This window comes from Neopsephotus bourkii, unplaced genomic scaffold, assembly GCF_033783945.1.
Source record: "Neopsephotus bourkii isolate Nb327-2 ecotype Australia unplaced genomic scaffold, CSIRO-AGI_Nbou_v1 NB_1655, whole genome shotgun sequence".
NCBI classification, from domain to species: Eukaryota; Metazoa; Chordata; class Aves; order Psittaciformes; family Psittacidae; genus Neopsephotus; species Neopsephotus bourkii.
This window is the reverse complement of record NW_026902129.1, coordinates 1,684,931-1,754,465: the sequence shown is the minus strand read 5'-3', so window position 1 is coordinate 1,754,465 and position 69,535 is coordinate 1,684,931. Positions and strand designations below refer to the sequence as shown.

Here is a 69,535-nt window from a genome sequence, read left to right as displayed (position 1 = left end):
ATGCAACCAAGATAGGTTAAGTATCTAACATTACACATTGAAAACTGTATCATCCATTTGTCTGGCAGTGCATTTTATGAACTCTGCAATAAACTGCTCTGTTTAGCAATTGCTAAATCCAAATCCATACATATGCTTTTTTATACATGAGCCAAGAATTTCTTGCAATGAATTAAAACTTGGGTTTACAACGTTTTCCTAAATTCTCAACAGTAAGGACTTGATTCTCCCTTCCCCAAATCTTGGCACTTGTCTTCTTCCTGTCTTCCTTGAACTGAGGGAGAAAAGGGAGGATTGCTGATGCTTACTGGTGAAGAATCACATAATGATTTTTTTATATGTCTCAGGCTTGCACAAGCTTGTGTACCAGTTGAAAGAGATAAATTTTGTTCCCTGAGATGGCTCAGACAACAACTGACGCCACAAGAAAGGAAAGAAACCACCAAGTTGTGCTAATCATACAGTGATTATGGGTGAAAGGGACCATAAAGATCATCAACCCCCCAGCAGTGTAGTTCTGCCATTCAGTCATTCATTCACAAAGTTTATGCCTTGAGTAGCTTTTCATCTGCATATCTCCCTAAGCACATACCATATTAAGTTCATTCTCTGCCCTTTTCACTAAAGTATGCACCTTACTGACTTAAGAGTTCAAGAACACTTTCTCAACCTGGACTTCTGAATATACCTTTAAAAATTACTAGCCCTTATTAGACCCCAAATCTAGACCTTCCCCTTAAAGCACTTTAGATCTGGCTAAAAGAGATTTATCTCATCCTCACTACTTCCTTGATGACACCAGGAAAGCTTTGACTACTGGGCTAGAAACAATTGGGCAGATGTTTGATGCCAGAACAGGGCCATCAAACTACCCTTTCTCTACTAGAGGTTGTCCCTTGATTCCTGCCTTTCCAGTGCAGTGAGGTGCAGGATGTGGGTTTGAGCCAAATAGTCACCAGTTTCGTTTCACGAGCTTCCTGTGGGTTGCAGCATTTTAAACTCTATCAGTGGTTCTTCCTGCACATCCTGGATTTTAAATGTAGACAGCATTACAAGTTATATTTCTAAGTTTAACTCCTGAAATTGTTGCAGTCTCTGCTTCTGCAGTAAATGCACAGGTGAATTCCACTGTCTTTTGTTCGCTGATCTGTGGCTGTTTGAACATTCCTTTTCTGGACTCTGAATGTAAGCATTTGTAGCTTCTGTGGCTGAAAGGCGTCATTTTCAGAGTACAGTTTTTATCCTGCTGACACTGCTGCTATTAAAGTAAGAGCCTCTCTAACACCCCCACCACCACTGTATCAGGACAAAAAGTGAAACAAAAAAATAAAGCAGTTTAGATGCCAGGCTAGAAACTGCACAGTGCAAGATGGACTATATGACTAGGGACATCATTACAACTCAGCATAACCTGTATCAGCCTGTTTCCAGATTGGAGGTAGTATGGATTTATAACAGGGTTGAAAAAACACGATTCCACTCCCTAAAGAGAGAGGGAGTTATTGATCAAAAATTACCTTACATGTGGAAGAAGAATTCTCAGGCAGCCTCACAACCTGTGTGACCCATCTTGTTCTTACTTTTCTTCTGGAAAAGCATTGACTTGTTACTGGTAACTTCAGGGCTTCCCATGACATGAACTTGAGTCAAAGCCACCAAACCATCATTTGACCTGTTCTCTGACAAAAGTGAGAAGTCTGGTTTACACAGAATATTGGACATACTCAGTTGAACAAAACTGTGGGCTGTGCTATTCACAGAATGCGCAAAGCTTTTGACACTAGATTAGCATGTATTTCTGAAGCTTTCAGAGTAAAGGAATCCTGCATTTTGATTTAAGATGACTATTTTTTGGCAGTAAAAGAGTTACATCTTTAACTTCTACACGGGAAATAATTTTCTAATATGAAAATTCTCCAAATTGCCTAATACTGCATTTTTTTCCAGGTAACAGCAATAGGTTTGTGGAGGTTTTATTAAATTTATACTTACATTGAAATAAGTTTAATTCCATTTATATATCAATCTTAATTCAAGTAGTGATGGTGGTTGCATAGAACACATCAAAAGAATCTGAGGCTCCTTCCTTTCTTCCTTGAAAGAGCTTATGCCTTTGGTGAGCCAGTAGGTTACTGGGGTGAAGGATAAGGGGATTTAACTTGATCTTCCATTTATTCATTAGCAACAGCATTTTAGGAGGCAAAGAATTAAACATCACATCAAGCTGAAACTTTTTATATACACAATTATTTTAATTGTGTTATTTTATAACACAACTATTTTTAAATGGGCTGAACCAAAAATCTGCATGTACTACCCTGCTTTTATGGGCAGCAGTGATGGTGCTGCTTCATGCTGTACTAAAATACACTGAAACCTTCTGGTATCCATATGTATGCTGCCACAGTCTAATTGCTGTGTAGTCAAGATAGTTAAAAGCTGTTGGTGTAGAGGCAACAAGTGTTTGCTTTGGGTTTAAATCTTTGTAGTTTGCATGAGGAAATTCCTAAGAGTTCAAACTGTTGAACATGATGCAACTGTTAGTATAAATACTTATAAATGGAAGAGCAAAACCTCTTTCACTCTGATGCAAATCATCCCATCAAAATTTCAAGCATCACACAAGCTAAGCTAAAACAAGGGAAGAGGAATCAAGCTAATTGACAACTTCTGTGGATGACTACACAGCATAAACCACAAATAACAGAGCAAACATAAGCTTGGAAAATCACTGATTGCCAACTGGGGAGCAGTATCAACAGTAATTGCATTGTAAGTAGTAGCACAGCATTTCAAAAATCAACCCACTACCTCCTGTGGCTTAATGAAGATTTTTAGGTTAATGTAAAATTAGGTTTTGAACTGTATTCCCTTAACAGATGTTGGGAATTAACATGTTACTATTCCTACAGTGGAGACTGCAGAAGAGAGTTAAGTTTCTTCACCACTTGGCTGTGAAGTCTTAACGTCTTTGCTTAACTCTAGATTTCATCAAAATTTTTTCTTTAAGCTAATACAAAGCTGCATTTGAAAATCTCAGTGATAAGTCAGAAAAATGAAAGGGAGAATTAACATCTGGAAATGGTCCAAGCATATGACTTGGGTTGGTAACTGTAAGAAGGCACCAAGGGTCCATTTATTGATTACTTGCCATTCCACTTTCCTAAGGCTATTTATTTCCCTTGTCTGTAAATTTTAATAGCCTCCTGGTTACTATGGCAATTAAGTTACACCAGGGAAGAGTATTTGCTTATTCATTTCCAGATGTTAAGAAAGCGCTGCATGCACTGGGGACAGCAGGTTGAGAAACTCTGATAACTGCCTTCAAATGAATGAACTGCCAGACTGCGTCTTTGTTGAAACTGAAGACAGCTTCCACTACCAGCAGTGTTCCTGAACTTAGAATAGCTTCTAAAATCAAGTTCCAAGTATGTAGAAACCTTGCATAGTGAACCTTTAAATCTCTGTTCTCAGGATATCCATTGCATCTGGTTGCATTTCTCTGACACTACGTATTTCCCTCTCAGAATAATAGCTGCATGTTTGGTATCGTGACTCTCCTGTGGCCTGTCATATTTACCCCAGTGAGGCGAGGAAGAAATAGTTACCATCCATACATTGTGAACATACAATTGGTGATAGCCTAGTAGCTCTCTGCTACTGGATCACCTCAGTAAGCAGGTGACAGAACTCTCTATTAACCAAATTTCTATTGTTTTATCTTCCTATAGCTTCCATATAGTAGATTCTAATACATTAATAACACATCCACAAGGCTTTACTTACTTTATATTTCAAGCAAACAGTTAACCAAAAGCTGGCTGGTTTTCTCTCCAATTCTTATGTCATTAGAATGAGAGGACTTGGAATACTTGGCAATCTCCATGATTTCTTTAATGATCCACGCATTTGTGTAGTTCTCAGCTGTCAACGAGAGCAGTATTTCAAGCCTTCTGTGGCAAAAATAAGTATGCCAAATGAGATCTAATTCTTTTTAATGGAAGGTAGTTTTATAAAAAAAAAAAAAGGCAAAATTCTGTTCTGTCACTGGAGAATTAAATGGAAATCCCTGCTGAAGTTAACAGGGGGTTTGGTTTTCATCCTTCAGCTGACCTAAAATCTGCCATGACAGCAGGAACCGTTTCATACCAAGATAACAGCCAAGGTTTTCACGTACAACACTACAGGAGTGGGGGTCAGAGTCTCCTAAGAAATAGAGAGGGATACTTGCACTATTGGATTTCACTGCAGATGGAGATGATTTATGCTGTAATCAAACGTATAGCTCTTTCCAATGGAAGATTCTCAAGCAATTAGCACAGAGTAAACAAGCTCTACATGCTTGATCTAGTGAAGCACCTGCTCTCTTGTCTCACGAGGTTCAGCTTTTCAGATTAAGGAATCACAAACCAAAACATGGCAGTATTCTAAAACGTATTGTAACAAACTTTCCGTGCTTCAAGAATCCACAAATCCACTCCCACAGTTGAGGCTTCAGGATTTTGTGGTTGGGGATTTATTTGGACAGGAGCATAGAGCATAAAGCTGTCACTATAATAATTATGAGGCTTTTCATGCATCTTATTTTTTAAAAGCTACAGAACATTCAAGCCTAAAAACGCTGACGCATTGCTAGTAATGATCAGGCTGTGGAAATGCTGAATTTAAGATTCCAACACTATGCAATACATTGCATGATGTCGATGATGTTTCGCACAACACAGGGTGAAACCCGATTTCTTGCTTTTTCTGTCTAACTAGGGAGTCTTTAATGTCAACTTGAGCAGCTTTTTCCTTCCCACTTAGGAACAGTTTTAGACCTGCTCTGAAGAGCAGTAGGAGCTGCCACCTTTCCTCGGATGCTTTATAGCACCCACTTTACAAAAAAACCCTGCTAATAAGAAATCTAATCCAGTTTGCTGGGTCTGTTTTTGTGTTTCTGAATTTAAGAACACTGCGGTTAATGTGTTCTCTCCCCTGTCCTGTGAAACCCTCCAATGGAGTTACACAGCTTGTCAGAGCATCGTGCAACCAAGTGGTACTCTGTTGGAGGAGGTCCAGCCAGCGTCATACTAAGCAGCCTTTGCGCAGCAAAGCACGTGCCTGTATGTTTTTCATGTTGATTTTGTCTTGTCAGATTGTTGTCCCTGCACTGTGTGGAAGCTTGGTCAGTTATCCCCTCTTCCTGCAGCAGAAGCTGTTTTGAACATTGGTGGCACTTAAAGCACAAGTAGAAATAGATCCCCTCAAATGGAGTTGTCAGTGAAGCATCTGCACTGGATGTTCTTTCTATTCTGCTCATGAAATCCTGACCTTCTCCTGGCACTGCAGTCTCTTCTGCTGTCACTTAGAAACTTTTCTTTTTAATTAGTCAATATAACTCATCCCTCTTATTCTCTTTGCATTTTTCTCCCCAGTTTTATAGAGGCAGTTGGTGACCTTACCTAATACTTAAGCCACCAACTTTCTTACTTCGTTACAGACTGCAGTGACCGTATGAAACTCCATTGGATGCTGTTTATTCTCCTGCCCCTGCCACCGCAAACATGTGACAGGGATGAATTAGAGAGAGACACGTTTTAACCAAGACAGGAAGATTCCTCATATTGGGACTGTATCACAAGTAATTAGTTATTTTTATAACTTGATGGAAATACATATTCAAGGAAAAAACAAGACAGTTTAGGTCGTCACACCAGTTTCACCAGAAAATTCCAGTGAAAGTTACCTTTTCTTTAAAATACTGATATTTTCCCAAGCAAATGCTTCTTTTCATGCATCACTTCAAAGAGAGGAACAGATGATTTTAAGCAAATGTTGCTTCAAAAAGTAAATGAAAAGAATCATTGATATACTTACCGGCCTATGAACTACATACTGTGACAAGGTACAGCTCCTTTTCGGTTTTACATATAAATCCCAGGTGTAGGAATGCACATTTAAATAAACTGTATGAAACTAGGATTTCACAGAACTTGCATACCTGTGCACCCATACCCTGAGAATATTCAGTCAGATACAGAGTTAAAATGAATCTCCTGTCACACACTTTGTAGCAGCACATCCTTCCTGCATTTCACATTTACCCTTTCTGCAAAGTCAGGAGCACCTTATCTTCATCACACTGGACCTAGCCATAGATCTACACTTTCAGTAAACCCAGAAAGCTCTGGATTTCAGATGCCAGGTGATGCTTTGATTTACTGCTTCCCATAGCAAAGGGCAGAACCTAACAGTTCTTAGAATACAAGGGCTCTGCAATGCTGAACCCTTACTAGAGGAGTTGAGAAATGAAAACGAAGTGTCGAGAGGCTGCAAGGGAGCACCAAATGACAGGAGCTTCCATAAAGCACGCAGAAGGTTTCCCTGAATGTCAATAAAGAATTTGTGTTCTTACAGTTACGATTTAAATGTTGCTCTTAAAGAAAAGGGGGGGAAAATGCCCTAAACCACAGGACAACAAACAAAAACCCAAACCCAAACTGGAACCTCCCAGGAGATCAGTTGAAAGACGTGGCCATCTCCGGTTTATCCAATGCTAGAAGCTGAAAGAGGGGTTGAATTTTGATAGAACAGGTCTGTAAAATTCTGTTGGATTTGTTGTGTTCTTTGTGATTGTTCCCCAAAGGCAATATTGTAATTGCAAGTACAGTTTGCAAATAAAAGTTACTACTACTACCTGCATGTCTTATTTCATTGTCTTGCATAATTGTATGTGCTTGCAAGTCTCAGAGCAGGATCTGCAATCCATAACAAGAAGCAATCTGGGGAGAAAAATGGACACAGCTTCTAATAAAGTCTGCCAGGTTTAGAGTAATACTTTCCTGATGTGGAATCGCCAGACCATCTGCAGATAAGTTACTATTATTTACGACCCCACTTCTCATATACATCATTAAAGGATTTCTGTTCCTTTCCCATGTTTTCTACAGCTCTTAAGTCTGTTCTTTCCCCCCACAATGAACGATTCTCACAAAAAAAAAGAAGTATTTAAATAGTCACAATTAATCTTTGCTCTGCAGGAGCAGGGTAGAAAGCAGGAAGGTGCCTGCAGTCACATAAAATCATAGAATTATTTGGGTTGGATGGGACCTTAAAGCTCATCCAGTTCCAACCCCCTGCCACAGGCAGGGACACCTTCCACTACAGCAGCTTGCTCCAAGCCCTTTCCAACCTGCCCTTAAACACTGCCTGGGATGGGGCAGCCACAGCTTCTCTGAAGGCAAGGATTCCAGCCCAGCAATGACACGAGTTTTCAGGAGTATTTGTGGGGTGAAAGTGACAGGACTCACGCCAGAAGGCAGGGGACGGCCTGCTCCTCTTCTGCAACTTCCATGTGTTTTCTGCCACTGGGTCAGCTGCAAAGGACAATGAAGGTAAAAGCACCCTTACTGGTCACATAACTACTGAGCTCTCCCTTGTTTAGGGAAAATGCCCTCTTAAGTCAGTCTTGTGTCCAACTCCCTGTAGAACCCATTCCTTGCTCAGAGCAAAGAGGAAAACCAGCACTGGCTCTTGTGGTACTGATGCTCAGAGAGGCCTCCACAGGAGGGCAAGCAAACAGTACAGCAGTACCTCCCTACCACTGCTACCTGCACAAAACCAAGGAGACACGTGAAAAGCCAGAGAGCAATGGCTTTCCCACATGTCAGAACCTGCCAGCCTGTTTCACCCATTTGTAAATCAGGCCTGGAAAGAACTGGCAGGAGGGAACTAAAAAGGCACCTACTTGTGCTAGACCTGTGCATTAAATGCTCAATTCCAACCATATCCTCTAGCAACTACTACCATCCTAGCACGTGAGAGGGAGTATAGCAGAGATACATCTGCACAAGTTAGACACTAACCACAGAAACCAGTGAATCCCCCCAGATTACCTTAGGGGCAGCACACTGCTGTGCAAGTACCAGAAGCTCCCAGGCTGGTTTCTATAAAGCTTCTACTCAAGTGTTCCCTTTTCCACTCAGTTATTTCTCTTCTCTACTGTATTTTCCAGTACTGAAAACAATCATCTCCACAAAGCCTCTTTGCAAGGAGTCCCTGTTAAAGATGCATTCATCACATTATAAGCATTTGAGATATCAATTGTAGGTCTAAAGTACCCACAGAGGAATTGCTGCAGCAGAACTAGAGCCATGCTGTGAAAAGCAACCCGAGTGCTGCCTATTAGCAAGGGCTGCTATAGCTGCAGAGAAAGCAAACACTACTGCAGGCTCAGGCTCAAGGTTCCTCCTGAATTAAATCACAGAGACTGCGAGTTTTCTCCACGGGCAATAAAAAGAGCCCAAAATAAGCAGCCCTAATGAGCAAGTGGCTCTGAAAGCAAACCCCTCAAGCTCCGTGGAAGTGAATGCAGTTGACTGGGAAAAGAAACAGCTCCCCTTGTTTGCCAAGACAGAGCTTGCTCTCCCCTCGTTTGTTGTTGCTGCCAAGAGCTGTGACTTGCATTTTCTTCCGTGTGACAGGGGAGTTTGGTAGCTGCAATCCCCTTCACACAAACGGGCTGTCAGGGCTTACAAGTGTTCCTTAAAAATAGGACCCACCTAATCCCGGTTCAGCTAATTTAATGGGAGTTTCTGCAGTACCGCATGGCTCTCTCAGAGCTAACAGGCAGTAACTCATGCCTGGGACATGACATGGTTTGTTTCCTCTCTTGCCACTCATTTCACAGCTCTGTGTTGATGCAGGCTGCTCTTCTGCAGTTATTTGCATCTCTCCTCTTGATGCTATTCTATGTGCAGCTGAGGATGTTGATTCGCATGCAGATCCCAGTGGAATTATTGCTGGTACCTTTTTGCACAGCTTGCCGGCCATACGGCACTGACAGCTGAATGAAGGGGATGCTGCACCATTCTCAAACCATGACAGGTTCATGCTCCAACATAAACCAGAGCCAACTTCAACATGTTGCTAGTTGCAATAGCAGCTTTAACGAGAACCAGAGCAGACAACTAGACATTGTTTCATGATTCTGCCTGATCTGCTGTGTGCAAGTCATACCTCATGCAGCCCGGTCACCAGAAGTAAACCCCCAGGTTTAATGGTAGCTGCTGCCAAAGCCTTCTCTGCAAAGCAAGATGCCGTGAGCTACAACTACGCATTTCACCAGCCTAATGCCAAATGACACCCCCATAACTGCTGCTGGGCCCTGTGACTTCCTACTGCACCACCACCACCCATCTTCTGGCTGTATCAGTGACAAGCTACCGAAGAGATGACAGCAGCCATCTGTCCAACCTGGGCTGTAAGACTACCAAAGATACAGCAGGTGCCTATTTTTGGCTGGAAGCATCGCGTTTACTGAAAGATGAGAGTGCTTTCATTAGACGAGCTGATGCAGCAGGGAAAAATGAGAGAAGCCTCAGGCATTCAGGGCGCAGTTGCTGAAGCCAACACTCCATTTACCACATGTCACCAGCAGTGTATGTGTGTAGCCAGACACTCAGAATACCTGGCTCTTCAGGTTGGATTACCTGTTGCTTCTAATGCACACCACCCTCTTTAAAGAGACAGCAATGGGGAACACTAACTGCACCTCTGCTTGGACAGCACTAAAACCATGGCATTATACACAACTCCAGCAACAAGCACTGGGCCCACCAGTCACTGCAGTTCTCCTTCGCAGCGCTACTGCTGCTGTAAATAACTGGTTAATAACTTTAAACACACCGAAAGTTATATTCATTTGGATGCTAAAAAACCACCAGCGTTCTTCTGAAACGGAGAGGGAAAACAGTGAAAGGCTTCGAGTTTTCATGTACTTTATTTACAGGCCGCACAATACATTTTATATACAAATGGCTTAAAATAACAAAGAGTAAGCAAGCTGAAGCATAACAGTTTGATTATTTTAAATTAGGTTGTCTCCAAATAACTCCTGCAAGAAAGTATTCTTCACCCTGATAAGCAAAAGTTAGTTTGATTTTAAGTCAACCCAAGGTCGTTTCGTTTTTAAATACAGGATTCAAATCAGTTCTCTGGTGAATCCTTAGTTTCATGACACACTTCCGCATATATAGAACATCCCGAAACTATCAAGAAGGGAAATGGCCAAAATTTCCCCATGTAAAATAGAACCAGTGTAACAGAACAGACTGGAGAAATGGTGTATGTAAAACACTCGCGTGTTTTATTAACAGAAAGAAGAATGCAGGAAATACATGTGAGATTTTTCTCTCTTGGAACCAGAATCCATGGTCTGAGATCTAATTTGCCCGCAGACAAGAGGTATCCTATGTTACTTCAGTACTTCGGTTTGTACTGCACAATTACCTGTTACACTCACCCACTGTAAACTTCACCAAAACTGAAACCGCCTCCTGCACCAAGCAAAAGGAGAAGAGCACCCAAAACCCAAAGGAACTGACATGACAGCGCTTCCAGAAGCACCTCTGCTTCTAGAGAGCACCTCGCTACTGTGGTATGGAGAAAATTCAACACTGACCATGTTTTACGGAAACATAATGAAAATATAGAAGTTTGCCTTCTAAAAATTAATTTTCCCCCAAGAAATTATATTAACTTTTAAGGATACACATATTTTTACACCTTTTCCCAAACACTGCTCCTTCTGTTCAAGATGATAACTAGCAATCCAGGATAAAAGCTGTTTCCTTTTCCTTTGGCTGGTTTTAAGCGTATTACATTAGTCTAAGCATTTTAAGTCATGGTCATAGCAGTCCAGTCGTGCTCACTTCGTGCCTCTTGGTATGACTAAAGACCACTGAATATAAACAATGAAGTACTTGCTACTTGGTAGTCCATGATTACAGCATTTTGCTATGTTTATTTAGGAATACAAACACACAACACTTACTTTTCGATGTAGTGTCCAGGTCTCTGTAGCACACTTTGGAATTGCAGCATGGAAAACATAAACCCAAAGGAACTGGGGGGGGAGGAAGTAACAAAAGCCACGGCTCCACAGAAAAACACCACGGATTTTAGAACGTCTACAACTGCATCAAAAAACGCAAGAGCCACACAATGGAAAATGCCAAACTAGCACAGACCCACTCTGCCGAGTGGAGTTTGTTCCAAAGGGTGAAACTCTGAACTGACATAAGCACCTCCTCATGGGGTTTGATCCAAAGGGAGTTTCCATAGGTCATACACAGGCCCAGGACAAATGGATGTGGACCCACAGTCCTTAAATCTGTCCCGTTCCCTGGCTGCTGACCTGCCCAGACACAGCTCTGGGGTCAGGGATTAAATCCTCCTGCCATGCATCCCAAGGGCTACCCTGCAGAGGGACGGAAGGGCTCCTAACCCATACACAGCCCATGTGCAGCCTCTCCCTGCCCAGCCCAGGGGGAAAGGCTGTCAGAACCAAAATGAGCCCCTGGGGCTGCAGAGAAGGTGATCTCATCATTATCACACATGGAAATATGTTATCTTTCCCTCCAAATTATCCCAACACTGTTGCCCCAGTCAAACAGAGCATTCAAAGTCACAGGTTAGTAGTAAACCTTACACTGAATTTGGGGAAAAGTCACTGTGCAGTATGCAGCTGCCACAGCATGCCAGTTCTGGTTTTGATTCCTCTGGAAGTTCAGCTGTCTATTGCATCTCCTCATTACTCATGCTGTTCTGGTTGGGGTTTTTTCACGGCCAAAGACTGAAATCCATTTTGGTGGAATGATGCAAGATCAGAGCCCATAAGCAGCCGCACTGTCATTTATATGTGCAGAGGGGACTGACTTCTCTGCATTAAATGAGGTGAACTAAAGGACTTGAAAATTTACCTCCAAAAGGGAAGCGGCAGGATGTCTTCCCTGCATATCTGTATTGGAAGTCAAATCATTTAGTCCTCTCAGACCTACCTTCCACATGAACTTACCTGCTTTTTAGGCAACTGTCACCTGCAGTTAAAGTGCAGGAAAGTAACACCAGACTGCACAGTAATGAAAGCAGCTGCCTAAAAGCTCTGCAAGTCTTGCTTCATTCTGACAAAAAGCAATCTGTGTGCGTTACTGTGGGACTGGCTTTGTTAAGGTTTGTAAACAGAAAGCCTCAGCTGACACTGTCCATAGCTAAATGAAATTAATGGGGTTTGCCTTTAAAAACTTACTGGCAGAAAAATGCTACAGGGGATATCCTTACTCAAGGAAAACTCGTTCACGTGTGAAGCATTTGTTGTAATTAAGCACAGGTTACTCAGGTCATATCCATATGCTTATGACCGGGCTGCTTTTCTTTTCAGATCATGGGATTTTTTACTGTGTCTAGTGAAGGCAACTGCCAGACTTACAGGGACATCGGAAGCAGCATGACTCTCTCTCCATTTCTCATTTGCCAGATCCTCAAAAGCTACGTAGTTAGCGAAGGGAGTTTCTCCACGCTCTACAAAGTGGTAGTTAAGCCATATACGAACCAGGATTTTCAGCTAAAACAAAAACAAAACACCAACAACTTTGGCTTCTATTCTGAGTAATCCAAAAAGTCACTGACAAGACTACGTTTGTGATAGTGTAAGTAGAAATTTTACTTTCTTAAAAGTAATAATTAAACACTCAGTTACATAAGGTACCGATTTGTCAACTGGATAATCAGTTGGAAGATTGTTTCCAATATGGGCTTTAAAACATTCTTTTACGTACATGCAAAATATAACCATACCTCCTCTCTGCAGGAGAGAGACCACTTGTTGTCAAAGGAAAAGAAAAACATGCTGGAAGTTGTAATTCATATGAGTGGCTCTTGGTAAGAGTTTGAACTACAGTCATTTTATCAGGTGTTCAGAGAGACTCGATTCCAATCTTAAAATGTTCTGTGGAATGGCAGATATCAAATCGATTAATTGGCACAATCGCAAATTTACAGAGAATCAGAACTAGTGTCAAAACATTCTGCTGTTGCGTTGAATACTGCTCATTTTTCCTTTGGTTACTTCCTATAAACGCAGTATTTGTGGGAAAAAGATGACAGCGTCAGCTTTTCACACAAAATAAGGTACTGCTGTCGACATTTAAGAGAAAAGAAAACCCTATTTCATCACTTGGTAAGGACATACAAAGTATAGTTCATTTGGCAGAGGAACTAAAACACTTACTACAACTCCAGGAGGGAGCTGAGGAAAAACTACACTCAATTCTTCTCCTCACTTCCACTGTTTTCTCATGATGTTCAATTTGGAAATGATACTTCATGAAGGAAAGATCAGGTCTCTAAGTAAGTGGCCCACCTGAAGTAAACAGCACAAGGTTATGACCTATTTCAGTTGCCTAATCTTATCTGAATTTCCATGTTAACTACTGAGGTTTAGGGATTAATTTATTATCTATCTATGAAGTACTTCCAAATGTTTGCAGACCTTAAGCTTCCATGTTAAGGCACTTACCATTCAAGTAAAACAGTTTTTATATAAACAAGCCTGGGAGATGGAGAGAACATTTTACCAGAACATCCGTATTTTTTTCTTTTTTTCTCTTTTTTTTCCTTAAAAGAAAAAAAGAAAAAAAAAGGAACATTGAACAGATATTTATAAAACTTTGCATCAAGAGAAAGGTTGTGGTTTATTCTCTGAAATGAGCACAAAGTACACCTTCCACAATAACACTGAAAGCAGTGCAAAGACTGACAGTGACCTTTGACTAAAGGTAGTTCGGTAAAAAGAAAAATACCAAAGAAATCAGTGCCCTGCTTTGATTGTTGTAAAATTTTTTTTTCCTTTTTTTTCTTTACATAAAAGTTGGTCCAAACTTACAAAAAAAGCACAAATGTGCATAGTTCAGAAGATCTGAAAGAGTGCCATAAAAAGCTGACGTCCCTAAATTTAGCATCCACTTGAAACGGGCAAAATACAAAATAAAATCCAGAGCGAGAGTTTGTGAACATGTACAATCGATTTATCTAGGTTTCAGACAGCATGAGTTTGAAGCGTTTGTCATTTTTCCTACTGTATGCAAGACCCTTTTCCACATAAAAATAAAGCTGTTGAATTAACATCATTCAAGTCTGTTGAGTTGCTGCTTTAAACTGCAGCGAGGGAACAAGATAAACAAAAACCAAACTAAAACCAAGGAAGTTTTTCCAGATAAAAATGATGTGCCTGAGGAAAAACAGATACTCAATATGGTAATCCTCTGCCTCGCCCTCTCACTGCAGATGTGCTAATGTGTCCCCTGTATCCTTGGGAATAGCCCGGTCCTTGGGCAGGAGAAGTCCAAGTCTGTCCATGCATGTGGCCGATGCCACCAGGATTTTCCTGTAAGTTACTTCCGAAGGTATAGTTATGTATTTTTGTGGGCAAAGCATGCGTGCTCTCTGGCCCCACAGGAGCGTCACTGTTGCTGCCCAGAACCGGGATAGGGCCGTGGCTGTATTCAAACCTATGGTCTTTATCTCCACTAAATAGCATGGGGCCAGTGTTGAGGTAAATGTCTCCATAACCAGTTACTGAGCCTGGAAAGGATTCTGAAAAGGCTGACGGAGGAGGGGGAGCACCAGAGTGAGATGAAGCAGTACTGTAGTTATCCAAAGACTGAATATCTGAGTTTCCAAGGAAGCTCCTCCTTTCTAATGCTCCTGATGATCCGCTTCCTATTCCATCACTACTGCCATAATGGGCAGATGAGAAGGAAGACGATCCAAAGTTATCTTTGTAGTCTGGGCCTGGTACGTAGGATTCCCTAGGCTGATAATCCACGCTTGTTTGTACTGGCTCCTCTGTTGTCGCCTGAGCTTGATGCTGAGCAAGCAGCTGCAGAAGGGCTGCTTTCACTCCTGCGTGAGGATCTGTTCCTGAAGAGTTAGTTATAGGCAAATGTTGGTTCTCTGTCCGATAATCAAGGTCTTCATCAGTGAGAGGCGGAGGCTCCGGTGGCTCTGGGGGACGCTGGTCTGGAGGCAAGATCCGAGGGCGCTCTTGTTCGGGTGTTCGGTTTAGAAGCCTCATCTCAGACTGCCTAACCAAATCCTCTTGACCTATGCATATGAGAAAGAAAAGCTTTGGAATAAAAATACATAATAACAATACCAGGAAGGAAGAGGACTCTTTCCTCAAATGATGCAGGCATTTTGTTACTTCAATTCTCATTCAACTTATTGTTTAAATCTATCGGTAGGTAGTCAGATTATTTTAGGGAGGGCAAAAGCTCATTTGCCTCAGGAGGGTGATGTAGGTTTCTCCTCCAAGTAAGACTAACAGGCAAGTAGTTAAAGGAAAATGACACAAACTCCTTAAACAAAAAAACACGCTCAAAAAAATCCCAAGCAAAACTTGACAAACACATAAATACTAGAAAATTCAAAGAAGGGTCACAAAACATTTGCAAATAGGAAGAGAAGTCTTGAGAGACAAAAGGCCACTCAATCAAAAAAACCCCACCCTAAAACACTTCAGAGTGCTTTCAACAGCTCCATCCACCACAGAGCAATACATAAATCACCATAGAGTGAAACTGAAATAGGAATCCAGACAGGTCAACAAGAGAACTCTAAACTTCGAGATGACTAAGGAAGCCACTAATATACCAAAGTGGTAACCTTCAGTCATGTGTGAGTGACAGGAGTAACCTCCTACACAATCTGACACTGAGGACTTGCTCTGGTCAGCATTAAGAACAAAATTAAAACAGCCTCTCCCCTAAAATAGGCTTTACCTAAACACAGTCAAAATTAGCAAATTCCATCTCCAAAATGGCTAGAGAAGACTGTCTTCTCCACCACAACCATCACTAATAAAACCCCAAACCTCCAGAGTAGTGATCAGTGTAACTGCTTCATCAGAAATACTACCAGCACTTGTGTATCTCTTAGAGATCATCTTTTGCTCTGTCTGCACGGTACCTGCTACAGTGAAACACAAACTCTATGATCCATATGTAACGAGTGACAAAAACAACTGAATCGTTTCTCCCATACTCACACCAACTCATATGGTTAACATGTTAACTCTTTATCCCCAAATCACAACATTTTCACTGCTCAAGGTATCTGCCAGTTAGCAATAAAGACCTTCAGTACCTGCAGATGTATATAACGACTTGATCAGATGTGGGTAGCTGGGTGCTGGAGATTCCATGTCCTCCCGGCTGACAGACACAGGAGTGGTGGGCTCTGGAGGCTGCCTGAGTTGTAACGACATTTCATTTCCTGATCCGTTTTCCTTCTCCTCCAACACAAAATCTTTTTGTTTTGTTTGCTGAGCCTTTATTAACTGAGACAACAGAACAGCAAATGCACTCTGCACAGCTGCCTGGGCAGCATCAGTCTCAACTTTAGGCTGATTCAGCTGAGCAGGCGGTACAGGAGGCTGGGTGACCGTCGGCTGTTTGAGAGGCTCCTGCTCTGGTGGCGGTGGTGGTGGTGGCGGTGGCTGCTGCTGCTGTTCTGACTGTTTTTCACCTGCTGACAAAATTCCAGCAGGAAGATTTATTTTATTTAGTTGCTGCTGAGTCTCTGGGTTTACCTTAATATTCAACACTTGGGCAAACTGTGCCAAACTAACACTCGTTTTAGACTGTAGCAGGTTTAGCAGGATTGCCACTTCATTCTGGTTTAACTGCTGTCCAGTGCTTGTTTTAGCTAAAGACAAAAAAGGTGGTTTTAAGTATTATTTAGAACTGACATATTTCAGAAACTCAAAAGACTAATCTAGCATGGCTGACATGAACTGGCAAAGCATGAGTTTGGACAACATAGGAATGGAATGCTTTTACATATTAACTGCCTCTGGGGGAGTACCTATAGGAAATGGAATAGGAAGAGCCAACATAAAGAAAGCGACTTCCAAGGGGTGTGCACACACACTTGGACAGATGAGAAATATCAAGCTGGAGCTCAATTTTCCACAACACAACACAACTAAGCTGGGGCTTAAGGCCACCTGCTTTAGGCAGCTGTAAGATTTCCAATTCCCGCAAAATTCCCTATCTTTGACATATCACATCCCTCTGTTAAAAAGTGGCCATCTGCAAAACGCATTTCCAGTCATATTTTGGCCTGTTCTAATTCAGCATCTGGATTCTAACACCTGCTCAAGTGACCAGGCTCTAGGTGACGCAGAAGCTAGCAAGTATAAATGCAAAAGCACGTGCTGAGTTTGAAGGACAAGTCATCAATCACCCAGTAGCAGGAAAATGCAGGTTTGTGATGGCATACAGTTCCTTCAGTGGAGTTTGCCACGAGTTAAGAGGAGGGTATGATGATGGAGGAGAATATGTATAAGGAAATCAGAATATTAAAGTAGTTTCTTAGTTTCAAGCACCCATTTGTGGCAGTTTATTGTGAGAGAAGTGAAGCAGTATGGATTTCAACATGCCCAATGAGCAGATGACTAGTAGATGAGAGGAAAGCAGTTAAAAAATGAGTATGCGACACTGTACTGGCAGAGCCCTGCTATTTTTTAACCTAGATTAATATGTTCACATTCTCTCCTCTTCTATCCCTGATTCTGCTAATTCACCAATGTATTAATTCATAGCAGATTCAAAGCATGAATGCACGCAAAGCATGAATACACGCAAAAAATGTTAAGTATTTGCTTTCCAAGACTAAGAGCAGGACAGCTGGAAAATGCTGCAAAACCAAAAACCCACTGCCCTACTTGTGGATGTGCACCAGGATACAAGAACTTGGAACCCTATCCAGGCAGGGTCCAGGGGCTTCAATGATTTCATACATTTATATATATAAAATCATCTCTTTGCCAATACATAGAAAATTTCTAAGGCCTTGTGCTGCTGGCTCTCACTCAGATGTCATGATTAACAGTGGATTTTGTAACGTCTGAGGACAGTTTGCTCAACACTCACACTCTTCTCACAATCTCAGTGAAAATTCAGCAGTAAGATGAAAAAAGGGAAACTAACCTACCTATACACACCTATCCTAACTATACTCTTTGGTTAGTTTCAAGCCCATTCCAAGAGCAAACTGTGTCCTGGGAAATCTGTCAGTTTCTATCAGAACAGAATTACTGAGCTCTCATAGCTCCTATTAAATTTTAAGATGTAATCACCAGGGATCCCATTTGTGAATGAGAACATTAGCAGCTGCTTCAAGGTGGTTTTTAACCCCTTATTTTGGGGTGCAACAGTTTTTAAAGCATGCATTTGTACATGGACTTTTTTAGTGTGCCTTATTGATATTATCTAATCTTATCTAATATTACCTAGTTATGGCTTTCACAAGTGTTTTGCTTAGCCAGAAAACACCTCTACGCTAAACTGTCTAAGCTCTATCAAAAATTAAACTGCCTTCTTTTCTACCTAGCTGTATTTCTTTATGTGCAAATGGGCAAATAGCAGTATAGGTCTGAACAATTCCTTCTCTGTTTAGTTTGTTTACATAGCTAGTATTAATGACTAATAGTAGTCTCTCATCAGGCTACCTGTTATAAAAAGTACAAAGAAAATAAATACTATCCTTTAACTTCTAAACAGATTTCATTGGGGGGGGGGATTTTAAGGGCTACAGAAAGTCATGCTTGAAAACGCTGCCAAAACTTTAAGCCAAACATACGGAGTGGCAGAAGCTCACAGCTGGCTTATGGTGCAAAACAGGATGAACAGGAGCAAGAGGCAATAAATTGCACTAAAATATGACCAAAAGATATTATTTTCTATATATCTCTGTACAGAGTATTTAGAGCTCTGCTCTACTGTTAAATGAAAAGTTGATTCAAGATGGTTAGTATCAAAGAACATTCACGCTCTGTGCATGCATTTACTGCGTTTTTTTCAGCTGAACTCCTGTATCAGCACCATGGGGTTTATGGTCACTTTGCACAATCAAAAAGGGTCTAAATTAACCTTACTGGGTATTCAGTTCGGTTTTGTTAGTTCGTATATTTCTACATATTACGAGGGAACTATCACTGAACTACTAAGAATCTCAAATGGTGTCCACACAGGAAACCATTACTTCTCATATTATGTTCGTAAAGTTGGTCTCAAGTAAGATCCTTTAGTTAAGTTTCAGAATTAACAGTTGTGCTATCTACACAGGTAGCTACTTCTTGTTATACCACGTTTTGGGTTGGAGGTTTATTTCTTTACAACTCAGTTCAGCCCCAACCTGGAAAGCCAAGAGTAACGTAACATGCAAAGGGCATCTATTTCATCTGAAATGATGATTGTCCCAAAATCTGCACCAAATAAAGCTCCTCCAATCTATGGAGATTGTCCCAAAATCTGCACCAAATAAAGCTCCTCCAATCTATGGAGACTGCAAGGAATTTAGAGCAGCAGCTGGCTTGTGGGATTAGTGAAGAATTATGGATAAGCAAGAGATAAAATTCTCTCAAAATATACAGCAAAATAATTGCTCTGACCAGATTGCAAAAATAACTTAAAAGGAACACCTAGTTTCCAAAAGCAAAGGTAAATCTTTTGTAACAAGGATTTAACTTACAATACTGCTCCTCCCTCAAGAATCCAGGGGACGTCAGTACTCTGAACACAACACCTAAGATTTCTAGAGGTGCAATCCAAGTAGAAGGTAATTATAAGAACTGAAAATATTACTGACCAAGTGCTACACTAGAGTTGCCCTGAGTTTTGAGTTGGGAAGAAGTTTGCATGCCTTGTGGGGTGTTGGTTCTGCTCTCATCCATGCTGAGAGACAGATCCTTCCTAGGGACTTTAGCTGCTGTTGAGTCATCAGTCATGCCCATCTGCTTCTGTCTTCTGCGTTTCTTACTCCACAGCTCATGGCAATCTTGCCACAAAGGAAGACTGAAAGAAGGATTAGAAATAATCAGTTTTATCACAGATTTTTTTAACCATGTTAGTAAAGTAAATACTCAAGTTATACATAAAGTAACTTGTGAAAGACTGATCTACCGAATTCAGACACATGAGAAAACACTCAAAGCCAGCAAAATCTCAGACTTGCTTTTTCTGGCTGAAATTTCTCACTGACTGCCTATTTCAGAAGCACAGATCCCTCTGGCAGAAAAGGGGAACACGGATCTTAAAATCAGAACCAATGTCATTTTCTTGCATTGGCACTTACAAAAAGCCTAGTTATTTGTGTAATACAAGACTTCAAACATCAATGCTGCACACTTGCTATGAAACAGAATTTGCAGAGTAACAGGTAACAGAATTATTATATGAATATGAAAATGTTTTTTTTCAGGGTATGGGTGACTGATTGCTTTTGACTACTTGTAAAAGTACTAGTGTCTCATGAGTTCAAGTATTTATCTGCAGTAACAGACATGGCTATCTGCTTCACAGTTGTACACCACAGACAACCAAGATGGTATGTGGAAGGGAAGGGAAAAAGGTTTCAAGAGTAAGTAGCATGAATAAACAGCATTTATAACTAGCAAAGCTCAGACACTAGGAACAACATGGGATATTCCAGTCCTTTAAAAGACAGATAAAGGCAAAGGCGAAAATCTCTTAAGGAACTCATCTGTCACCAGTTCTGTTGTTCCATTATTGTTCCCTGCAGGCATCTCAATCCTGATTTCCTAAGGAACACAGAGACCCATCCCATAGGTAACTGAAACACTGAGACAGGCAGTAAAAATAGTGCCTTCTGTTTTCCTATTACCTATCAGTAACTGTCTGATCAGTTCCCTCACCTAGGAACATGGAAAAATTAGGTGACAGGTGACAGATGACAAATGAGAGGTCAGATGCCTCAAGGAAAGGCAATTAGGACAACTGCTTCCTTTATTGTTTCCCTCTGCATACCAGGTCAAAGACCTGCCAAGTACTTAGTCAAAACCAACTGGAAGCAAGCAAGAACTCATTGTGAGAAGTATCTTACAGCCCTTGCAACCAGCACTGTCACTTTCTTTGAAAGAACAGCTGTTTCTTCCCTAAAGCAGAACATTTATTTTCCAGAAGAACAGTTCACACTTTCCTGTGCATGCTCTGTCAGATGTGTGATTTTTCTTAATCTTTAAAAGGACACCAATGACTTGTTTTCAATTTCCCTGTATCACCTCCTATAATGGATACACTTCTGTGTGAGATTTTAAATAAAATTCTTAGATAAAACTCAAACATTTTTCTCAGTTGGTAGCTAATTAAAAAGAAGTCAGGTACAGCCTGCCTTAAAGGTACAATTTACTCAAGCAATACTAAACGTTCTATGTTCTGACAGCTATCTCGAGGGAAGAATGTAAATGGCAGATCCTGTAATGCTTTTTCATTGTTCTTCTTGGCGCCTGTTCCAATATGATTTGTAGTGATTAAAATGGCAATTAAGTCACTGCAAAAACCCTACTGGAAATTGCAATACATTTCCTCTTGGAGAAAACCCGCAGGAAAATCCCTGCACAAAGTATTCACCACTCCTGCCTGTAAAACTAAGAATCTTATATGGCACAGGAAACTATTTATGGTATTTCATTTGAACTCTCTGGTACCTTTGCAGAATTCTATACCCAGTGTCATTCTACCATCAAAGAAGGCAATTCAGATTCATGGGGGACCTCAAAACCCTTGGAAAAAGCAGACACTGATAAACAGAGACACCAGAGAAATGATGTTTTTTTGGCATTAGCAACATTCACGTAAAAGTATTTTTGTAAAGGTAATCAGTAACTAGTTCTAGGAGTAACAGATGAAACAGTTCTCAGATCCTCACAACCACTGCTATCATGGTGTAAAAGTAATTCAGCTACGCAAACATTTTAGTGCAGAATCACCATTAAACAACTATCTATCAACAGTTTTGTTCTGCCACCTCCTACTTCAACTGAAACACAGTGACCTCAGTGAAATCAGTGCATGGTCACATTTTGTACAGGTAAGGGCCTTTACCAAAGGAAATCACTTACTCTGGCGGAGGCATTTTGGATGGTTCCACATCTCGCAGAAACTCACACTGAAGAGCTTGTTCAGCTGTGCAGCGCTTGCTGGGATCCAGGGCAAGCATGTAATCAAATAAGTCTAACGCAGCTGGTGGGATGCTACAAAAGAGCAAAATGGAGAAAAGCAGGGTATTTTTATTTCGAACCATTCTGTGCAAAGTAACTCTTCCAACATAACTGATCAGTAAGTCCTCAGATAACTCATACCCCAGCAAAACCCAAACACAATTGGAGCTCGGTAGTCAAAGGCAGAGATAAACTTCACCTTTTATTACCCATGCACACATATAACCAAAGCTTTGATTTGTGTTAATTTCTTGAAACACTGTCCTTATAAAAAATACCCCCCACCTTTCTAAGCCAATATTATATTGTTACTTTACACTTTGGAATTTAGCACCCAGAGAGTTGCAATTTTGACTAGTCCAAAGACAATAATTCTACTGCTTCAAAGATACAAGTCTCATTAGTACAAACAAGATGATACATTTCTCCTGAAACCCCCAGTAACTGAAGGAGGGAAACAAACCCTTTAAAATAAGCTTATAGCTGTTTTCCATAACTTTCACGTGTGATCTTTGCACAAAAGTAGTCCAGTGGTAGTACTTCAGAATACAGGATTCAGATAACTCCTTGGTGCTGAATGAACTTGTGACCCAAAAGACTGTAATGTTAACCAGACTACATAGTTAGCTCTAGCCAGTTGTCCTAATAAAGAATAATTAAGTAGTCTGAGCTGGTTTTTTTGGACCAGGACAACAAGCAGGTGTACCAATCATGGAAAACAAATTTTTCCTTAGGAAAAAGCTGACAGGTGGTTGAAATTTTAGGGCCGCCTTCCCTCTTTCCGAAGCTTCATTAAGTAAGGGTTAATATAAACTCTCTGTATCTGTATCATGGGAAAGATAAGAACCTAAAAACATTTTTCTTGACACTTAATGTATATTCATTCTCCAGAAAACAGTGAAACTTCATAAAGTCTCCAGGAGTACTTAATGCTATTACAGTTGACTAAACTTATTCTTCATCCTTACAAAGCAAACTCTTCTCTCAGCTTTCGGCGGTACTGCTTCTTTGGTTTCATTGTGTTGAAATAAGCTAATTTTATGACATCAGGCCACACTGCTGGACAAGGACTCCCGCAAATTCGGCTGCATGGAAAAGAAGGGGGGAGAAAGGGTGTGAGATCCAAAACCACAAGCAGGCACAGCTGTCATTTTATTCTTGCATGTACAGTGAATATAGCAATATATATTAGTGTCCAGGTTATTTTATGTCCCTATCTCCCAATGCCAGTGAAGAAAGATACACCAAATGTTTAAAAAAACACTTTTCAGAGAATTTAGCTGACATTGAAGACATGAAGGGGAGAAATCTCAGTAGGGCCTAAGGACAGAAACAAGATCCAACCACTAGGAAACCTGTGTATTTTTTACTTCAGGTTTATGTCTCAAGCCTTATCTATCTTCACAAACGAGTTGCTCAGTCTTATTCCTCCCCAACCCATTTCATGCAACTGAAGATGGTTAAGCACAAGTTGACCAACTTCTGAGTAGAACTAAAGAGGCGTTTTGCAAGGTTTCACACATTCATAAAAGGACAACTTGCAAATACATTTCCCTAGCTCACCCCTCCCATTTATTAGATTTAAGCAGTTACTGTAAGAAACCCAATAATCTCTTAGTTATGCCTCAAATGCTATGCAAAGCAATCTGACTTTACACTGGTTATGAAAATTTCAGGAAGGAAAAAAGAAACAAATGAGTAAATCTGTCTTCTCCTATCAGAATTTACTTCAGCTCTATCATCGCACATTACAGATACACAGGATAAATACAGAATTGTTGCCTGTAACCTGACAATGGGAAGAAGTTGATAAAATTGATATATTAGACAAAAATGCACAGCATCAGTAAGGAAGAAAAATGAACTACAAATGGGCGCTTTCCAGCAGGAGAAGGAAATCACAAAATTTTAAGTTTGCTGTGTGAGAAGTACAAACACAGAGAAAAAGCTCCAAATGACTTCACTGTGATATGCTTCAATGCCATCTAGTGCTCAAAAGCAAAAATTCCCCAGCTCATGAGTTCTTACACTGGAAATGATCACTAAAAACCTCCTAAAAACCTACATTTTTCCAGGCCAGCAAATACCACACCATACAGCAACATGCTACTGTTTAATCTGGTTTGAAAAACATCTCAGTATGTAACTTCAAGTTTGTTATTTCATTTTAAAAGTAATGTTGACCATTTACTATTCAGGTTCTGCAAGGACAGTTCTGTAGGACTTGCCCTCTTTTCCCCTTGTTTCTAGGAGAGAACCTGTCCTCACTTATGAGGTCAATTATGATATCAGAATCAAAAGCAATTTTTGTTTGCTGCATAAAGGGTTAAAAAAAGTAAAGATGCTCTGGTTCCACTGAATTATATATGTACCATTGTATGATTTCTTGAGATTGAGGAAGAAACAGAAATTTCACCTCCATAAAGTGCCTGGCAGTTTGCAAGGGAACAGAAATATTCCCACAAAAATAATAAAGCCCAGGTGTGTGCGTGGAAGGCTTGAACAAGAACTTAGGGCCAACAGCACACCAAGTACCTACTCCTCCCAAATCCCAGTCCATGTTTCCATTTTGATTTGCTATAAGGACGTTGTATTGTCATCTTCAAACTGATAGCTATTTAGAACTTCAGTAACAGGCAACTCCAGCTGCTCTACAGGAAAAAAACCTCTTACTGTTCCACTGTACATTGCTAGGACCACAGAACACCTAGAAAACCCCCTTCTCCTGGTCTGAGCTACAGTCACTTAGTTTATATGCCTCTCAAAACCTTTAGAAGTCTGTCAGAGCAGTAACTGAGAACTTGTAACTGTTTGCAGTGCGTTATCTCTGATTTTAACACTAACAAAAGAAACCCAGCACTTTATGAGGATCCTACTGTGTAGTAATGGTTGGAAGTTACCTTATAAGTTCCAGTTGAGCAAGTTCTTGATTTGCTTGAAATATTGGCTTTTTTGTAAAAAGTTCACCCAGGATACAGCTGTAAAACAGTTTTGCACAATTCCATCATTATGGCTTTCAGTATGAAGTGCCAGAAACATTGAAGATTTATTTTTGGCTTGGTTTTATGTTTGCTACACTTCTGTACCAAACTCTTACCCACAGCTCCAGACATCGATAGCTGGTGTGTATCTTTCTTCTCCCAGCAGAAGTTCAGGAGGCCGATACCATAGTGTAATAACTTTGTTGGTGTATGGTCGGCTGTTGGGGGGAGGAAGAAAGAGAGGACTATCATTTTACTATGATCTCATTTCTGAAAAAGTGATGCTTTGAGGACTTCTCTAATGCTGTTTGAGAGCAGTACAATCTTCCACTCCCCTTTTCATAACTTTAGCCCTGCAAAGCTGCAGCTGCACAAAAGCAAACAACAACATCTGATCACAGCTATAAAAGCACAGGTCGAAGATATAAGTAACAATCACATAGCCATCTCAATGCTACGTGAATTCTCTATCTCAATTATTAGTTAGACAGCATTACTTTATTACATGGCTATCATTTCAGGAGAGGCACCTGCTTGCATAACACCATTAATTTTTGGGCAATTACTGATTATTAGGATAGATAATACAGGACCTCTATAAGCATTTTGAAAAGGAGGAAAAAAAAAAGTCACTTCACTTTTTCCTCTGTAAGTAGATGCAAAAGAGACAAAGCCGCCTTCTTGAACTACATCCTTCAACAATTTTGATTCCAAAGCCTGGACCACTTCCAATATCTTCCTGTATTTTACATCTTCTTTAATTCTCTACAGCTCTAACCAGAAGTTTCGGTCACTGGGAATAATCCTTTTCATTCTCACACTAAAACAAGGATTTCCACTATCTTAGGCACACACTGTTTGTGGACAGGCTGAGATACAGCATCAACAGTTCAGAAAGGAAGGCAGAAAACAGATGTTAGGTTTTGGTTTTGTTTCAACAACAGTGTCTTAAAAGCGATCCTACATTCTTTCAGTTTTAATAATTCACCCTTACAAATACTAGGTAACTCTACATAGAAAGCAGAGTAACATTAAGTATGGAGTTTGAACAACTATAGCATAAAGCCTAACACGGTTTTATAGCACTCTCAGTGGAACAACTATCAGTTCTGCAAAACCACCCGAGGTTTTTTTTCATCCAGAAAGTGCCCAATTCATTTTTATGATGTAGAATGTTTCTGGAAACAATCCTGTAATTTATCATATTTATCTCTGAAGCAAGCATTCCTCTATGAAATGTTTATATGGTATGGACTTTCTCTACAGATATACCACTCATATATATCAGTATATGGTGCTTTTTATTTGAACAGATGTTTTCTTAGACAATCTGTCATATATCCTACTCCAAACATATTAAATCCACCAGAGTAACATTTAAAGCAACCGATGGGAATTTACTTAAAATTAGTTTTTTATTTCCTCCCCATTATGCTCCTACTAAATTCTGTACCCTTTTGAAAAGTACATAATTCTAAATAGCATTAAACCAAATGTAAAATACATGAATTTAGAACAGCAGCCTTTACACACTTCTTGGTATAAATTAATTATGCCCTCCTGCAGGTCAGAATCTACTTGGAAGGAAAATGAATGACAAAGAATTGCCAAAAATCCACTAATGGGATTCTAATTATCCTCCCAAGTTCAACTATTAACTAGCGTAATTGCTTTTTAATCATGGTTTCATTTATAATAGCGTAATAAATGTTGCTGTTTGATATATAGTAAAATCTGTTATTTGCACTATAAAGCTAGTGAAATCTCAATCATTCAATTCTTAATGCATAGTTTCACAAGCAAAATTTAAATTCGATTTAAAAGCAGATGTTAAAAAAAACCAAACAACCCACCATGGTAAACCACAGGAAAAACAAGCAAGTCAGTTTGGTGCATTTTAAAGTAAGAAGGTAGGATGGCATCGATCCCTTTTATTTTAAGTACATTCGAAACAACAGTTAATTACCAGGCAGCTGCTTAAGATTATCTCACCCTGCTACAATACTCAACAGTTTTAGTATCTGTACTTCAGCATACGTTCTGGAAATAACAGCTCAGAAGACAATGAATCTGATGCTATCAGGCTCAACAACAAGCTCAGAGCTCTGTAAGAACACCATAAACTCATAAAGTTAACATTATGGATATTATTTCCCAAATAAGGCGTGCAGAAATCAAAGTAAGCTCAGGAAGCTGATCTCGGTATATCCAACCACCTGATGAACACACTAAGCATAAAGAACATTCAGCCTCAAATTTTAAAATCCAGTTCCACATGACGAACACATGACATTACAATATGAATACTTCAGTTCTTAATCATAAAATCTGTGCACCTGTTTCCTGGAGTACAAGCATAACAAAGCCAAGAACAACAGAAGCACAAGTCACGTGTAGTTTCAGAATAACTTTTATTTCAATTTGTTATCTCCGTTTCCAGCAGATTCAACAGCACTGGCTGCCTAAAGAATACAATGAACCTCTTCAAACGTAAGGTTAAATCTTACACAAAAGTAATGCTTATTGAAAAGACACTGTGTACCAATTTGTGTCAGCCAAAGAATTTGGCTTTCCCTACATCAACTTTGCCTAGATATACTAACAGAAAGAATATACTTGAGCTTTACAGGACCAGAAACTAATAGTAAAAACCTACATGTTGATGCAACCTACTTCAGACTTCAACTCTTCATTTCCAATTAATAGAAAGCTACTCTATACAGTTATTTATCCAGAACACTTGGAAAAGCAATACACTTGCACACAGCGAGTTCTGTGGTTTTATGCAGTGCAAAACAACATGTCCTAAGCAATTACTTGTATTACAGTAGAGTATGTGCTCTAAACAACAGTCTTCTTTTCCGGCCCTTGTAATATGTAAGAATTATGCAAAAAACATTACACTTCTGAATGCTTTTTCATGGTATAATTTTATCTTACCTTTCTTCAGAGTTGTACAGCCGAGCAAGCCCAAAATCTGCAAGCTTTATCTGCCCTCTGGTGGAAAAAGCAAAGAATTATTTAGTGGTTAATCCTGTTAAAGATTTCCTTCCCCAAAATCAGGTGAAGTCTGAGATTGAGGCAGCTGCAACTGGTCTTCACCAAATCACACTAATGAGGAGGCAATGCCTTACAATCTATGCATCTTTTCAGTAAACAAATACACCAGCCTACTGAATAGCAAAGACAAGTAAGCAAAATTAGGTATGCTCATCAAATGGCATTTGTATCACTGGATCTTCGTCAAAATTTAGGTGTACGCTATATTCAAATCAGTAACTGCGCAGGGAAAAAAAATGAGGGAGGAAACTGCTATTTTCTCATCACTTACTGCTAGCATAAGCATTCATACAACAACCATCAGCAGCCATACTTCCTTCTAGGAAACCGTCAAAAGTCCTGTTCTGCTCCTGTGAAGTTTAAATACAGCCTTTAAATGAGGGTGAATGACCAGATAAGGGCTTCTATTTTTGCCAGCAGCCAGCTTGCTGCATGACACAACCTCTAACCCCTTCTTGAGTTTTCCCACATATAAGGGGAAGAGTAGAAGATCCAGAGCTCTTGCCTGGCAATTTCCACAGCTATAAGGCACTGCTCCGTGACCTGTAGTCCCCACCACCTCTGAAGTCTAGATGATTTAAACAGAAAGCTATATGCAAGCTTCTGTAATACATGAAATGAATGTTAAAACTTTACAGGGGGAGGGTTTGGTTTTTGGTACTTACAAGGTTTTAAAATTCCCATCATTTTTAAATACATGCAAACCTCACCTTCAAATAGATTTTATTTCATCAAATTAAGGCAAGACTTCCTGATGTAAGAATCACCATTTTGTGATCATAAAATATATTTTATTTAGTTTATTTAGGTCATTTATATAGGTTACATTTTCCATTCCATTTTCCCCCTCAGATTTGTGCTTAGAATTGTTTTAACACTTAAAAGAATCTCCATAAGCAAAGCAATGTTCCCCTCAAATTCACATGCTTGTTCTTCAAACAGCATATCTATGGAAGATCAATGAATTTTTAAGCAAAGACATTTAAGTTGTGTATCTAAGAGATACATAATCCATGCATTTGGCTTCAGGATGTAACTGGTAGTGAGATTTTAGAAATACCAGCTTGAAATTATTGTGATCAACTATTAACTTTTTCTTCTTCCAGATGAAACATCTAAGGATGCTCAAAAATTACTCTAGGGGAAAAACCTCTGGATCCTGGATTGGAGAGAGCACAGTACAACAGAAAGCTCCACCTCTACAATAAGACACTCTTCTTCCCTGTCAGTTTACACCTCAGCTTCTGAGTTCCCAAAGGTGCATGGAGACACCACCACCCAAGCAAGATAAGGAAGAGCCACCCTTGATCCACCTTGCCCAACATTTTGCTTCCAGCAGCAGCAGACTTTTAGGGAGAACACATGAACCTGCTCACTTTGGGCCTCATTTTCCTTGTACTTGCATGACACACAATCACTGTGTTAAAGATCCTAAAATACATATTCCTATCTATTCCCTTTAGCAGGTGTTACTGATCCTATCCATGAATGCATCCCATCCTTTTGAATCTCCTGACACTAGCCAGGAAAACCTGCCCTGACAACTACTTCCAGAAGCTGACTACCTGCTCTGTAAGGATGATCTTTTTTGCTGTTGTAAGCCTAACTTTTACAGTTGCTCCCCGGTTTTTATTACCACTGGATTTCATGAACAGTGTTTCCGTACTGAAGCCTTCCACTATCTTCACACAAGCTTTTAATTTGCTGCTGTTGCACACTGAACAAAAGCATGATCACTAATGAGACTTGCAATTACACAGGGTTGAAGAAGTAAGAAACCAATTCATCTCTGATTATGGCTGTAACTGCAAGCCAAAGCATGTCTGAACACACCTGATGAATACTGTTTTAAAGCATTATCCTAACTGATGAAGACAAAGACCTCAGAATTATGTTACGAAGAACCAGGCTAGCCACGCTTCATCTTAAAATGAGATGGCAAAAAGAAAACATGTCAAACACTTATGTTCTAAAATCCTGGTTTAATATATTTGAACTCAGGTAATTTTTCCCCATACTCTGACCTAAAAGACTAAAGTTTGAATCCTGCTGTTCTAACACGCAGAAGTTTAACAATTACAGGATCCCGTGTTGAGCAGTGGTGTTACCAGATTAGTATTTCACAACTGATTTTAAAGCAACTAGGCCATCTAAAAAAAACTGTTGTTAGTGACAAAGCAGGTAAACTGTAAAGATTAAGAGTTGTTAACATACAATTTATTTCTGGTTTTACAAACTTTAAGTAATATCCATACCTATTATTTAGTAGAATATTTGAACATTTGATATCTCTGTGCAAAAAGTTCTTCTTATGGCAATAGGCCAAGCCCTCCATCAGCTGTCTCATAAAAGATTTAATATGGTTTTCATTAAAATGAACCAAACCAGATTCCAGCAGTCCCATCAAGTCATGGTCCATGTACTCAAACACCAGGTAAAATGCACCTAGGAAAAGAAAGTGAAAAGGCAAGAGAAACAGAGAGAAATTGATTTAACAGCAGTTCAAAACATTGCTGCTCCCTACTTTTCAAAGTTTAAACTATTTTTCTCACAACTGTTCCCATTTTCTGCAATATTTATAGCTGGCCTCATGTCCAGTAATAGCAATGAAACATAGTGCAGCAAATTGCTCTTCTATGTGAGCAGCTATACTGGTCAAATGTTTGTGAAAACAAATACAACCCTACCAACATGGTGCCTTAATCTAGATGGACATGTACTCTTCCATGGCTCTCAATCTCCACCCATTTTATATAAGGAAAAATTAACTTGGAAAAAGGAAAAATTAAGCTCGGGGAGAAATCTAGAAACAACATATGTACAGCATCAGTTCATATGTCATGATTCAGTGACTGACTTTAAGCTTCCAGTGTGGAAGTGGGCCAAAAATAAGCCTGTACTTCTCAGACCAATAATACCCCTAAGTCAAAATGAGAAAGCAGAACTAACCTACTAGCAACAGCAGCTCTGCAAAGACAGAGTTCATACTGCAAGTTGCCAGATACACACACTAAGCATAATGCAGTCTGGTCCTATCTCACATTAGCCTGTGTAATTCCACAAATAAAGCTATTAAAGCCAAGACTCTTTGATATATATATATAAGTATTCTTCAAGGGGAAAAGTGCTGAGTGCTTCAGATGTACCAATAAGCAATCTTAAAGCGGAAAAGTGCTGAATGCTTCAGAAGCAACAATAACCAATCTCCAGCACACCCACTTACAGTACATCATTTTTCCCCTTCTTAACTCTGGGACAGAGAAGACACTACAGTCCCTGCAGAGAGCACTAGTGGCAATGCAGAAAACTTTCAAGTGGGTCTGTCTACCTTCCATTTTCAAAAGAGATTTCAAAGCCACCACTCTAAAGTACAAATAGCTTCTGCCCAACAAGAACTCATTACAGGTTCTGGTTCCTAAATAGAAAGTTTCAACTGAGAAGCTAGTGAAAGTCTTGGAGCAGTAATGAGAAGTTAGCTTGCCAGAACATACACACACACAAATGCACAAAGCTGGATTCCAATGAACTGACTTGTTTTTTGCACAGTAGCTGAAAAGGGAAGAAAGGGTGTCAAATTAATCTACTTTTTAACAAAAAGAGAATAGATCACTCATAGTGTGAAACTTGTAACAAAGATCAGTGTAGACCAGCCAAACTACAGGCCATTGCGTAAGACACTCTGAGTTCACTATTTATAACTGAGGTCCTTTTGTCCCATTGCGTGTTGTAATATTATAAGGATGAAGCAAAACACTGATCATAAAATATCCGTCAGTGTGTACGGAGGATGTGGAGCAGGAGCTAAATGACTTCAAAAGGAAAGCAGGAAGTATTAACAGCCATAAAGAACCAAAGGTCTGCCGTGTTACTATCTGCATAACTGAGTTCACCAGTTCAGTATGGGAAAAGCACTGAGGCTCCTCTATCTTGGTCTTTTAAATCAAGGTAACTGGCAAAGGTCTGCTTTACTGACAACTGCTGAAGTATGACCCATGACATATTTTAAGATGCCTTGAAACAGAACAGCTGGTATTAATGCTGCAGTGCCAGAATAATGTAGACACGCTCTTCAGAGAATGTCAGCTCAACAAAATCGAATACCAACAATCTTACTATCTTCTTGCTCTGGAATACAAAGTTAACTGCCATGGCAGCAGGCTGCATGCTGCATGTACATGAGAAGGAGAAAGACTAGGAAGGGTCAGTGGGATTGTAGACCTGCTCAGGGAGAACAGCAGAACAGTCTTCTTGTTTATATGCGAAGCAGGCTCCATGCCTCGAGCAATTTCCTGCTCTGTCACTAGCTACCAGGACTTCTTTGCCACTATTTATAGCCAGCAATCAGAACTGGTACCCTCATGCACGAAGGCAAGCTGACAACAATGGAGACAGTTCATAAATAGAACAAAGCAGTATCTGGGAGTTGATCCGATTATTTATATTCTCCACAAGTCTCATTAAGAAACATACACTAGAACAGTACAAATGCTAGCTGCTCCTTTCGTACCTGAGCAAGAGCAAATGTGCAGATCGATTACACTTCTGCATCACACATATGATACAAAGTTAGAATTTATTGTTAAAAACAGTCAAAGCTGGATCTTCATTAGTTATGATAAACTACTGAAATTAGTCTACTAGCCTTGGGAGTCTAACCATTAAAACATGATTTTCAGTATTACTCAAACTATATTTGGAAGTGATTGGAGCTTCAAAAAAAGGTCTCAAGCAAACTGAAGTGAAGTTCAGTTTATTTGTACACAAGTGTGGTGCCCTTTTCTGATACAGATATACAGGTTTGGCCTACAAAACAGTTAATTATTCCACTTGATCTTCTGAAATTTCTACTGCTTTTCGCCAGATCAGGCAATCTTCACAACAGGGAAAGAAACTGTAGGTATTCGGGAAGAAGAAAACAGTCATGAAAGACTTCACAAGTTAACTATGCACAGGCAGAAAACTGTTTACCACGGCATAGCCAGAATTCAAGTTTAGAGCATCCTTTAGTGCAATCAAAACAAATGGCACACAAATATCCATTTCTCAAAAAATGGAAACAACAAAAAAGAATTGTTCTTTCCCTTATGAGGCCAAGACATTCAATAACTTGGAAGTTATGTTTTAAAAAGACCCTTTGTTTCACACGAGCTTTGCCAAATATCCACATTTCTGAAAGCAGTGTCACAAAAACGCCTACAGCTCTGTTACAGTAAAGCACATGCAATTCAAATGAACTGAGAACTGTATATTTGACTAACTTTACTCATCTTACTGCACTTCCCAGTAAGTACCTGTGGGGTGGGAAGCAGCCTGCACACTGCCACACGCTGCAACAAAACACCAGCTGGGGGTTTGTGTCCTGTGTGCCCCATTTTGTTTGCTGATACCACACAGCTTATCTCCATTCCTTCATCTACTGAGATAAGAAACCTTAACTTCACTGCATGTTGACAGAGCAGCAGCTGGAACAGCTGAGCAGTAGTAATACTGCCTACTTCTGAATATGGGATAAGAGATAGCAGCTGAATCTATTACAGAGGTACACAATAAAGGAAATTCACACCAATGGAAACAATCCTCTTACCCTTACTTCTCTTGTTTGCACTTCAAGAAATTAATCTTTTTGACTACTCTGCCAGTTAAGACTGATAAGGGTCAGAAAGTGAGATAACTGCTTTAGAGTAGTTAAAGGATTAACACATCTCCTCCTCCTGTTCATTTGTTTCAAGTCATGGAAGTCTAAAAGTAGTTTTCTTGACCAAAACCCAAAATGAACTAGGGCAGTAATGCTGTCAAGCGACGCATATAAAATGGGTAACTCAAGACATGGCACTGATGATCCATAATAACTTTCTAGGGGATTATAAAAGCTAACAAAACATGCTTTTGTGACACAGGCAGGCCCTGGATTTTTTTGGACCATCATCAAATCATACAGATGCCACAAAGCAGGACATTAAATTAGGCATTTGTTCTCAAAGCGAGATACAAGTGCTTCAGGCTGTGCAGGGAGGGGAGCATCAGGGGAGAGTGATCCAAAAGCCTATCCAGATGACAGCTTTTAAGCAAATGTAATTTCATAGGGAATGTGTGTGAGGTTTCTCAAAATATCTGATTAGATACAGATCAGAGGAACAAGGAGACTGAAGTGCCTTATTATGTGCAAATTTTAATTCAATCCTTGTATAAATGCATTAGAAGAGTGCCTTGAAATGCAAAAACACTTAAGAGAAAGGATCCCTGGCTCATTCAGTACATGGTATGTACAATGGAGAGTTGAACAGGGTTTCAACAGTTTGTTCTGTACTCACTGTTCAGAATGAGGCTCCATCAGATTTTCATCTCGCTAATAAGCCTCCTCAGCTTCTTCTATGAAATACATAATTATTTTTTCCCTTGACTGATTGAAGATAATTGGATTATATTTACTCTTCCACTTCCTTAACATTTCTCTACCAGTGCTTACAATACACCATATTTCAAGACAGTTTTAAACAGAACTTTGTCAAAGCTTGAAAAGTATAGAAACAATTCCTTATATTTAAACTCCTTAGAGTCCCTTAAACAGTCATTCATCTTTTCTTTCTAGTCACATTCTACAAACCTATTTTCCAATTTACAAAACACCAAATAAAGTTATAGCTACTGAATTAAGCACCTTAAGTCTAAAGAAAGCATCCTTGCCATGTCCTATGTTATTCTCCCACTGCAAATTCAGTTGCATTCTCCTCTTGAAACAAATCCAACCCAAACTCCACATGCACAGAAACACATTCTGAAATAGGCATACCAGCCAAGGGCATACAGAAGCCCTGGGAGCAAATAGTTTCCTTGTTTAATTACATACCACAGGGAAATAAGAAAACAAACAAAAAACTTAAAGCAGAGGAAAAGTAAACCAAACACATCAGAAATCTTTCATTAATAAACAGGGGTTTTTCTCAGTTAGCCATAACATGGATCAACTTGAAAAGCCACACAATTAGGTCTGCACTCATTCCAGACCAGAGTCCACTACGGCACACAGAAACAGGAAGCACCATGCAAACAGTCACGCTATGCCTGGTAACTGTAGCATGAAAGCTATTTGGGTAGGTTTCTATCCGCTATTTCAGGAGCAGCAAGGCAAGCTGTAGATCGTTAGAGGTTACTAAAATTCAGGAAGTTCGGTTTTGCTGAACTTCACAGGAAACCCGGATAAAGCTAGTTACAATACAGAAGGAACCTGTAGTGTTTACTGTAGTGAAGTACTCTCTGACGACTGTCGCAGACTTCCTACAAACCACAGGCTTTCAGACAAAGTACTCCTCAGTGGCTGTGAGAAAGTAATCTGCTATTCATAGAGTGGTTTGGGTTGAAAAGTACCATTAAGGTCATCTAATTCCAACCCCCTCTCACAGGCAGGGACACTTTCCACCAGACCAAGCCCTGTCCAACCTGGCCTTGAACACTGCAAGGGATGAAGCATTCACAGCCTTCTTGGGCAGCCTGTTCCAGTGCCTCACCACCCTCACAGGGAAGAACTTCTGCCTAATCTACAATGTACCACAGAGCCAGTGTCCTTTTGACAGGAGTACTGCCATGCTGTTAAGATGAATACCAACTTCATGCCTAAAATAGGCTTGTTAACTTGTACTGCAAATCAATTCAAAATTTAATCTAAAATAAATTTAATTTTAAAATTTATAACATAAACACAATTCAAACAGATAATACACACACAGAAACAATCCAAACAAAACACCCCCAATCTGTGACATTAACCAGATTTTCTTATTGGAGTTTTGCATACAAAATTTTACACCTCCCTTGGGTTAGCAATTGAAAATGCTTCTTCCAGTCAAAAGGAAGAGGAGATGTCAGTTCACACACCTACTGGTTTTACAGTCGTAGCCACTAAAGCTAAGTCAGGCACTCTCTGTGTATTTAACAGAAAGACACTGCAGCAGTCCCCTAACTAGAATGTTGAACACTTGCAACAGCTTCTAGCTGACAAAGCAGCAACTGAGAACTAAAGAACCATCTCAGGTGCCCAAAGTTAAAAAAGAGACACCTAAGATCATGTGATTAATTGTCAAACTGAGAAAATAAAACCAAAGCTGACAAAAGCCCGAAGTAAGAAGGACCTTTTTTCCAGTCATTCTTGTTCATTTTATAACTTCAAAGTTACAACTGAAGTGGCTCAATTAACTTAGCTTTTGAGGTGTATAGATTTGAATATACCTAGGAAATAGCTCTTTGTTTTCAACTTGTTTTAAATCTTGTCTTCTTCAATTGCTGTTACACAAGCAACATCACACAAACTTTACAAGACAAAAACAACCCAAAGCACTAAGAGAAGATGAAAAGCTTCCGCCCAGTACAATCCTCTTGCTCCAAACTCTGCTCCAAGAGGACATGAACTTAAGTCCATGAATATGAATTTTCAAGCTCCTATTAATTTGAATTACCACCAACCAAACAAAAAGTGAAGGAAGCTTTAGTTGCCATCAGATTTGGTCACAAACACCAAGAGTGCCAGGCTGCTTCTACTACTATTGAAGACTGACACCCACAATTGCTCTTGTACTAGCTCAGTAGAGGAAAATGTTTTCAATAAAAATAACCAGAGTTCTGACATTTTAGGAAAATACTGAATGGAAACTACAGCTCATTGCTGCTATCAAGTCAAATGAGGCTTTATGTCCCAAGAGCGGCAGAGGAAGCTTAAAGAAAAAAAAAAGCCTACAAACCCCCAAGCACAACTGACAAATGTACTGTTAAGTCAGCTCTTACCCAGACACACACACAAGACAGGATATAAACTATTAGTCTTGTGTTCCCATCCCTTACCTTGTGTGCTCACCTATCTCCCTCTGTATGATAGGTACGGGGGAAAAGCCTACATGAAAAACATACAAAATGGATAATCCTTGCCACACCCAACATACATGTTTTACCTGTCAGGATCGTGCTTCAGAATCAAGATACTAAATCACCAGTGAGTAATCAGAAATGCCATTCTCCAACTTGATCATCAAGCATGTCTCATGCATAATGAAAACTGCAAAGTTACACTTCAGGTTTCAGTACAGCAGACCCACTCAGCTCCCACATACTATCATGCTCACGTGCTGTATTTCCACTGGTGGAAATACACTTAAAGCATTTCCAACACACTGGTCCAATGTGTTACATTTCATTTTCTAATGGCTGGCTGGAAAGAATAAACTCAATCCTATACTAAAGCTGCTCCTATTGTTAAATTTCTAACCCAAGCTGACCAGGATAAAACACAGATAAAATTTTCTTCTATTTTCTTTAAAAGCAAAATGCTGTTGAAACTATTGACACAAGTCAGATACTCAAAAGTGTGTAACACAGGATTATGTCACTTAAAATAACAGAATCCCAGACTGGTCTGTGTTGGATGGGACCTTAAAGCTCATCCAGTTCAAACCCCCTGCCACTGGCAAAGACACCTTCCACTAGAGCAGGTTGCTCCAAGCCCCGTCCAGCCTGGTCTTGAACAGTGCCAGGGATGGGGCAGCCACAACTTCCCTGGACCCCTCTGCAAGCACCTCACCACCCCCACAGAGAAGAACTTCTTCCTAATGTCTGATCATGTAAGCATATAACACAGCTCAAAGTGTCAGGACAAAGCTGTATAAGGCAAGCTATTACTGGTTTGCAGGCAATGTTGCTATCTTAAAAAGCATCATAAAAAAAATTGTACAAGGTGTGTCCAACATCTACATCATTGTCAGAAAACTGCATTTTAAATTACTGAGATCCAAAGAAAAAAAAAAAACCTAAAACAAACAAAACCAAAAAACAAACCCAACACCTTACATGAATAAGCAGATGAGTCAGGATATGACAGTCAACCTTAGACACAAAATTAACTTTACTTATATCAACTAGAGAACATGTGTTGGAAGAAATGTTCCCATTCCCTACTTTTACAAATGGACGATCAGCAGGGTTTTTTAAGTTATATTCTAAACCTAAGACAAGCATATAATGTACATTAAGCATAAGTATATTCAGAGGGCAAAACACTTTGCTTCTACTGTAAGCTGTAACATTTCTATAATGGTTCCTTCTTAAACGAAGCAGCCTACTTTTGTGTTTCCAATGGTTTACTGTGAAGATGATCAAAATCCCTCCCCACTTGCATTCATTTGTTCCCTGCACAGACTACAATTTGGCCACACATCTCGACTATAAACCTCCATCTCACAATGAACTACTCATTAGAGAAATACAGAATGCAGTGCCTGGAAATAAAAAAAACCAAGCAAGCCCTCCATCTTTTCACAGTCAAATCATAACAACACAGCCTCTTTATCATGCTAATGCTTTCAGAAATGAATTTGGTTCTAGCATCTCCAGAGAAACCGCTTCCCTTGCAAGTTTTCTGAAAATAACTGTTTTAATAAGCTGTTAAATGAGGAATTAAATGAAAGCAATATCAAAAGCACAAATATAGACTTGGGCAAAAGAAAAAAACATCTGAAATTAATGAGACACACAGTTTGAAGTACACCAAAAAAAATTTACAATTCAATCCTAGACATGGCACCAAACAGAAAGAGAGACAATTAATTAATGAGTTATTAAGTTTTAAGTCAAGGCTCAGTGTGGTCTCATTAGCCAAGTAGGTTAGATCTAATTAAAACTCAGTACAAGATTCACATGAAAAGCCTAAACTGGCTGCTGCATACTGTTGGGATTCAGAGTGGGTGCTAACCACTGAAACCTGCACACATCCAGAGAAACTCCTTTGCTAGATGGTTTCTACTTCTAAACACACTAAAAATACAGCCTGGCAGTGCTGTATTTGTATACATCATACTTGAATGTATTATACTTTCTAAAGATGCTAGAAAAGAAAACCCTAATTCCTGCTTAATTCTGACAGCCATTTTCTGATTCATCACAATGTCACCCAGTGTTTCTGCTGGCTCTGCAGCAACATACAGCATTTTCTACCCGCACTGGAGCTGGGCATGCTCTATAAAAACTCTTGGAAGGAAAGCCAGGAATAAGCACAGATATCACATTCCAAACACACTCCTCAGCCAAGCCATTTAGCAAATTGCCCACTGAACATTTAAATACCCCAAAGGGAGTTTATAAGACTTGGACTTAAAAGGAAATATCCTCCAAAGACAAATGACCCCTCCAGTACCAAAACCACCAAGCAACAACACTGCATGATTTCCACTGTCCGCTTCTTTCTCCAGGTTGCAGTAACTCAAAACAAGCCAGACTTAACTGAAGGTACCAAAGAGTCTGTATGTCTTTTATTTCATGGAAAAATACCCCACCACACAAATCTTCTTATCCTTCTTCTACCCTTCGAAACACACATACCCAATTAAGAAAAACTGTCTGAAACACATCTCAAAATCAAAGCCTACAATGAAAAACACCTCTTCAGCATTGAGCCTACACTAGTCTAAATGATAAAAGAAAATATAAGGAGGAAAATAAAAGACTAAAAAAAAACCACAATTAAGATCTTACTATTGTTGCTGGCTGCCCTAATCTGTGAGTGTCAAGAAGTCAAACACCTGTTCGTCTCCTGCAAAACTAGAATCATTACATTTTCTTATCCCACAAAATACTTACAAAAAACCTTTCTATGAGCAAAAGGCATAGCTGAGCTAAATAAAGGGCTTACACTGGTAATTAAAGTCCCTTGACAAGCATCACAATTTACACATTTTTTAATGAAGCAGAACTTCAAATCCAGCATACAGACTACCGTATTAGGAACGGAACCAGAGCGAGCTACTCCTGCGTTAGCGTACATACCTTTGTCCTTCTTGAAGTCCAAAGCATCTTCCTTGTCTGTCACTATTTCCTTCATGTTGATAATGCTTTGGTGATTAAGCTGTCGAAGAATCTTAATCTCCCGAATAGCTGTTATGGGAAACCCTTCCTTTTCATTATCCAGACGTACTTTCTTTAGTGCCACCATTTCCCCTAAGAGAATACAAACCATTAAGATTAACAAACAAACTATGTGATTTAGTATTAAGTTTGCTCATTTGTTTTTTAAACCCTTCTCATTTGTTACGGTTTCTGAGCAGACTAAACAGTTAACATTTTGATGTTTGCACCAAACACTATGCTGAATGGAAACAGAATTAACTGTTACTGGGAAACTATCATATGGAGAAGCAAAGCTATAAATGAGAATTTTCAGCTACCCACTGTAAGGCCCATCATCTTCTTCCTGTACACCCCACTCACCTGCGTCCTGATACTCCACATCAAATCTTTCAATAAACCCCCATGTAAAAGCGATTATCACAGCAGCCTTAGAGACAGAGGCCTACGTCTGCTCCGAGTTCCTTGTTACAATACCATAGGTCAGAATGCATGTATCTAGCTAGAAAACACCATATAGTTCAAGATGAGGAAGATGACTAAAGACTTGTCTAATTCTTCCATGTACTTTCCAATAGCAGAAGCGTCACTGCCACGTTTACACTAAAGACAAATTTCCCTTATTATTCCACTGCAGGCTGGCCTAGGTTCTGCAGAACGGCAGGAGCATGATCTGTTCATGATGGAGGATATCTAAAGACTGTATGCCAGCTCAACCATTTTGTTCTTGAAAGTTTATTGCTGCACCCTGCAAGTTTACTGACAGCACAGGTATATTTGTTAACTCCAGAAAGGACTTATTATTATACACCCATGTATAATATATATACACAATAGGTCACATTTCAGTATGACACAACATCCATTTGCTTTGAAAGCCCACTGCACACCGTGTCATAAGACATCTCAACAGCTTTAAACACCACTCTGCACAGGGTTTTAATTTAAGGCTAATGGAAGGTTTGCTTAACTGTATGGAACCATTCAATACATAGAGTAACAACTTCTACTGAAGGCTCAGCAATGATTGCCACACAAAGAGCTTGACGCTTGCTAAAGAGGCAATATGGTTATGGTAAGATTAACAACTTAAATGCGCAAATAACAAAATCCTAGGCAAGTAGGAAGAAGCTCCTAACAATGATTTGCAATGTTTCCCAAGGCAGAGGTAAAATATGAGATCTGTGACAGTTCAGCTAAAGAACTACAGGTTGCAAACTGAGACAAGCACAGGCGAAGAATGGCAGAGGAATTATAATTACACTGTTCATTCTCCTGGAGATCAGAAAGAAAGAAGTGAGGCTGGTATGTGATCCTATGTGACTCAGCTACTGCTGAAGTAGAAAATTATCCAGCATTCAAAGCATGCACAAATAAGCCAGAAGGGTAAGCAGTCACAGTAAGAACTACTAATTGGGTATTAAAAGATCAAGCAACATACAGTACATATGAAGAATCCATTTCAATGTATTAGAAGTAATGACAGCATTCGTGCATATCACAGTGGTGATGCTTGCTTATTTTAGCAATAGTTTAACATGAAATTTAAAACCTAAGTCGCTGTTGTAATCATACTGCAAGAAAAATACCCAATATGCAACACTTCAGGGCTCTGCTGCACAGAGGCAGCTTCTCCTCCTGTCAGCTAATGAGCACTGGAATACAAAGAAGAAAAATGGCTAAATCTCATGCACAGCTTCTTCAACCCTTACATCCCTTTGCAAACTTCATTATTTGTCATCCTGTCTAGGGTCCCATTTTGTTTCCCTGGAGTATTTACCCTCTTTTCTTCACTAGCTCAATCGTGTACAAAGCACCAAAACTGAAGAAATAAGAATTAGAAATTAAGAGCATTCAGCTTGCTTTCAGCCACAGTTTTATGGATAAATAACTCTTTCCAAGGTAGCAAAAGATAATTTCTGAGTTAGACTAATTCTAGATTTAAAACTAATCAAACAAACCAACAACTAAAAACTTTCCAAACATTAGAGGGCAGAATGCCACACAGTTTTACTCAATATAAAAACAAACCCAGTATCCTGGTCACTTTAAAACAGTAAGATTACATTCACTTTTTCTGGACTCACCTGTGTCTTTATCTCTGGCTTTGTAAACTTGCCCGTAAGTGCCTTCACCAATAATACCAATGATATCAAATTTATCCACACAGCGCTTTCCCCAATCTATTTCTTTTTCTTTTGTTTCACCATGTCGTGGTCCACATATTCTAGAAAATAACAAACATTTCTGAGAATATAGCTAATATATCTAAGGATTGTTTTAACTTCAACACCCTCAACACTAAATATTTAAGAAACATTAATAGGTAACTGGCTTACTACCATTAAGTGGTAATAAACCTTGCAGCTTGATTTCAGCCACATTAATATTAAAAAGGTCATTAAAAATCAGAATTATTTGGAAAAGAATATATTTCAGAGAAACTTATCACCTCTACTTCTTGATAGGCTTTATAGTCTACTAAAACGTACTTTGGTCTTCTCTTGCTGTGCAACTGAACTGCTGGTTTCTTTTCTTCAGGACTTTTAGATAAGTCAGCTCCTCCAGGCAACTCAGGTGGAAGTGGCAAATCTGCAAGCAGATGGCGAAGTTTCTTCTCTGTTTCTTTAACTGACTTCACTGAAAGATTCTCTTGCAAACTATTAAAAAACACACAATTTTACTATCAAGTTGAACACAGCAGAATGATATTAACATACAGAAAGGAAAACCTATTGGAATTACTTTTTAAAATACATTCTAGGCTCTTGATGCACCAACATTTGAAATTTCTGCTCTTTCACTACCAAAATTATACAGGAACTATGAAACCAGATCTTTCTGGAGAAAGCTGAGGTTTGATGACACAGCAGGCCTTACCAGACCAGACTTCTTCAGCCACATAAGCTTCTTCCCAAGCTTATAGCCTAGACTATTAAGAACATTTAGAGCTCAAGCACTGACAGATACCAGAAGTGCAGTGGTAAAGTCTTATTCTGATTTCTCACATAAAAGAGTAGATTACCCTAATCCAGTTCTCTATAAAGTTGGCCTCCAGAGACAGTGAGCTTCGCAGTTAAAGTAATACTGCAAGGCATTACAAGGCAGTCCATGCCACCTCTTTTACAGGTTACTATCTCGTACATTTGCTGAAACTCTCCATATTCAACATGTTCCTAGTGATCAGCATGCAAATCAAGTGGGAGGAAGAAAAAAAAACAGGTGAAAACAAGACTAAACATTTTTCTGCCATGGGTTACTGATATCTCACCATTTTTTTATCATCAACTATTATTAGTTAACAGATACCAATAGTCAATTCTCTGTCTTAAGAAAAATCCCCCAAACACATGTACAGCAGAGTATTCCTTTAACAATTACTCTAGACAACGATTCTAGAGATGCTCTCCTCATTCTAATGGGAAATTCTGAAAGCATTGTACTTTGTGCAGCATATTTTTTTTTAAACACATGGTGCCATCTAACCAGAACATCCTTTAGTTCAGCTAGATTTGTGCAGCTACAGCATATCCAGCCATTTTAAAGCCACAACCATCTTTAGGATTGTCTAGTTTCAGCTGTAACAGTTATTTTTCTTATTCCTAGTAGCTGGTGCAGAGCTTTGTTTTGGCTTTAGTCTAAGAACACCACCAATGTTTTAGAGGTTCCTAAGTAACACTTACCCTGACCAAGGACTTTTCAGTCTCAAGCTACTGCCAGTGAGGAGGGGCACAAGAAGCCAGGAGAGAACAGAGATAAGACACCTGACCCCAACCAGCCAAAAGGGTATTCTATACCACAGCACATCATGCCCAGTGTATGGACCTGAGGGGAGTTAACCTAGAAGGCTCAGATCACTGCTCGGATCGAGCTGGGTATGAGTCAGTGGGCAGTAAACAATTGTATTGTGCATCATTTGTGTTTACCGGGTTTTTTTCCCCTTTCCCTTTTAATTTTATATTCTGTCTTCTTGTTATTTCCCTTATCATAATTATTACTGGTGGCAGCAGCAGTGGTTTGTGTTATACCTTAGTTACCGGACTGTTCTGATCTCAACCCACGGGAGTTACATTCTTTCGATTCTCCTCCCCATCCCTCCAGGAGCGAGCGGCTGCATGGTTCTGAGTTAGCAGCTGGGCTTAAACCATGACAAGACTTTATATAATCACATAACTGTTTCTCTCCCACAGGACTGTCATATAATATTCACTCTTTAAATGTCAAACTTCATCATTGCTTCAAGAAAACTTTCTGTCATGCTTTCAAAGGATATTTTCCAAGATAGCTGCACTTGCTAAACAATACTACTTTACTGTCAACATCCTTCTCCGGGAACCCATCTGGAGGTTTTTCTGCAGCTTCTTACCTATTTAGTTTCATATATGAAGCAGGAACTTCTGTAAATGGAAGGAACTTACAATCTTTCATCATGGAGAATGCGTATGTTGTCTCTTACATTAACTGTAGTTAGCAATCTTTATATAAAGCATTCATCGTTTTGCACATGTCCATGCTTCCCGGTGAAAACAGAACACCTGAAAGTCTTCTACCACTTCTCAAGCTGCCACTGCCTGAATTTAAACAAGTACCTCAAGGAAGCATATGCTGCTGTCATCACAAATGTAATTGTTAGCATGCTACACAGAACAAACCACTTTTGCACAGTGCATGGTAAAGAAAATAAATCTTAGATTTTCAAGTTCAGGTATTTCTATTTCAAAATATGGACCCAAAACTTTCACAATTAGCAAAAGTACAATATATAAGTGGTTCTGAAACAGATTTTGAAATCGGTACATGAAAACAGATGCAGCCAAAGTTGCCTTTTTTTCAGGACTGTGAAATCACATCACTGACCACCAGAAGAGTCTTCTCTTTCAGCTAACCCACACAGTGATTCTGCAACACTGTTGTTTCTTTAGGTAGCATATTTGTGGGTTTATCCCACAGGTCCTTGCTTAACTTGACAACTGACATGACATTACAAACCAGACAGTTCTGCACAGTATCAAGCTTTCTTTGTTGGCACAATTTCCCCATAGTATTTCTGAGCCTAAGGTAAACTCGCTTGGCCCTCATCCCCCCTAAAAAACATTGATCACTTTTCTTTGAGGACTTAAGCTTTATCACAACTTGTAATCTCAACCATTCTGATCTGAAGTGTAAAAAATACTACAGAAAAAACTAAGCAAAGCTTACCAGTGCTGACAGAACCATAGCTTAACTGTAGTTTAACTCCTCCATGCAGCTTAGCTACGCTTAAGACAGGTGTCACATTAAAAAAACACTAACAATGACAAGCAATTAGCCAGCTTCAAGTTGAAATCTCATTTAATTTTATCGCAATTAACGCTGCAATGCCAATCATATATACAGTTATTAAACCAGTCAGACTAGTTTTTACTTAAAACAGTAAATCTTGCTCTCAAGTAACAGTGTCAGAAATCCTGTTTACCCAGGGAGGATGGCTTTGTCATAAATACAAATGCAGCAGCACATTTGCCATACATATGTGCTTCTGAACAACTGGAATGACATTTGCTAGACTGCTGAAGGGCAAGAAACACAATTTCCCTTCTACTACTAAAATAAATAAATATATAGCACATTGTTAGGTTAGATCTATTTGCCAAGGTTTCCTGTGCATGCTAATGTTTAACATAGCATTAAATTACCAGCAAATACAAGACAAACATTTATACCTCTAGTTATAACTACTTTTACTAACTAAAAAAACACTACACACTTCTCAAAGAATAAGAAAAGACAGGCTAGTTTCACAGATATGGAATACAAAGTACTTCAAAAAGTTCTGAATTTTGCTTTTAGTTTGTTTTCTTACAAAGACTTACCACACAAGCTAGTTATTACTTCAATGCTAGAAACCTTTGGTTTACGCGTTGTCAGGAGTTGCTTTCTTGTATAGATGTGTGAGGCATGTAAGACCGTGAGTAAAAACAGAAGTAACTTCCCTCAACTTGCTCACCACACCAAAAGAAGAACAGCAAATTACAGCTCAACAGTATAGTTTTCCAATATAAATCATACCACAGATTCTCTGTTAGGACTATGAGGAGACTTAATTTAGTCTAAACTCAAACGACAGTTGGAATAGACATGAATTTCTTCACTACAGACCAATTTTTACACTGCAGAAGTTAACACCAATGACAAGTCATGAACCTCACTTCTGCTATACACACTCAAAACAATACTGATCTCTGCGATAAACTATGTTAAAATAAGACACAGCTATAAAAACAACTGCCTCCCATGGGGAAGAGAATATTTACTTCAAGCCCCAGCTAATTAAAGAATTCACGTAATTAAAGAATTAACCTACTGCTACTGAATTCAACTTTCCCAATGTATACGTTCACACCAAACTTGAAATCCTGATAACTTGAATGCATCCTTGCATTAGTCCCAAAGCTATTATGTACCAGCAATTTTTAATCACCTCTCTAGTTACTTTTTATTGAGACATTCCTGACTAAATCCTTCTCTTTTCAAGAATGAGTTCAATTATTTTGATTTCCAGATCAAACTCCTTCATTTCACCAAGAGCTTCCACATTAAACAAGAGCAAGAACTACCTAATGCATCAGCCTGATTTAGCAAATAAATTTATATTCATTTTCCAAGGGAAATGATGAGAACAAACAAACAAACCCAAACAACCTCAATAATGAAAAGGAACAGACAACACCAAAAAGCAATGCCACAACCCACCTATCAGTTTCTTTATCTTCAGGCAGCGTGGGAGGCAAAGGCAAGGGTGGCAGTGTGGAGGTTGGTAGTGTAACAACTCGCTCCTTTTCCTTGGTTACTACACTTGGTGTACTCGGTTTGCTTTTCTCTTTTACAGTGACGGGTGGCTGTTTTACAACAGCTAGTTTATTCTCTTTTAGTGCTGTAGGTTTCTGTTTAGTAATTTTGTCTGCAATTAAATTATTTTCCCCTTTTGTTTCAGGAAGCGAGACCTTTGCTTTTGCCTTGTCATTCTTCAAATTCACACTGCTCGTAGGAGAAGGTGTATGCTCAGTTTTTATTTTCTTCAGGTCCTTTACATTGTTCACTTGAGGCGCACTTACAGCAGCATCAGTACTTCCCTTAGTAGGTGTTGAAGTATTAGAAGCTTTTGCACTGGCTTTGGCTGCCTCAGCAGCTCTTGCTTTTTTGTTTTTGTTCAGCTCAGCAGCAAGGCTACTCTTCAGAGTCAATGTACTAGGAGAGATACTTGAATGACGACTTCTGGATCTAGACAATCTGTGTCTGCTACGAGACCTCGAGTGCCTTGATGAATACGGACTTCTACTTCGAGATTTTGCTGATCGCCTGTTTCAAAAGAGTAAAGATTCACCCAGTTAAAATTTAGCCTAGCTGCTTTCCCAGTGTTATCTGCATTTTTGACAAACTACTTGTTTTTTAAACCAACCGTTATCACCATGCTTCCAGAATAAACAGATGCCTGTGAAATTACTAGTAAAGGTTGTGCATTAATAATGTAGAGTTAGTCGATCAAAATTCTACATCTAAAGAGGCTGACAGAAGATGTTAAAACTTTCTTAGACATGGCTTATTCCACTGAAGAACTGCAAAATACAAGTATACCTATAGGACAGATATATTCCTTTCTCCTCACTACTTATCAGATGCATTTCTTACCTTTAAAGAAAATCTGGTCCTATGCAACTTGTGCAAACACCGTGAGTATATGCTGTATTTGAGAGAAATTCACCTGGCTACACAATCAGAATTCAACAAAATTAAATTAATGCAACAAAAACCTAAACACAACACAGAAGCAGTAGTTGTAGCAGCTACATACACTTACTTCACTTTCACAACTGTCATTAAAATAAGTTGGAATAAAAGACAAAACAACCCTACCCAATACTTGTTATAGCTACCGATAAATACATTCCACAAGCGGGCCTATGCTCTGCCTGCACCAGAATACAGAGACTAATGGACAAAAAAAAGAAATAAATTAAAAATATCTAAGACATCTACAGAATCACAGCAGGAAAACAAGGCAGAATGAGGGTGGCTGTGAGAACCTGAACTGCTAGAAAAACAAACTTTTACTGTGCCAAATTACCATTTAATACAAATTATTTTTCAAAGACAGACCCTAATTTACCTTGTAGAAGTTTTGAATGAGTTCTTCATTAAAAAGGGAAAAAATTAACTGGGCTGAAGGGTTTGGAACAAGTACAGTAGCCTAATTCACTGCTACTACACAGAAATGTTATGAAATAAATGAAACATGGGGGATTTAATCCATTTTACCATACTAAGAATAGCAAGGGTATTCACCAGATTTGCAAGTATTTTCTTGATTGAAGTGTGATGGAAATCTATTTTGCTTGAGTATATCACTTGAAGGAGAGGAAAAAGTATAATCAGGATTAAAAAAAGTGTATTCATCAGCTGGACAATGAAAAAAGTACCAAGCAACAGCATAAATAAGACTTCATGAAGACAGAAGAATTTCAAAGTTCAAAAGAGAGCACCTGTATATGGGAGTCTGCCAAAGCGAAACCAGTCAAACAGAAAGCAGCAGCCAACTACAATCATTATGGTCAGGACTATACACCCCAATGTCAAATTTTAGTAACAATTAAATTAATTCAGTTTTAATTGTCCACACAAGAAATTACATTTCAAGGCTTCAACTGAAGAAAAAATATAGTACAGCATTTCTATTGTGTGTGATATTTACTGATTTCCAAATTCACACTTTTGCATGGCACTATAAACAGAACTGTCAATCTTCTTTCTAAAGCAACATAAAAAGTCATTGAGAGAAATCAAGATTATGTAGAAGTCATCGAAACAACATGTAGGCATGCACACTGTATATTAATGCCCAAGCTTCAACACTGTATAGGTAAAACTGAAATTGATCCGAACGGCTAAAGACCCTTGAAAGGAAAAAATAAAAAGACATCTCAAACCCCATCTGAGGACAACTCTGAAACTAACACAGTTCAATTCTCTGCCAGGAAGTAGGTTTTATAGAGTTTTCTCTATGAACTCTATAGAGTTCACAGAGCAGGGTAACAATGACAGATGGCAATAATAAGAACAAGAACAATAATCACCATAAAAATAACAAGTTTTTAATACATTCAGAAATAAAGGTGCTCTCTAAATTTTCAACACAAATTTCAGGTTTTGGTTCACTTCAGTAGAGAGGTATCAATGTACATATCCATTAAAAAACAAACACATTATATTGGTTAGAAAAACTCCCTTGAAAACTCACTTCTGTTCCATTATGAATCATAGAATGGTTAGGGTTGGAAAGGACCGATGTTGCTTTTCTCATTATTACTTTGGAAATTTAAGTATTAAATAACACAGAACATTTTCAGAGGCTTAGCCAAACTAGAGTAAAAGTGGAAAAGTAGAAAGCTCCATAATAGATAGTTAAGATGGGGTAGTTGAAGAAAAAGGAGGGCTGAGACTATCCAGACAATACATACACTTCAGTTGCTGGGCCAGAGCTATCCGCACACCGTTCTCTCACCTTCTGAGAGGAATTATTATCTCAGGCAGGGATATACTGTTACAGATCCACACCAGCTGTACAAGCAGTATAATTATATTTCTCCAGCATCAAGCACAAGCTAATAAGCCCCATTAGTCCTAAACTGACTTCTATAAATGGCACATCGTTTCTGAGGATGTTGCTGACCTGCCTTGGAAAACATTTGCTTGCACATCTTGTTCCTAGATCAGCTATTTTAAAGTCACTTGCTCAGTTACCTGCAGAACATAACCTCCATGCTGAAGGACCTCACTGCAACCTGTACTGAACTTGAAACATGCCCTAATGGTCTAAAAATCAGATATATTTCTTTCGTAAGTACAATTACTGGTTTGTTTGGGTTCTGTGGGGCGAGCTGATTGTTTTGAAAGATGCCATATATAAAGTAAGTAATCTATGTCACAAACAAACGTGGACCTAATTCCACATACACTTGGAAAGAGAAGTAGCAGCTTAAAACACTGCAGCTGCTCAGGCACCTACATCGTAAGGCTGTTTCTGTTCCACTTTGGTTCAAAACCAAAAGAGGTTCATTTATATCACTACTAAGGATGAAATGAGAAAATCTGTTCAAATTAATGACTACTAACGCTCACTTATCAACTATCATAATGTGGTGAAGAAAAGGCACTTCGGAAAAGCTGGGGCAAAAATAACTTAAATCTTTATATTGTCTTCAAAAACAAGCACGTAAGGAAGTCAAGTGTTGACAGTGGGTTGATGTACATATTTTACCAACATCAGTCAGGAGAGCCTGGGTTGTGAACATCGATTTATGCAAGCTCAACAACAAAAAACTCTGACCATTCTCCATCCCAGGTTTCAAGCGTCAAATTACAACAGCATAACCTGCTCACGTCAGAACTGCATCTGTGTGGGAGGCAGCAAATACAATATACACACAAATATTTAAGTTTCAGTTCCAGTACATACAGCCCTTAACAGCAGATCCAAATGATAGTGGCCTAGTTATGAAATACATTGACTGAGTATAATCCCTGCACTGGTTTATTTCTTTCAGAAGTTTTTCATTATTTAAATTTACGTCAGCAAAAAAATTTATGTCGCATTATATACTGCACGCCTGTGCTAATAATAAACTAGAACTTCCTTTGGCATCTTAAAAGACCTTTGCAAGAATCCCTTTTTGTACCTTGTCCACTGAGCTAGACCCAAGAGTTACAGCAAAAAAATTAACACTTTCAAGAGACAAATGCTGAATCTTACGTAAAAGGCAGTTTTGTCAAGTGCAAGTTATTCAAATTACAATGAAAAAATCTGTTGTTTTCATAAGCATAACAATCTTTTCAAATATTTAACTATTGCTTTCTTTCATCAACAGTAATTCAAATGTCCCAAGAGAACCTTCCAGACTGGACAAAATTTATGTACAAGTTTTCATCTATTAAAAATGGCACAAACCCAAAACTATGGACTTTTACAAGCTTTCCAACAGAAGCATATACAGAATTCAAGATAGGACAAATATTGCCTTATAGGTAATGAAACCAACCAATTCACTCTATTCAGAGCCAATGCTCACTTGACATAAACGATGAAGTCGCAGCAGCACAGATATAGGCTCACACAATAGCCAGTGTCTGCCACTTCAACAGGACATTGACATTTTACTGGGGCCCAGAAAAAAACACCAGGAAAGACATCTGAAACATACAGTGCTCTCTAAATCTTCCAACAGATTTCTATTAAACATGTGTGCATGCCTCATACACATATATATGAAACACCTTACCGTACCTTTGTCACCACCTATTTTGTCTTCAGATAACAGTTTAACACAGTAAACAGGAACAAAAGAACAGTGGCTCCAACTGCACAGAACTGCATCGCCAACTGTAAACAAATTCAAAACAATCCAAACATTTTTCCCTTCACGCCTAGAGAGATGAGGAAGTGTGCTACATATAAGGAGCACTTCCCAAACTCTCAAGTCAAAAGCACCTTTGCTATCTTCTGTTAACACACATGAGGGCAGACTACTGAGAAATCACTGCTTCTGCTAAGTTTCCTCCAAGGCTTCTAGGCTTCTATCTTCACACAAAAGTACTTGTAAATGAGGCAGAACCTCTGCCACACTTAGCCACCCAGAGTCTTCTATGGGCACAGAATCAATGAGATTGGAAAATACCTTTAAGATCACCAAGTCCAACTGTTGCCCAGCACTACCAAGGCCATCACTAACTCCATGTCACTGAGGGCGTGTTAACACTTCCAGGGACGGTGATTCTACCACTGCCCTGGGCAACCTGTTCCAATGCCTGAGCACCCATCAGGGAAGAAATTGCTCCTCATCTCTATCTAAACCGCCCCCTTCGCAGCTTGAGGCCATTTCCTCTTGTCCTGTCATTTGTTACGCAGAAACCAGCCCCCTCCTGGCTCCATCCTCCTGTCAGGCAGTTGTAGAGAGCAATAGTGTCCCCCCTGAGCCTTCTCTTCTCCAGACTGAACCCCCCAGGTTCCTCAGCCCTTTCCCCATCACACTTGTGCTCCAGGCCCTGGATCAGTTCTGTTGCCCTTCTCTGTCCCTGCTCCAGCACCTCAATGTCTCTCTTGTAGTGAGGGGCCTAGAATGGAACACAGGATTCAAAGTGCAGCCTCAACACTGCTGAGTACAGGGCCCTTCACACAGGTCGATATTCCTACAGAGAGGATAATTTACAGGCTTCATGACATTCAAAAAATTACTTCTGAATCATATACATATCTCAGTATGGTTTTATTGTATCTGTAGGACCAGCCTGCATTAGAAGTAAGAAGTTCTAAAGCTGCTTTTTATCTTCCCCAGAGACAGCAACAAAGGGAGTCTAGGAGCACAACTAGATTAGCTGCAAAGAGCAAATGAAGTAATTACACAATATTATGTGTAATGACAAAATAAATTGGGGGGGGGGAGGGATGGGAGGAGTTGCATACATTCTCTACAAAGCACACAGGAGAAGAGGCAGATCTCAAGAAAACTGGTCAGAAGAAAGCACTAGTAAAGAAGTCACCCTGAAATCAGATCTCAGCATCGCTTTCCTCCATTTTTCAGAACAACAAAAAGATTGTGGGTTTTTTTCCCTCCCTTTAAGAAATAATAACTAAAGGTTGGTTTAGGTGTCACCGCCTTTTAATGTTTTTTGCCTAGCATCTTAGGCTTCACAAAACAACCCGGTATTCATTTTTTCTCTGCTTAATTAATATAATATATCCAATGTATAAAAAACTACTTAAGATATCAAAGTGCAATTAGTTATAAATTTCAAGACTGTTGCAATATTCCTCCTTCTTGCAAGGCAACATTTTCCTGCACTTACCGATTACCAAACAGTAGATTTATTAATGAGGACTTATTAATTAACAAAACACTACATTCCTAAGCACAGAATGAAAGGATTCCAAATAATAACGCTTAAGGGTCCTATATTTTACTGTCCTGATACCTGAAAGCAGAGGCAAGAGAATTGACAGTGTTATACATCAGCTCCCCAGGTATACAGGTCTCACTCAGCTTTACGTGGCTTTTCTTGCCCTGCTGTTTTTCTGGGTGCTGCTTTCCCTTTCCAATCCTCTCTTCATTTTAATACAAAAAAGCATTGCATTTTGTTGGCAGATAAGGACAGTCAAGTGTTATCTTTTCATGTTTGTAAACTTAAAAACCTCTTTTCTTCCCAACCAGTTAAGAGTGAACTAAATCCAACAAGGTGCTAGTAACCAGCTATGCATTTTGCCTATATGCAAATAGTGTTATATTCAGGATATATCAGAGTCCATGGAGTTGAACAAGGGAACTGATTCTGTCAGTAACTTTTTGATAAAATATAGGACAAAGGGATTTATGAGAATAAGAGAAAAAAAACCAACAAACAGACAGAAGGAATTTAAACATCCACTGTAGCTCAGCTCTTTCATCAACTACACTGCACTACTAAGCACTGCCATCTTCCCCTGCACGGTAATGACACAGTGTATTTAAAAAGCAAGACCTAAACTTAATCAACTGGCCTCACTGCAGATCTTCCAAGACATCACTCAGCAGCATAAACCACCTTGACAAAACACTGTAGTTCATACAATATAGCTTTTCTGTGTTGTGCTACCAGGCAAAGAGATAATTTCTTTAAGCCGTAACAGTGCTCAGTTGACACCTTATTACTTAATTTCATTTATTTTCCCTAGCCCCTAGTTCAAGGTTATATTTTAAGCACCTCTGCAAACAACCTACTCAGCTGCACGTGAAGACTACGTAACTTTCGTTACTGCTTCAAAACATGAATCTTTAAGAGTCTCCAATACATTCAGCACAAGATACTGAGAAATTTTCAACATGAATTTGCTTTGGTTCTTTAATCGACTTTATAACTCTGTATTTTAAGATGAGAACATGACCTACAAAGAAATCAACCAGCAAAGATTCAGCTCAAATGCAGTGTTCTAAGCACATTAAAAAAAATAATAGTTTTTTACATCAAGTCCCTTCCCCCAGTACAGAAAGAAGCAGTGCAACAAGGAAAAGGAAAGGCATATCAACATGGCTGGGCAAAAGGTAAAGTCCACTGTCAAGTAACAAAACCGATCTTCATAAATTCAGAGTATGCATTAGAGCAAGAGCCTCAACACTCAGTGGAAAAATCAGTTACTCCAAACAGTAAAAACCTACAGCCCCCCATTTCAATTTCTGCAAAATACAGTTTTACTAAACAAGATTAGAGAGCTTTATGTATTTTCATCAAACACAGCAAAACAAAATTGTTTGAAGATCTCTTACTCTTTTTAAGTCCAAAAGTAGCAGAATTAATGGACTCAAAGGTCTTTTTATATCAATGGACCAAACCATGCCTTCTCCATGAAGTAGGCATTTACCACCTGAATATGTATTTTACCATTTTCCATACATTTGTTTTGGTTTTGCACATAAACAATCCATACTTCCACAGACCCTCACTACTACAAGACTACCTACAGCTAAAGAATGAGATGGCTCTATAGTACCAACAAGAAGTTTTCTATTTTTCCTATAAACAACATGCACATACACAGTAGTACTATGGTAGTAGTGCCCCACCTACTTGTATCTAAGCAGATGGGTAGGTGTAATCAAATTCGGGATAATGCGACTACTCTTCTATACAGCTAACTGAATTAAATGTGTGATCACATAACATACGACCTGACTGAAGCTATGAAAAATTGTTCTCCTCTTCCTATTGCCCTACTGCCTTTCCTTACTTTGTCAACCATAGGGTTTTCTCCCCACACACACTTTTTGTTCTTGTGATTCTTTTAATCCAGTCAGCGTATCAGTAGAGAAATAAATACTTCATACTTCTGGTATTATCGGAGAATTCACGTTTCTAAAATGTGCATGTGCTACTTCAGAACAGCTGCGTAACTCTCCACAACAAAATCCAGTAACACAAATTCACCAGCAGCAAGTAAAGAAGTTTTGTTCAACAAACAGAAACAGGTCAAACAATCAGTTTGCCCAAAACACAGACATTAACCACTATTATAATGGAAGAGACAATTAGTCTACCATTCAAAGAGAATGTCCAAGTGTGGAACACATATCCAATGTCTTTAATCATCACTGAAAGACCAGAGTCAGTCACTACTGCAATTCAAAACTCTTAACTCACTGCAATTGCACTGTTGCTGCTGCTTCAGAAAAGCAAGGATTCAAATGAGTAAAGCTGACTTCACTTCTTTCTTTTTAATGGTTTACTAGAAGTTTCTCCCCAAGCAGCTCAGAGACCTAGGTGAAATCAATCCTAGACACATGAGCCTCCCAAGCATGCCAGAACCCTTTCATTCTCGTTTTCTACGCTGCAAAATAAATAGATATTTCATGTAACATTAGAGAAGACATACATGAGATGCAGCATGAAAAGAGCAAAAAGACTTGCAGCCTGGAATGCTCAGTCACATACAAAGTTCTTACTGTTTTGACACCATTACAGCTGGATACAAGCCCAGAATTCAGCCTTTAAATCTATGTGATGAAGAAGGCAGGTGCTGCAAGAAGCTGTTGCCTTCATGAAACTGTAATATTCTACCATGTCTAAGGCCACTATACCATTATCCAAACAGCACAGCAGAATTTCAGTGTATTAAGCACAGTAGCAGAGTCAAGCAAACAAAAAGGGATTGAGACACAGTTTTCAATGGCTAAAACAATCATATAAACACTTTCCATCTTTGTTTCCCCACTGCAATACACATAATACATAATAGCTTTATGGAAGTAAAGAAACACTAACTTGCATTTCTTCACACCAAGCAAACAACTGAGCTTATCTTCACACCTTTGGTTTCTTTCACTTTCTGTGAAAATTATGTTTTTACAATGAATGCCACAATAGGACAGACCAACCTTTCTTTCTACATATAGCAACCTCTCCTTTTCACTCCCACCTCTCTCCAGTGACAATCTGCATTTGTTAACAAAGTAATTTATCTGTAAGCAGTTAAAGACAGGATACAAATTACAGTTTAACTGGAGGGAGGAAGGAAGGCGTGAAGTCACAAAGCTAACTCCTAGGAGCAGATCTGAAGCTCAGGGAAGATTTACACACCACAGAGGTGTTGCAAAGAAAGAAAACTTAAACTCTCACACTTCAAATCACAGGCACACCACCAACAGAAAAAAAGAAACACAACACCCCTACAAAACTGTGTTCTGTAACTGTCACCTGAGCAACATATCCTATACCTCCTATTACAGCCCTATCAGGCAGCATGTAAGAAAGGATCCAAATGAACTATACTGTCAATCTGACCCATACAGCTATTTGCAAGTGCAAATCAAGCTTACATAATTTTGCTTCACATTACTAGTTTTCTTATTCCAGGATATAACCATCTACGAAAACCAATCTGATTCCCAGAGTGTTTAAGCCATAACATGCACATAACAGTCCGACTATTCTATTACTGAAATAATTTTTAAAGGGTATCCTTAAATACTTTGAGCAGTTCACAATGTGCTATTTTTCAGTGCACTCACAGTGTTTTCTGCTTGAAACACTCTATTGTTGACAAAATTATTCCATACAGGCATAGCTTAAAACAATCACTACTTTTCCAAAGGCACCTTTGTTTTATTCCTGTGAACAAAGTAGGCCACAGTTTTGCTACTTTGCTCTTTTAAACAGCAATCGATGCACACCAGGGCAGCAGATTACCAACACCCAGCGAAACACAAGAATAGCTTCAGAATCCTCACCGTATACACTGTGGGACACCCCAAATGGTAACGAAAGCAAAGTGCTTGTTATTAACACCAGAGAACAGTTCTCAGACAACACACCAGGTAATGCCTTAGGTAACAACACACTTGTCAAGCAATTCACCTTGACAGATTTGAACTGAAGTCTAGATGTGAATTTGAGAAAAGCAACAATAAGGTTCCAACACGGGAAATACAAATTTTCAGTTATAAGTACGTATTAACCAAATGCTTTAAATTTCCAGTAGTTTTGCTGCAAGTTTGAATGCTTAGAAAATCTTTAATTCCACAACACTGATTGTATCTGATTAGAGAGACAGCCCTTGTTTCCTCTCCATTTAAAAGTCACAGCAACGCTGACCTTTACATCTTAAGTTCCTACTACAAGTAAGACAATGATTTGCAAGCACACCTCAAGTATATACATGTACATAACCTTACTGGGAAAAGGCCTGACATATGTTTTCATAGGTTGTGTAAAGTGCAGGAGGCAGTTTAACAAAACTTGACACTTGTTCTTTTTCCTAGCAAATCCAACTCTTCATACAGACCTCTAAGAAGAGCACGAAACACTTGTTCGGCAAATTACCTAGCAGCTTGTTTGCTCTTTAGATTAGTGGGAATTAAACCAAACACAAATATATTTAACATGCTTACTTTTATACTGGGAAGCAAGATACATGAAAATATATCTGAGAATCTCCACACTTAGTAAGCAAAGACTTAAAAATCTAAATTGGTCCTTCAGGAAACCTGACTTCTGAGAAGCATCTTCATTCAATCACCTTCAACTGAAAATGCCCTCATGCTCTTTAGTATTTAAAAACCGTTTTTCCTTTTAGGTTGTCTCCCACGGAGAGAAACTAACTGTAAAAGTATTAGAGGCACCCACATCTCCCTTCCTTGCGGACACACACAGGAAGACCTTTGTACATGTCCTCCCTCCGCCCCACTCCAGCTTTCATGGCAGCAAGAGGAAAGGCTTTTGTTGCTAGACACAAGCCTCTCCAGCCTGCCCTTCAGCCCAACCCCAGCCAGGACTTCCCTCCACCGATCCCCATCCCGGTCCTTCCCTCCCTTCCCACCGCCAGGCCCGGACTCACCGGATAACGGGGCTGTAGGGGCTCCGCGACCGACGCCAACTGCTGTAGGGGCTTGGAGACACATCGCCGCCGCGTTCGTAGGAGCTGTGCCGGCTGTAACTGGGGGAGCGGCGACGGCTGTAGGGGCTTAGAGGCGAGCGGCAGCCCAGAGGGCTCAGCGACTTGCGGCTGCGCTGGCTCTGCGAGGAGCGGTGCAGAGGGGGGCTGTCATCCCGCCCGGGGCTGGGGGACGAGCGCTGCCTCCGATAGGCCCTGGGCTCAGGCTTGTCATCTCGGTAAGCTTTCGGTGGGTCCTTGTAAGCCGAGGGCGGCTCCTTGGCCGCTTTAGTCCGGCTCCGGTGGGCTTTGCTCTCCCGCTCCTTCCTGCTGCTGCCGGGCGAAGAGAGGGAGCCCTTCCTGCGGCCGTCGCTGCCGCCGCCGCTACTGCTCTTGAGTCCCTCCCGGTCCTGGCCCCCGGTGTGATTGTGGCGGCTGCGGGACTTCGAAGAGGACGAGGAGGGCTCAGTCAACCCACGGCCCGCCGACGCCCCCTCCTGCTGCGCCTTCTCCTCCCCCCGCCGGCGGTGCTCCCGGTGCCGCTCCTTAGAGCGGCCGCTGCTGCTGCGGTGCTCCCGGCGAGACCGGCTGCTCCGCTCTGCCTCGGGTCTCTGCCGCTGAGTGCCGCCGCCACCGCCCGTTGACGAGGCCGGGCTTCCTCCGCCGCTGCCCGCGCCGCCGCCGGTCGCGCCGCCACCCACCAGCCCTTCGGACTGGGAGCTCACGTCGTCGTACTCCTCCACCAAGGTGCTCAGTCCCCCGCTACCGCGCCGCTTGTCTGCCTCCTGGGTACCGGCGCCGCCGCCGCCGCCACCACCTCCACGGCCCCGCCGCCGCTTGTGCCGGGAGCCCGAGCGCCGCTTACCCCGCGGTCGCTTCCGCTCCCCCCCGTCCCCACAGCAGGAGGAGGCGCCGGTGGCCGCCAGGAAGAGCAGGGACTGCGGCGGCAGCGGCGGCTGCAGGAGCGGGGGCTGCAGGAGGGGCGGCTGCAGCAGCGGGAAAAGCAGCGGGTGAGGGGCCGGCGGCGGGGGGGGAGGCTGCGGCTGGGCCGCGAAGCGCTTCCGTCTCCGGTGATGCAGCCGCTTCTTGTCGACTGCCGCCTCCACCGCCGAGCTGCTGCCTGCGCCGCTCCCCCAGCCCCGGCTTCCTCCGCTCCCGCCGGCCGCCGCGTCCGAGGTGCTCGGCATCGAGCTCACTCACCGCCGAGGACGAGGACGCGGCCTAGGGAATCCACCACCGCCGCCTCCCTCAGAGCGCTGCCGGCGCCATGGAGACCCGGCGCCGCGCAGACACCCGGGGACACCCGCCGGCCGGCACCGGGGCCTCACTCGCTCCCTCGCTCTCCGGCTGGCCGCCGGCGCCCGGCCCGCCTCGCAGCCTGCCCCGCCGGGCCGCCTCACATGGAGCCGCGCCACCACATGCAGGGTCCCTCAGTTCGCGCTCGGGCCTGTGCCGGGGCCGCCGCCGGGGCTGGGGGCAGGCGCTGGCCGGCGCGGCTGCGGAGCGGCGGGACCCTCCCGCTAGACCTGCGCGGCCTCCTGCAACGCGGAAGTGTCTGCTGGCGGCGGCCTCCTCACTTCATCGCGGGCCGCGGCTACCTCGTCCGGCGCCGGGCGGCGCTGCGCGGGAGTCCGGACGCCGGGCGACCGCCTCCGCCTCCTCCTCCCTCACCCACTCCCCGGCCGGGCGGCGGGGTCAGGCCGTGCCGGGCCGCCTCCAGGCGGGCTGTCCGTAGCGGCGCCCGGCCCTGCGCTGGCTTCGAACCCGCTTACCCTGCGCGGCGGGTCCCACCTGCCCGGTCCCGAGGTCGCCGGCGGGCCGGGAGCGTTGGCGCGCGGGTGACACACGCATACACACGCACTGGGGACACGGCCCGGCGGCGCCCGGAGCATGCGCAGGGCCCGCGGAGGAGCGGCGCGGTGGGGGGGGCCGCATCCCGCCAATGGCGCGCAGCGCTGCCGCCCTCAGCCGCATGCCCGCAGCCAGACCCTCTCGCGAGATCTCCCTCCCTCCCCCACCTACTCATCCCCGTCCAAGGGAAGCTCTCGCGAGATTACGGCTCTCGCGAGATCACAACTGTCGCGAGGAGCGTGCCGCGCTTGCCACGGTCGGGCGGAGGAAGGCGGTGTTTTCCGCGGCGGTTCGCGTGGCGCTGCTGAGGGGAGCGGAGCGGTAACGGCCGCGCTTTGGAGAGTGGAGCGGTAGCGGCTTCGAGCGAGGAGAGAAACGAAGTGAGGTCGTTCCACAGCGGGCATCGCTGGCTGGCGAGTGTTGCCAGTGTGCGGCTGCGGCATCTGGGCCGCTGGTAAGGGCCTAGGAAGAGGTCCGTTCAGTTAGCAGCAGTTAAGCGGTGTGTGCTTTGATAGACTCATAAAACGGTTCGGGGTGGAAGGGACCTTACAGCTCCTCCAGTTCCAAATCCCTGCCGTGGTCAGGGACACCTTCCACCAGAGCAGGTTGCTCCAAGCCCTGTCCAACCTGGCCTTGAACACTGCCAGGGATGGGGCAGCCACAGCTCTGAGCAGCAACCTGTACCTGAAGCCGAAAACTACTTCACTGTATTTTGCGGTAGCTCCACACCTGCCCCTTACACACCATCTCTGTGAGCAGGAAATTCATTCTGCCTTACCATGGAAGGTGTGTTCATGTATTTCCGGTGACTTTTGATTAAAAATGCTGTGGCAGAAGGTAAATGCCCTGTAGACACTATTCTAAGACAGTGGCAGAAAAATGCACAAGTTGAAGATTTCCATTTGCCCCCAGTTTGAAGTGTTGCTGTCCTAAGAGATTTATGAGGTTCACACCAGTGCTAGAAGCGTGAAAGCCTGTGAAGCGCCAGGAATTGTCACTCTATGGAAAACCTATGAGCAAAGTGCTGTGGTGGACACTATATCAAGTTTACAGGGCATTTAATCATTATATGAAGAAATCACAACAGCTGGGGGTTTAAAGATTTACAAAATCAGGTATGTAGGAGTTGTGTGTATACTTGGACGCAAAGGTGCAGCACAGGCCACCTGAGAAGACAAAATTCAACGAAGGAAAGCTATTGAAATTTCCTTTGGAGCAAATTGTATTAGAAGAGAAAGATTTATTTCAGCTTCAAACTTGTAGAAAGGCTTCTGCTACACTGGATAAGTAGAACTAAACTCTTCACCAGCTAGACAGAACATAAATTCCTGTCCATTTAGCAACTGAAACATGAATAACCCAAGTTTTAATACCACTTGACAGCAACTCTATTTTCCTCTAGTCAAGCACAAACACGAGCAAATACCTAACTCATGCCCGCCCCAAACTTACGTGATAGCACATGGTGATAACAGGAAGGTTGTATCCCTCCAGTGCCTCAGGTGAAATCATCCAGGGCTGGAATAGAGCTACATCAAACAGAAATGCCGATCATAATGAGAAGCAGTGGATGAAGACATTTAAAAGAGCCAAAGTAGTCACCTACTCGCTTGCGTAAGTAGAGTGGGACCATTAAAATGTCATTTATAAATTTATCATGTTAGTGAAGTTGAGTGAAAGCACAGTATTTACAGCATTCTGGTGAAGTAAGGCTACTTGGGCAATACATTTATAATTTTCCCTTGAGCCAACTCATGTATAGGCTCTCAGCTCACCGGAATTTACGTGATTAAGTGAGATGAGAGAACAATTACACATTTCATTTTCAGGGCCCTCAAGTGTCTGGAGTCTGAAAGGGAAGGGAAAAAACCCACAAACTCATGGGTGAAGGACAAAATTCAATTTTCTGTGTAATCAAGGGAGTGGATAAATTGCAGGGTTTAGTGATGCATGCAGGAAGATGTAAACAGCTGCAAAGAAAAGTTTCCTTCCTGCTACCCAGCTGCTTGCTCATGGCTGTTCGTGATCAGATGCAATGCTACAGACACATTCAAAAATGAGCGTGTGTTGCAGTATGTTCTTTCTGCAATTCAGAGCAGCAATAAGAACAGAAATGGTAAGATACTTGGGAGGTACCAAGTTTGTTTAAGTTGCCTTAAGTCCAGTACAGGACTGCAGGTTGAGGAAATATCACTGCAATTCCTTTTGCATAAATATCCACCTGAAGTTATGAGCAAGAGTGGGTGAATGCTAAATCCAGTGCTAGCTGTGACATGCATGACTACAGCAAGTAGTGTGCCACTGTCACACAGCCCTGCTGTAAGTCAAGGCAAATACAAAGTGCTGGTGCAGAATGTAGTGTAGAAAAGCCTGCAGCCAGGTGGTTTTCCCTGGTTTTCTTTAGGTAGGTCCTGCCTATTGGGGGTGTAAGGATTCTTCCTGAACTAGGGGAGGAAATGCCTCCTATTCCAAGACATGCTTAACTCTGAACAGTAAAGCAATACCCTTGCTTCCTGAAAGACATGGTTTTTGCTTACTGTCACTCCTGAAACTGACTTCAATTTAAGGTAGTTCAGGTTTCCTTCCAAACTTCTTGACTTCTGATTTCAGACTCTACTGAAGTGCCAATCTTTTTCTTCCCTTTTCCTGCCCTCTCTCTCTTTTTAATTATGTTATTGAATTTCTTGACGGGAGCTGCCACTCTGCTGCCCATACTTCACATCAGCTTCTTGAGCTGATTTTGTTTCATTAGGTATATCTGCCATACCATCTTGAATGTCATCCTAAGGGCTTTAAAAGCAGACTTTGTTGTCTATCTTTAGGGATTTAATAGTTCTTCTGCCACCCTGCTATCTAATTGTTGTTAGCTAGCTTGCATACATGCTAGTAATGTTTCTTGTGACTTAAAACCAAGCAAAACCAACAAACAAAGCTCCCATCTCTTTTCCACTGTTGCATTTCAACTCCCCTCCAATGGTTTCCTGTCTTTTTCTCATGCCAAGCAAAAGTACTCCTCCTGTGCAGGTCCTGTACATCATCCACTTCCAGCAAGCCTCCTTTTATAAGTGTGTTACTTTACTCCACCCTTAATCTCTCTGCCCCACCTCGCATTTCTCACAAACATTGTCATGTTCTCTTTGTTCATCTCTTCTGTAACGGGGTCCCATGGGACAGAGAAGGAATGAGCCTGGTGTGCTGCCCACCTGCCACTTCAGGAGAGTAGGGCACTGCCCAAGAGGGATGACGCTGACCTTGGCAACGATTCATTTCTACTTTGTCAAATTGTGTTTAGTCATGGAAGTTGTGCATAGCTGAGGGGTCAGCGGCAGCAGCATACCTTGTATCTTCCTCACTGTGCTAAGTACCACACTTCCCAGACTTCACCCTGACTGTTGTGGAGTAGCTTATCTTTCCACAGCGGCCTGGAGGCTGTTCTCAAAACTATCATCCCGTTTCTTAACTCAGGATGCATTCTCTTTGCTGAGTAAACCCTGCTCACATGTGCTAAGCGTGCTGGAATTGACTGAGGGAGCAGCACACTGCTTCCAGCTTCCTGTGAAGGCCTGCTTTGATATGTCACCAAACTGATGCCTCATCCCTACAATCAGAAGGGCAGCACAATAGCTCCCCCTCCCAACGTTCTGGCAAAGCATTTGCAGAAAGTTTCCCTAGAGGTCAGCAGAGCAAAGAATATGAAAGCAGAAAGTGAATTTGCTGAGTACTTCTGGTGCAGGAAACCTGTCATCCTCCAAGTGCCCCCAGAGGCATTGCCTCCGAGCTGCTGCTCTTGGGACAGCTCTTAATCCTAAACTCAAACTGTTGGTGCGGCTCCCACAGCTGAAATTGCAGGGTGAAGGCGAAAGTTTTCCACAACTTGATGGTACTGCCTGGGAAGGTGACAGGGTGATCCTACACCTAAAGTAGAGAATTCTGCCTTAAAGGTTACAGAACTTAAAGTTTCCAGAGGTGCAGAATATCTGCAAGACATCAGGGATGACATGCAACAGGCTGTCTCACAGTTTCTCTCGTTTATTGCAACAGTAAATGCAGGTCACATTTTTCACATGAGCAAAATCTATTGAACAAAACCCAACCAAAACACAAAGCAAAAATCAAACACTGTTCCCTTCCCTGGGGAAATGGAGAGATTTTGGTTTTCCTCCTTCTTCCGTACTTTTCCTTCTTCTGCCTTATTGTCCTCTCCTGACCTTTTCTTCTTTTCGCGACTGTTTCCTTCTTCTGCCCTTCTCCTTCTTTTGCATTATTCTCCTTCGTCTGCCCTTCTTCTTATCTCTCCTTCATCTGCACTTCTGAACCTGTCACCTTCTTCTGCCCCTCTTTTCTGCCTTTCTCTCCTTCTTTCACCCTGCCGTCCTTCTTGTGCCTCTTCTCATTCTGCCCCTCTTCACACTCCTGACAATGGAGCCAGAAAGGAGTGGTGTCTTGGAGGTGTGAGAGCAGCAGGCAAGAACCAAGCCCAAAGGGGATCCCTGACAAGAGCCTGTGCTTAGTGGTAGAGAGGAAAAGTAGCAACCGCCAGAGGCTATCCTGGGAGTCTAAAAAGCTTCTTTCCCATAGAGGGGCACATGAGGGGCCACCTGTGTGGAGCAGGAGCACCAGCGTTTGGGCCACAATAGCCCAAAGGTGTCCTGTCAAGGGGCTGTGCTCACTGCTGCAGAGGAAGGCAAAAAACCCCTGGAGACACTTGCCTCTGTGGGGAAAAAAAGCCTTCCTTCCCCAGCTGCCTGACATACCTCATACCTCTTCTCATGGCTCTTATACCTCTGACACTCTTCTCATTGCATTGAAGCCCTTCTCATTCCTTTGACAGTCTTCCTATTTGTTTGCCCCTCTTCGTGTTCTTCAGACTCTCTTGAAATTCTTTGACCTGCCTGACATATGTCTGCTTCTCTTCACGTTCCTCTGACACTCTTCTTGTTCCTCTGACACGCTTCTCAATAGTCTGACGCTTTTCTCGTTACTCTACTACTCTTCTCATTCCTTTCACAATCTTCTTGTCCTTTTCAGATTATTCTCATTCCTTTGACAGTCTTCTCATTGCACTGACACTCTTCTTCATCTGATAGTCTTCTTATTTCTCTGTCCCAATTCACATTTCTCTGACCCTCCTGAGAGACTTCTGACCCTCTTCTTATTCATCTCGCACTGTTCTTGTTTCTCTGACACACTTCTCCTTCTACCCCTTTTCTCATTCCTCTGCCTGTCTTCATGTTCTTCTTACCACCTTCTCATTTCCCTGGCTACCCTGGGAGCCTAGAAATCTTCCTCCCACCATGATGCGAGGCATGAGGCCACCTGTGCAGAGCAGAAGCACCAGCCTTTGGGCCCCAATAGCCCAAAGGAGCCCTGTAAAGGGGACGTGCTCAGTGCTGCAGAAAAGGGCAGAAAACCCCCAGGACCTGTACCAGCCCATGGCCAGTACAAAATTCCTTCGTGACCCCAGCAGTGGCCCCTCTTCCCAATTTTCTGCCCATCTTCACATTGTTCTTGTTCTCTTCACAGTCCTCTGACATTCTACTCATTCCTTTGACACTCTTCCCTTCAACGGTCTTCTCTTTCCTTTGACCCTTCTCTTTGCTTTCACACTCTTCTCATTCCTTTCACAATCTCCTTCCCCTCTCCACGTTCCTCTGACCCTCGTTTCATTCCTTTCACAATCTTCTCATTCCTTTCACAGTCTTCTCCTTCCCCTCTTCACATTCCTCTGCCCCTCTTCACAATCTTCTGCCCCTCTTTTTAATTCCTCTGATGCTCTTCTAATTCGTTTGACTCCTCCTCCTCGTTCTGCCCCTTTTCTCATTCCTCAGCTTATCTTCATGTTCTTCTAACCTTCTCATGCCTCTGGCTACCCTGGGAGTCTAGTAAGATTTCTCCCCTCGATGCAGAGCACAAGGCCACCTGTATGGAGCAGGAGCACCAGCGTTTGGGCCACAATAGCCCAAAGGTGTCCTGTCAAGGGGCTGTGCTCACTGCTGCAGAGGAAGGCAAAAAACCCCTGGAGACACTTGCCTCTGTGGGGAAAAAAAGCCTTCCTTCCCCAGCTGCCGGTCATACCTCATACCTCTTCTCATGGCTCTTATACCTCTGACACTCTTCTCATTGCATTGAAGCCCTTCTCATTCCTTTGACAGTCTTCCTATTTGTTTGCCCCTCTTCGTGTTCTTCAGACTCTCTTGAAATTCTTTGACCTGCCTGACATATGTCTGCTTCTCTTCACGTTCCTCTGACACTCTTCTTGTTCCTCTGACACGCTTCTCAATAGTCTGACGCTTTTCTCGTTACTCTACTACTCTTCTCATTCCTTTCACAATCTTCTTGTCCTTTTCAGATTATTCTCATTCCTTTGACAGTCTTCTCATTGCACTGACACTCTTCTTCATCTGATAGTCTTCTTATTTCTCTGTCCCAATTCACATTTCTCTGACCCTCCTGAGAGACTTCTGACCCTCTTCTTATTCATCTCGCACTGTTCTTGTTTCTCTGACACACTTCTCCTTCTACCCCTTTTCTCATTCCTCTGCCTGTCTTCATGTTCTTCTTACCACCTTCTCATTTCCCTGGCTACCCTGGGAGCCTAGAAATCTTCCTCCCACCATGATGCGAGGCATGAGGCCACCTGTGCAGAGCAGAAGCACCAGCCTTTGGGCCCCAATAGCCCAAAGGAGCCCTGTAAAGGGGACGTGCTCAGTGCTGCAGAAAAGGGCAGAAAACCCCCAGGACCTGTACCAGCCCATGGCCAGTACAAAATTCCTTCGTGACCCCAGCAGTGGCCCCTCTTCCCAATTTTCTGCCCATCTTCGCATTGTTCTTGTTCTCTTCACAGTCCTCTGACATTCTACTCATTCCTTTGACACTCTTCCCTTCAACGCTCTTCTCTTTCCTTTGACCCTTCTCTTTGCTTTCACACTCTTCTCATTCCTTTCACAATCTCTTTCCCCTCTTCATGTTCCTCTGACTCTCGTTTCATTCCTTTCACAATCTTCTCATTCCTTTCACAGTCTTCTTCTTCCCCTCTTCACATTCCTCTGCCCCTCTTCACAATCTTCTGCCCCTCTTTTTAATTCCTCTGATGCTCTTCTAATTCGTTTGACTCCTCCTCCTCGTTCTGCCCCTTTTCTCATTCCTCAGCTTATCTTCATGTTCTTCTAACCTTCTCATGCCTCTGGCTACCCTGGGAGTCTAGTAAGATTTCTCCCCTCGATGCAGAGCACAAGGCCACCTGTATGGAGCAGGAGCACCAGCGTTTGGGCCACAATAGCCCAAAGGTGTCCTGTCAAGGGGCTGTGCTCACTGCTGCAGAGGAAGGCAAAAAACCCCTGGAGACACTTGCAGGCCTCCGTGGGGAAAAACGCCTTCCTTCCCCAGCTGCCTGACATACCTCATACCTCTTCTCATGGCTCTTATACCTCTGACACTCTTCTCATTGCATTGAAGCCCTTCTCATTCCTTTGGCAGTCTTCCTCTTTGTTTGCCCCTCTTTGTGTTCTTCAGACTCTCTTGAAATTCTTTGACCTGCCTGACATATTTCTGCCTCTCTTCACGTTTCTCTGATACTCTTCTTGTTCCTCTGACATGCTTCTCAATAGTCTGACGCTTTTCTTGTTACTCTAATACTCTTCTCATTCCTTTCACAATCTTCTTGTCCTTTTCAGATTATTCTCATTCCTTTGACAGTCTTCTCATTGTGCTGACACTCTTCTTCATCTGATAGTCTTCTTATTTCTCTGTCCCAATTCACATTTCTCTGACCCTCCTTAGAGTCTTCTGACCGTCTTCTTATTCATCTCTCACTCTTCTTGTTTCTCTGACACACTTCTCCTTCTACCCCTTTTCTCATTCCTCTGCCTGTCTTCATGTTCTTCTTACCTTCTTCTCATTCATCTGGCTACCCTGGGAGCCTAGAAATCTTCCTCCCACCATGAAGCGGGGCATGAGGCCACCTGTGCGGAGCAGAAGCACCAGCCTTTGGGCCCCAATAGCCCAAAGGAGCCCTGTAAAGGGGACGTGCTCAGTGCTGCAGAAAAGGGCAGAAAACCCCCAGGACCTGTACCAGCCCATGGCCAGTACAAAATTCCTTCGTGACCCCAGCAGTGGCCCCTCTTCCCAATTTTCTGCCCATCTTCGCATTGTTCTTGCTCTCTTCGAATTCCTCTGACATTCTTCTCGTTCCTTTGATACTCCACTAATTCCTTTGACACTCTTTCCTTCAACGCTCTTCTCTTTCCTTTGACCCTTCTCTTTGCTTTCACACTCTTCTCTTTCCTTTCACAATCTCCTTCCCCTCTCCACGTTCCTCTGACCCTCGTTTCATTCCTTTCACAATCTTCTCATTCCTTTCACAGTCTTCTCCTTCCCCTCTTCACATTCCTCTGCCCCTCTTCACAATCTTCTGCCCCTCTTTTTAATTCCTCTGATGCTCTTCTAATGTTTTTGACTCCTTCTCCTCGTTCTTCCCCCTTTCTCATTCCTCAGCCTATCTTCATGTTCTTCTAACCTTCTCATGCTTCTGGCTACCCTGGGAGTCTAGTAAGATTCCTCCCTGGTTGCAGGGCACGAGGCCACCTGTATGGAGCAGGAGCACCAGCGTTTGGGCCACAATGGCCCAAAGGTGTCCTGTCAAGGGGCTGTGCTCACTGCTGCAGAGGAATGTAAAAAACCCCTGGGGACACTTGCAGGCCTCTGTGGGGAAAAAAAGCCTTCCTTCCCCAGCTTAGGACACAAAGGGCCACCTTCATGGTGCATGAGCAGCCAGGGTGGACCAGAGGAGCCCTGATAAGTGGTCCTGCTCGATGCTCAGAGGAAGGCAAAAAACCCCCCGGGACCGGTGCCAATGTGTCCGGGGGGGAAATTTCTTCCTGACCCCAATGTGGCGATCGGCTGTTCCCTGAGCATGTGAGCAAGACCTGCTCCTGGGCCACAGGCTGTGCACATCTACCAGAAGACACGCAAACCCTATTCTCCCTCAACCTGAAGCCACCTCAGCAGCTTCTGAGATTGGCCAAAGGCACCCGGCCTTATCAACCATGGGTGCAAGAATCCTTCCTTACTGTCTTTTCGTGACTTTCTTTCCTTTAACTGACTGCTTCCTGCTTCAACCCTTCTGCTTCTTCTGCCATCTTGCCCATCTTCCCTTTTCTCCTTCTGCCCGTATCCTTCCTCTCATGTCCATTGTTTTCTGCCCTTGTTCTCTTCTGCATTGTTCTGCTTTATCTGCCCTTATTCTTCTGTGTTGTTCTCCTCCTTCTGTCCCACTCTACTTCTTCTGCCCCTTTTCACATTCCTCTTCCCCTCATCACATTGTTCAGTCCCTCCCCACATTCCTCTGACCCTCATCTCATTCCTTTCACACTTTTCTCCTTCTGCCCATCTTCAAATTCCTTGCTCCTCTTCTCATACCTCTGACACTCTTCTCATTCCTCTGAAACTCTTCTCAATCCTTTGACAGTCTTCCTCTCTGTTTGCCCCTCTTCGTGTTCTTCAGACTCTTGAAATTCTTTGACCCGCCTGACATATTTCTGCCTCTCTTCACATTCCTCTGACACTCTTCTTGTTCCTCTGACACACTTCTCAATAGTCTGACGCTTTTCTCGTTACTCTAATACTCTTCTCATTCCTTTCACAATCTTCTTGTCCTTTTCAGATTATTCTCATTCCTTTGACAGTCTTCTCATTGCACTGACACTCTTCTTCATCTGATAGTCTTCTTATTTCTCTGTCCCAATTCACATTTCTCTGACCCTCCTGAGAGTCTTCTGACCCTCTTCTTATTCATCTCGCACTGTTCTTGTTTCTCTGACACACTTCTCCTTCTACCCCTTTTCTCATTCCTCTGCCTGTCTTGATGTTCTTCTTACCTTCTTCTCATTTCCCTGGCTACCCTGGGAGCCTAGAAATCTTCCTCCCACCATGAAGCGGGGCATGAGGCCACCTGTGCGGAGCAGAAGCACCAGCCTTTGGGCCCCAATAGCCCAA

General features: G+C 41.5%; 1 protein-coding gene across 6 annotated transcripts; it reads right to left on the bottom strand.

Annotated features, from left to right (window-relative positions):
* Window positions 1-9,744: 9,744 nt before the first annotated feature.
* Window positions 9,745-59,327, bottom strand: CDK13 (cyclin dependent kinase 13). 6 transcript variants are annotated; one of them, XM_061374859.1, is made up of 14 exons: window positions 57,656-59,327; window positions 46,498-47,103; window positions 42,258-42,425; window positions 41,853-41,992; window positions 39,688-39,858; window positions 30,141-30,330; window positions 27,766-27,822; window positions 24,942-25,043; window positions 24,745-24,822; window positions 22,813-22,929; window positions 21,746-21,877; window positions 19,474-19,679; window positions 15,967-16,527; window positions 9,745-14,925 (listed from the first exon to the last, which is right to left on the bottom strand). In XM_061374859.1, the coding sequence occupies exons 1-14, from the start codon at window positions 58,876-58,878 to the stop codon at window positions 14,069-14,071; spliced, it is 4,608 nt and encodes a 1,535-aa protein (XP_061230843.1). In that variant the 5' UTR covers window positions 58,879-59,327; the 3' UTR covers window positions 9,745-14,068. The 6 variants fall into 6 exon arrangements, with proteins under 6 accessions (XP_061230843.1, XP_061230846.1, XP_061230847.1 ...); XM_061374862.1 differs by having other exon boundaries at window positions 15,967-16,350; XM_061374863.1 differs by having other exon boundaries at window positions 15,967-16,347.
* Between the last annotated feature and the right edge of the window lie 10,208 nt (window positions 59,328-69,535).

Bases quoted from the DNA above. Each gene is read 5' to 3' on its own strand.
- CDK13 (XM_061374859.1), bottom strand. From the start codon at position 58,878: ATGCCGAGCACCTCGGACGCGGCGGCCGGCGGGAGCGGAGGAAGCCGG. The intron at 24,823-24,941 runs GTAAGAGTTTGG...ACTGTTTTACAG, and splicing joins ATCGATGTCTGGAGCTGTGG to CTGTATCCTGGGTGAACTTT. The intron at 21,878-22,812 runs GTAAGGATGAAG...GCTCTTTTGTAG, and splicing joins CTGAGAGAAGAGTTTGCTTT to CATCCCACCAGCTGCGTTAG.